This window comes from Magnolia sinica, chromosome 1 (genome assembly GCF_029962835.1).
Source record: "Magnolia sinica isolate HGM2019 chromosome 1, MsV1, whole genome shotgun sequence".
In the NCBI taxonomy this organism is placed as follows: Eukaryota; Viridiplantae; Streptophyta; class Magnoliopsida; order Magnoliales; family Magnoliaceae; genus Magnolia; species Magnolia sinica.
This window is the reverse complement of record NC_080573.1, coordinates 33897945-33970033: the sequence shown is the minus strand read 5'-3', so window position 1 is coordinate 33970033 and position 72089 is coordinate 33897945. Positions and strand designations below refer to the sequence as shown.

General features: G+C 39.7%; 1 protein-coding gene across 8 annotated transcripts; it reads left to right on the top strand.

The window, feature by feature from the left end:
- Positions 1 to 36316: 36316 nt before the first annotated feature.
- On the top strand, positions 36317 to 54853 carry LOC131245372 (septin and tuftelin-interacting protein 1 homolog 1). 8 transcript variants are annotated; one of them, XR_009170854.1, is made up of 4 exons: positions 36317 to 36471; positions 36586 to 39219; positions 53661 to 53786; positions 54410 to 54853. XR_009170854.1 is itself a non-coding variant. In XM_058244810.1 (2 exons), exon 1 carries the CDS (start codon positions 36596 to 36598, stop codon positions 39176 to 39178), a length of 2583 nt encoding a protein of 860 aa, XP_058100793.1. In that variant the 5' UTR covers positions 36482 to 36595; the 3' UTR covers positions 39179 to 39219; positions 54410 to 54853. The 8 variants fall into 8 exon arrangements, 2 of the variants coding, with proteins under 2 accessions (XP_058100793.1, XP_058100802.1); XR_009170856.1 differs by lacking the exon at positions 36317 to 36471 and having other exon boundaries at positions 36482 to 39219; positions 54410 to 54545; positions 54730 to 54853; XR_009170855.1 differs by lacking the exon at positions 36317 to 36471 and having other exon boundaries at positions 36482 to 39219; positions 54410 to 54578; positions 54730 to 54853.
- Positions 54854 to 72089: the final 17236 nt, after the last annotated feature.

Here is a 72089-nt window from a genome sequence, read left to right as displayed (position 1 = left end):
AAACACGTACGTGGTGGTGGGGCCCACATAGCGCCAAGCACTAGCCATTGGCCAGTGTCCTGGGGAGTAGCCGATCCGTCCGTTTCTCGGGGGTTGCAATAGCAGGTGACTTCTACTTCACTTCGGGACCGTACAAGTCCTAAACCAAGGTCAGGGGCATTTTTGTCTGAAATAATCTCCAAAAGTTGTCAGAAGGCCCTTCTAGGTATATATAGAGTGTCGTAGCGTTCTAGGTAATTTGCCCAAACGTCAAGGCGAGTACGGTCAATTTCCCATTCATAAAAGAAAATCTCAAATTCATGATAAGAAATAAATTTTCTCAGAAATTTTAATTGATAAATGATAATTGATTAAAAATGAGTTTATCATATTTTAAATAATCCTAAACAAACTCTATAATCATAAATAAGTGAGTCACAATTAAATAAGGAAAATATTTATAAAAAAATGTGTAATTTCTACCATCCATTAACAGGTCAAAACAACTAAAAAAAAAGTACCCAAAGATTTAAAGCAAAAATTTTATGACTTTAACCTGTCGACTCGATTTATCGGCATATCAAATAACACTTCGACCTGTCGAACAGTATTTTGACTAGTCTAAACTAGTAGAAATTAGCTGACAAGCAATTTGAAATTTCTGACGAAATTTCAACATGTCGACCACAAAAGCTTACTTGTCAAAACTATAATAAATTTTGCCAATTTTTTAAAGGCTTTTTCCTATCCTTGTGTGTTAGGAATGTACTTGATCCTCGTCCTACATCAGTAAGGGCATCTATTCAGCGGGGCACCCTCTAATGGACAACTCCGATGTTGCATGCGTGGGCGAAGTTGACACATGTGGAGGCATACATAGGACACGAGTTGTACATTCAGCTGGCTGGTGCATCTTCCCTTTTAGTTGTCCTCTCTATAGCCACCAGGTGAACGGACAGGAACCTGGGACAATGCAAAAGGTGAGATCTTCAGGATATGCTCTATACACCATGGGTGGGCCATTTGGACGGTTAAATCTATCTATATGTGCATTTGTTAGATCCACACCATCCTGATTCCAAAAAATGAGGCACATCTATAGTTTAAGTAGACCACACCACAAAAAGCAGTGGGGATTAAATGAACTATCATTGAAAATTTATGAGGTATAATTGTGACGTGAAGGGAAAACATAAATATCAGCTTGATCAGACCTTTCATGGCCCATGAAGTTTTAAATGGTAACATCTAATCCCTACTGTTTCTTATATTGTGGTCCACTTGAGCTTTGTATCTGCCTTGTTTTTTGGGCTTATATGTAACGCCCCGAACTTTTGATACTCGAGCATCGAAAGTTCTCAAGCATTATCAAGAATTTAATACGTGAACAATACCGACATAACGATCCTGACCTTACACCTAGTCCATAACATCATCTGACTGTTAAGAAGGATCCCGTCCATAGACCAAGACATCAGAACCATTGATCATGTGATTGGATATAGGTATCATCCTTTGACTAAAGCAGTGAATAACTCCTTATCTATAGTAATTTAAATGAAAGTTATTTCATAAGAATTAATCAGAAACGTGCCTACTACCATGTAGATAAAATTGCGGTAAAGACCGCTTTAGTTGAAGTAGGAATATGCCAATATGTCCTTAAGGGGGGTGAATAAGACTTTTTAAGATTTATACAATTTATTTAAAATCCTATCACCCTAATCCTAACAACAAGCAAATATTAGGATTGCTCGAGAGTAACTCTACTGGCTTCCAAGCTTGGTAGAGGATCCAATCACAAACTAATTAAAAGATAAGGAATTTACAAACTAGTTCATGGAGGCTATGACTGTGTGTGTGAGGTATGATCTCAGATAATCAAATATGATGAATATTAAAGTAAATCACACAAACAAAAGAATAACAATCTCAAACACAGTCATTTTATAGTAGTTCGACTACTTGTCTACTCCACTCCCGGTAACCGTACTCAACCCTTGAGTGTACCAGATTTCACTAAGTAGGTTTCACAGCGGTTCACCTCAAACTTAAGATTTTAAATCAGGTTCACCTTCAACCTTTACAACCTACACTGAGGCTAACTGTTTATGCTCCCTGAGCAAGGGTCAACATATAGCACCCGATTTTAGGCACACTGGCCAAGGATCCATACAAGGAACCTCTGTTTATGCTCCCACGAGCAAGGGTCAACACAACAGACCCAGTTTTAGGCACACTGGCCAAAGATCCACATAAGGAACCTAACTATTTATGATCTTCACAGAGCAAGGGTCAACACAACGCACCCACCACGTACACTCCCGCCAGATGCCTCCTACGAGGGCTTGCAAGGGTGAGAAATACCTTAGACCCAATCCTAAAAAGGAATGATCACAAGTGTCCTCTGGACTTTAATAACTTATAAATAAGTGGATGAGTCTCATTCAGCACGTTGACGAAGATCTCCTCCTTGTTTATGAAGAATCTTCTGCTTCCTTGATCCGCAACACAGATGATGTACCAATACACGGCTTCGGGTTGGGTCAAGCTCAAGACGGAATCCTACTCTATTAAATATTTTCCTATAAGGAAGATAAAGTGATTCCAGTCATCTATGTATTCAAGGCATCCCAACTTAATGATTTACCATTAAGGTAGTAGTTGGAGGATCTTTGAATGCAGAAGTTCATTCCCCAATCCACTCTATTGAATATCAATGATGAGGGTGGATTGGAGGATGAACTTCCATGAGAGAAAGGGCTTTGGGTATATGATTTAAGGTAAAACACTCAAAAGCACTCTCTTCTTTCTCTACCAGTAACAATAGACAAGTCCTCTTTATATAGGCAAAAGGTTCCAACGGATATAAAATGGTCACATTTATGACAGAGTTCGATAACATCGAGTAAGGTCGATATCATCATGCGTATACTCTCGATTGCATCGACTTGCGGCTCGATGACACAAACTCAATTGTCTTACGCTTTTGAATCCTTTTGCCAGCTGGTCGATGGAATTGAAACACATGTCGATGTCATCAGATTTTGAACTTCGATAACATCGATCAGAGGTTCGATTCATCGATACTTTGAAAAATGAGAGAGACTTGCTATGAAATATTTCAAGTTTACAAGGATGATCGAGGGACCTTTGAGATCATCGAAATTTGAATGTCGATGATATTGATATCTATGTCAAGGCATCGATAAATCCAAGGGATTTTCGTTTAAGCTTACTGGACAGTTTCTGTCCCTGTTTGATGCCATCGAAACCGTATCGATATCATCGATATTTGAATATCGATTTTATCGAGTGACCCTCGATCATAGATAAACTATCCTAAAATAATTGTTGGAAGACTAGGCGCCCATGATCGATAACATCGTGGGCCTTCCGATATCATCGAGATTTGAATTTTGATGGTATCGAGAAGGGCTTCGATATATCGATGCACATGTGATTTTCTTAAGTAAAAATAGGGGCACCGGAGATCTATCTGTCGATATTATCGAGTCACCTTCGATGGACTCGAGATTCAAATATCAATGATATCGATAGGTATATTGATACATCGATAAATCTGTCCAGAGGTATATGTGGTTGCTGGACGTATTTGTCATCATTTCGATGATATCGTTTAAGCATCGAGGACATCGACAGCACAGGTTGATCATATCGAGATGTGTATCGATAAAATCGACAAAGCAAGAAAACTTAAAGAATTTTCTGATTTTTAAAAAAGTTTTCTTAACTTAAAAACCCTATGATGTTCTAGTTTGTTTTAAGGGTTTTAATACCTGGTGTTTTGGGACATGGGATGTGAGGCTTAGATTTACCTGTGGCGAGCTTGCACACATCCAATTGAGGCAGACGCTTTGAATTGATCTTCCTATGAGGCTCTGCAGTCTAGCCGACTCAACACTCATGCTAATTGACAAACCAGGGCACTTTCAATCTCCCTCTTTGTCAATTACGTGACAAAATACCAAAACACCCTAGAGCAGTATCTAGACAACCACATCCTAAATTGTGTGTACATGCATTTTACACAATTTTACAATTTCTAGTGAAACCATATACATAACCCAATATCTACTCCCCCTAACTGCAAACTCCCCTTATCTTGGTGCAGCTGCACCCCCTAACACCTGTTGCACCGTTCAAGCAGATATACAATTTTTCGTTTGGGGTGTTTGAACTCTTCTCCCCTTTTTGTCAGTCATTGACAAAGATATAGCAGTTGATATTGACTGAAGTTTGAAGTATTTAGGAGAACCAATACTCAGAGGAATATGCTTATAACAGATAGATGTATAATGGTCAAATAGTTGATTAATCAAACATCATTTGCAGTATGTATGCATAGCAGATTACATAGAGCAGTGATAGAAGCAGATAAACTAATGATCAAAACATCATATGCTTTTCACACCACAAACTTGATGAACCAGGAGATCTCAAAACATAATTATGGCAGTAAAATTGGTGAATTATAAGCAGCCATATTTAAGAAAATATCCAATACTTATACTACCTCAGACAGCAGTAAACTTCACGGGCCCCTAACACCGAAGTATATTCTTTACTTAGAGGGTAAAAAAAATTCACACTTGGTAGATTAGTAATGCATAACACACATATATATGAGCGAAGAGCATTAAACAAAAAACATTTTATGCCCTTAACATTTCAGGGAGACTCCAAGTGTGTGATGCATTGGTCATACATTAGACAATCAAAAACCTTTACTGTGCTGGTAAGGCATCGAAAATTTGTTGAGTAGCATGTTGTTGAGTTACCAGCATGGTTTTGATCTCCAATAGACAGGCTTCACAGTCATCCAGCTGCTTCATTATATAGGATTGTCTCTCAATCAGATCCTAGATAGTATCTTGTTCGAGGACAGCCTGAATGTTCTCAACAGAGACAGGACGGAGTACAGGATATCCTTTATCTGAGCTTGAATCAATTTTCCCCCACGAGGCGCGTTGGGAATGATTTTGTGGATATCTTCTAGATTGAACTAGGCACACCGGTGTGGGATATCATTTGTAGGAGGCAGCCCAAATTGACGTGATAGTTTGGATATTAGACATGGGAATGGTAGTATAGTGATGGATTCATTTGAAGACACCCGAATTAATTGTTGTAGAATAAGAGTGGGTAGGCAGATGTGAATACTGAGATGAACATCATACAAAACATTTAGCATGTATGGAGAAAGTATGTTACTAAAGACTTCACAGGGATAGACATTTGTGCTGAAAATGCTGTGAAGAATTTTGTATGCAGGATTAAGATATTTAATATGAAGGATATTCTTTGCATTTCTTGGTATAGTAGCACCATCACACAGCGCTCGAGTAACTTCACCCCATACACCAAGACCATTCATATTTCATTTTGAAACAAGTATTCTAGTGAACTCTACCCCAATCAATCGGCTTATCAGTCTAGGAGTGATGTGCTCAGTCCGATTTGTGACAGGTACTAAAATAATTGGAGGATTATTTTCAACATTGTAGATTATACTCAAAAACTGATGCACTAGACTATACTGAAATCCTCCACCAAGATTCATGACATTCCCTCATCCAATCAGTTCTAAGAGATTAATGATCGCAAAAGGTGTAATGCTCTTCCTCTGAACTGACCGTTCTGCCACAAGGTTTAGGTTGAAAAGTGGAGATGAGCCAGTTGCTTTATTCTTTCCTTTCTTGCTCTTTATTGAGGGTTGTTGTGGAAGAACCAGATTTTGAGACATTTTTGTTTGAAAGGAAACCTATTCTGAGAAATGTAATCCCATTCCAAGATCAACCAGTTAGTCTCTTTTTCCGTTCTTTCGTCTTAAATTTTCCAGTAACCGTCGATATCATTGATCATCGTTTCAATGACATTGGGGTACCTTATTGATATTTTCAATGAAGATCAGAAGGAAGTTCAACCGTCCCGACGATTCAGCTTTTCAAGAGATCTTCGATGGTATCGATTCTTGGTCAATGCAATCGAACTGTTCACTCGATTTATCGATAGGTGTCTTAAAGGTGAATGTTTTCAGTTTTCAGCATTTAGACAGTCTTCCATGTATACTATTAATATATCTATGTATCAACAGTATACACAGCAAAATTTTATAAAATTAATACACACATCAAAATTAAACATTTGAATGTTTAAATAAAAAAGATTGAGGTGAGAAACCTCAGATATTTCATTTAGAGCTCAACAAAAATCACATCATTTCAGCAAATGTCTAGATCTAGATACATGACCTGGACTTGTTTTTCTATGCTCAGTACTTCTAAGCATCAGCCCTTTCTTTGCCTCTGATAATGTAGCTGTGGTTGTTTGTATGATGACCCTTCATTATAGATTTTCCTGATTGGTTTAGGATTTTGCATTCTTGTTTGTTGAATTTGACCACATGCCCATTATCACAGATTTGAGATATGCTTAGGAGATTATGTGCCAAACCTTTTATGCAGAAAGCATTCTCATTTTTAAACAAATTAATCCCCTTTATGATTCCCTGTCCAATTACTTTGGCAATGGTTCCATCTCCGTAGGTGACTATCCCATTATAAAGATTCTTATAGTTTGAAAGAAGGGACTTATCACCTGTGACATATCTTGAGCAACCACTATCTAGGTACCACTTAGTGTCATTGCCTGTTAAGTGATTTGAGTGAGTAGCAAGACAATTTTTCTTTTCTTTAATTACCCACTTTGTGACAGGATTCTTACTTATAGTAGATTTAGTTTTCCTATTTGATTCAACTACTTGATTAGTTTCTGTGTTGTGACTGGAGGCATCAGATTTTTCAAGTATTTGTGTTCCGTACCCAGTTTTTGCTCTAGCTTTCTCATACCGTAAGCCATTTTTGTTATTTCCAAATTTTCCTATACCTAAAAGTTTTTCTAACTTCTCACCACTCTGGGAAAACTTACAGTTTAGCTTGGCAATTTTTCTAGACTCTTCTAGATCAACCAGGAGTGTATGATTTTCATTTTAAAGGAGCATATTTCTATCTTTTAATTGCTCAACCTGTTTGTTTAGTTTTTCGGACTTGGATTTAAGGAAGGAGTTAATTCTCTCAAGTTTATCATTATCTGAGTGATATTGTTGTAAATCATTGATTAGATGTGTATTAATTTCTAAGGTTTTATTCAAATCTTTTAGTAGCAATTCCTTTTTGTTCTCAGATATTCCAAGTCTTTTAACCACTTTGATGTTATGGATATAAAGTTGATTGTAAGCTTCTTATAGTTTGTTTTAGTCTTCTTCTTCTTCCTTTTCCGTTTTCTCATTATCTAACGGAAATGATTTAGTGGCTTGCTGTTCTTTCTCGTTCTCAGATTCACTGAGAATGATTGGGGTAGTGGAGACCATAAGAATTTTCAAGGATTTTTTGTCTCCATCACTCTCTGAGTCACTAGATTTTGAGTTTGACTCTTCTGTATCATCCCATGTGGCAACCATCGCCTTGCCCTTGGTTTTTCTGTTTGAGCATTCAGTAGATAGGTATCCATACTTCTGACAGGTATAACATTGTGGTTCTTTGGTCTTTCTACCAAATTTGCCTGCAGAGCGTTTGTTGTCCACCTTTCTACCTTTGGAGAGACGGCCACGATTTTTCTGAAATAATTTCCCGAATCGTTGTACCAGCAAAGCCACTCTCTTATCTTCATCATCTTTTTCGCTTCCACTGTCCTCGTTTGTTGTTTTCTTTGAAGTTTTTAAGACAGTTGTTTTGGATTTAGGGATCTGTTTGAAGTATAGTTCAAAAGTTTGTAGGGAACCTACCAGTTCTTCTACTTTCATTTCATCAATATTCCTACACTCTTCAATGGTTGTTACATTGGGATTAAACTGTTCCGGCAATGATCTCAGTATTTTCCTATAGTTTTTAGGAACCAGAACTTTTTCTCCCAATCCACCCATGGAGTTGCAAATGATATTCAACTTTGTGAAAAACTCCATAAAGGTCTCATGCTCTTCCATTCTTAGACTTTCGAACTGTGAAGTAAGGAGTTATAGTTTGGATCTCTTCACAGTGCTTGTGCCTTCATGGGTTGTTTCCAATAGATCTCATGCTTCTTTGGATGTCCCACACATGCTTATTTGATTGAATATATCTTGGGACATGACACAATAGATGGCGTTCATAGCTTTAGCTTCAGCTGTCTGTTTTCTTCATCGAACGTCGTCCACTTTTCTTTGGATTTATGTTTTGTGATGGTTGTGTCACTGTCAAGTACAATTTGTTCAATTGGTGGCACATGTCCACTTTTAACTATCTCCCAAAGATCTCAGAAAGTAGTGCATCCTAGCCTTCCAGTATGCGTAATTTGAGCCATCAAAAATCGGAGGCCTGGTGACTGATGAGCCCTCTCCTTTGGCCATATTCCCAACTTCAATCAAGATCACTCTCTAGGCAGTGAAGCCCTTAAAGAGAGACCTGCTCTGATACCAATTGAAATTGCTATAAAGATCGCTTTTATTGGAGTAGGAATATGCCAATATGTCCTAGAAGAGGGTGAATAAGACTTTTTAAGATTTATATGATTTATTTAAAATCCTATCACTCTAATCCTAACAACAAGCAAATATTAGGATTGTTTAAGAGTAACTCTACTGGCTTCCACGCCTGGTAGAGGATCCAATTACAAACTAATTAAAAGATAAGCAATATGCAAACTAGTTCATGGAGGTTATGACTGTGTGTGTGAGGTGTGATCTCAAATAATCAAATATGATGAGTATTAAAGTAAATCACAAAAATAAAAGAATAGCAATCTCAAACACAATCATTTTTATAGTGGTTCGACTACTTGTCTACTCCACTCTCGGTAACCACACTCAACCCTTAACTGTACTGGATTTCACTAAGGAGGTTTCACAGCGGTTCACCTCAAACCTAAGGTTTTAAATCAAGTTCACCTTTAACCTTTACAACCTACACTGAGGTTGACTATTTATGCTCCTTGAGCAAGGGTCAACACATAGCACCCGGTTTTAGGCACACTGCCCAGGATCCACACAAGGAACCTCCGTTTATGCTCCCACGAGCAAGGGTCAACACAACGCACCCAGTTTTAGGCACACTGGCCAAGGATCTATACAAGGAACCTAACTGTTTATGCTCTCCACAGAGCAAGGGTCAACACAACGCACCCACCACGTACACTCACGCCGAAGGCCTCCTACGAGGGCTTGCAAGGGTGAGAAACACCTTAGACCTAATCCTAAAAAGGAATGATCACAAGTGTCCTCTAGACTCTAATAACTTACAAATAAGCGGATGAGTCTCATTCAGCACGTTGACGAAGATCTCCTCCTTGTTGATGAAGAATCTTCTGCTTCCTTGATCCGTAACACAGATGATGTACCAATACACGGCTTCGGGTTGGGTCAAGGTCAAGACGGAATCCTACTTTATTAAATATTTTCCAATAAGGAAGATAATGATTCCAGTCATCTATGCATTCAAGGTATCCCAGCTTAATGATTTGCCATTAAGGTATTAGATGGAGGATCCTTGAATGTGAAAGTTCATTCCCTAATCCACTCTATTGAATATCAATGATGAGGGTGGATTGAAGGATGAACTCTCATGAGAGAAAGGGCTTTCGATATACGATCTAAGGTAAAATACTCAGAAGCACTCTCTTCTTTCTCTAGTAGCAATAATAGATAAGTCCTCTTTATATAGGCAAAAGGTTCCAACAGATATAAAATGATCACATTTATGACAGAGTTCGATATCATCGAGCAGGGTCGATATCATCAAGCGTATACTCTCGATTACATCGACTTGCCACTCAATGACACAAACTCAAATGTCATAAGCTTTTGAACCCTTTTGCCAGCAGGTCGATGGAATCGAAACATATGTCGATGTCATCGAATTTTGAACTTCGATAACATCGATGAGAGGTTCGATTCATCGATACTTTGAAAAATGAGAGAAACTTGCTATGAAATATTTTAGGTTTATAAGGATGATCGAGGGACCTTCGAGATCATCGAAATTTGAATGTCGATGATATTGATATCTTTGTCGAGGCATCGATAAATCCAAGGAATTTTCGTTTAAGCTTGCGGGACAATTTCTGTCCCTGTTAGATGTCATCGAAACCATACCGATATCATCGATATTTGAATATCGATTCTATCGAGTGACCCTCGATCATAGATAAACTATCCTAAAATAATTACTGGAAGACTAAGCGCCCATGATCGATAACATCATGGGCCTTCCGATATCATCGAGATTTGAATTTTAATGGTATCGAGAAGGGCTTCGATATATCGATGCACATGTGATTTTCTTAAGTAAAAACAGGGGCACCGGAGATCTGTCTGTCAATATTATCAAGTCACCTTCGATGGACTCGAGATTCAAATATTGATGATATCGATAGGTATATCGATACATCGATAAATCCGTCCAAAGGTATATGTGGTTGCTGGACGTATTTTGTCTTCATTTCGATGATATCGTTTAAGTATCGAGGACATCGACAGCACAGGTCAATCATATTGAGATGTGTATCGATAAAATCGACAAAGCAAGAAAACTTAGTGAATTTTTTGATTTTTGAAAAAGTTTTCTTAACTTAAAAACTCTATGATGTTCTAGTTTGTTTTAAGAGTTTTATATACCTAGTGTTTTGGGACATGGAATGTGAGGTTTAGATTTACTTGTGGCGAGCTTGCACGCATTCGGTTGAGGCAGATGCTTTGAATTGATCTTCCTATAAGGCTCTGCAGTCTAGCTGACTCAACACTCATGCTAATTGAGAAACCTGGGCACTTTCAGTAGACCCATTAGATTTCACAAAACACTCAGATCAACAATAATTAGTAATTACCATTAACCTAGACCATGTGGTTCCCACTGTCCGTTTAATGTGAAATCTTATACAATGCCTAAGATTCCCAAACTAACTATGCATGTCGAATTTCAGCACTTGGATCACCGTAGGATTGACCCAATGGGCAAATCAGCCATTAACCATCAATTTTGGGAGCCACCTAATCGTTGGATATGCTTCAGCTTTGAATTCAACTCCTTAAATTAGATGGAAAAATGAATGGACGGTGTACATTTCTCAGAAAAACATCCCTGTGGGCCCCACCTTAGTGTGTATCCCCACGGGTGTACGTACACCTGCGGCGCACTGGTCTTTGGGGTGGGTCAAACCGGGTTTGACCCGACAAATCTTGCCCAAAGAGGAAGGTTCCTCCTCTTCTTCATTTTCTTTCCACCGGACGGACAGCAAATCCCCTTGAACGAGTTGTGGCCACCATTCGAAATAGATCGGATAATCCAAGCTGTCCATCACGTCTGGGAGAAGGAGTAGCCAAGACCATGCCGTCCATGAGCACCCGTGCACACGCACGAGTTCACGGCATCAGGGGAAGGTGACACTACATTGAATAGTGGGGGGTCCACCTGTAAGACCCGTGTCCTAGTCTGTACCATTCCGTTGGCCTCCGCGGTCCTTCCGGTCGAATTTCGGCAACCTTCGCACCATATCCGATGTTTGCGCGCGATCCTAAACCGGGTCCCACATACCTAAGTTGGTTCGAACTGAAACCTGTATCTTAGCGAACGCATCGTCGCCGCGGTTCCAACGTCGTGACTCGCGCACCGAACCGATACCCAGGCCAGAGATGTAGGCCAGCGTTTGTTTCGAAGAAACGTCGCGCGTTACGAATATCGAGAAAATCTCTACGATATATCCCATCAATCAATGTCAAGTACAAGCCTTACACAAAGTACAACTCATCCCTACTTTTTTCAAAAGTCCACTCTCTGTCCACCTCATCATTCCTCTTTTTTAAAATTTCAACCACAACCATACCCTTTTTACAAAATTTTCAACCCAACCCATCACCCATCACACCTCACCCATCCATATCACTCCTATCATCTCACTCTCTCTCTCATTTCTCAAATCTCCCACACAACTCAAAGCCTCACACGTCCAAGCCTCTCCAACTCTTCCCAAAAGCCAAGTGTGGCCCACCCTCTCATCACTCATCCCCACCATCAAAGTTCCATCATCCACCGTTAAACGTTGAGCATTGGAGCTAAGGAGGCTAAGTGACCAAGAAAGAGGCTAGTAAGGTGGGTGATTTACCGTTATTTTTTATTTTAGGGCCCACTTGTAGGTGGGACCCATTTTGATGTATGTGATTTAATCAAGAGGGGCCCATAGTGGCGAGGTCCCTCTATCTCACCGTACATTTCTCTCTCTCTCTCTCTCTCTCTCTCTCTCTCTCTCTCTCTCTCTTTGTGAAGGTGTGGATCCCACCAATATGTGTTATATCTATCCCATCCATCTACATCAGACGGTGTGGCCCACCCTATTGCAGGTGATGATCCACACCATCCACTGTTTAGATGGACCCAATACCTCCTTCATTCTATATATTATATTTTATATAATATATATATAATATATATAATATAAAATGTATTGTATATATATAATATAAGATATATATTATATTTATATATGTAGGTGGGCCATGTGCATGTGGGGCCCACCACAATGCATGTGTTTATCCATGCCGTCCAGCGTCCCTGGACGCTGGACGGGAGTGGCCAGCATGGAGTGTGTATACTGACAGGGGCGTGTACTTGTAAGCTTAAAAAAAAAGGGGGGGCTTTTGGAGTGGGTTATCCATGCAAGTCCCACCTTAATGTTTTTATATAATCCAAGCCGTCCATTTCGTTCCCCAGCTCATTTTAGGCGTTGAGCCGAAAAATGAAGCTGATCCCTTTTCTTGGCGGGTCATACCATAGGAAACAGTAGTGTTTACCGTTGAAAACCCTGGATCTTTTTAATCGCCAAAAATAGGCCGTATATTGGACTCTGTTTGACTGTATCGAGCCGGGGAATACAATGGGCGGGGCAGATTTCCTCGATGTGGGCCCCACTTGTGAAAAACCACAGAAAATCTGATTTTTTTTTAAAAAAAAGGGAAAGCAAGCAGCAACAGCAGCACTGCTGCTGTCAGAAGACGCAGGCAGCGATTGCGGTTGCGTGGGCGGTGGACGGTTCGGCTGGCCCTCATGGCCCCAATTGTGGGCCCCACTGTGATGCGTTTCGAACATCGACACCATACATTTGATGGGTACCCTCGAACCAGGTGGCCACCCCAAAAATCAACCGTATACGGAACTTAGGTGGGCCACACCATCTAAAATCATGTGAAGACATGCTTAAAACATATAAAAATACTTGGTGGAGCCTACCTGAAATTTGGATGCGGCTGAAACTTGGTCTGTACCCTCAGCCAAGTGGGACACACATAATGAGCGGGCTGGATTTGTGGACCACATCACAGTGGGCTCCCTGTCCACGTGATATAAAAATAAATAAAAATAAAAATTCATCACGGTGGGCTCCCTGACCGTGTGACAGATTGGATGTAAATAAACATTGCTCCCTGACCGTGTGACAGATTGGATGTAAATAAACATTATGGTGGGCCCTACCCATGGTCCGTGTGACCTTATAAATAGTTTGGGTGGAAAATAAACATTCCAGTGGGCCCCAGTCCAGAGGGCCCTACCCTAGTCCACGTGACCTTATGAACAGTTGGATGACAAATAAACAGTACAATGGGCCCAAGGTCCAAGTGACCTTATAAACAGTTTGGATGGTGCATAAACATTATGGTGGGCCCAGGTTGGATAGAAAATAAACATTTTAGCGGGCCCTAGGTCCTTGTGACTTCATCAGCAGGTTGGATGGAAAATAAACATTATGGTAGGCCCCACATGGGACCCACTTATGTATGTATTGTAATCCACACCCTCCGTTAGTGTGGGCTCCACCATGATGCATGTGTTTCATCCAAACCGTCCAACCATTTTGGAGATTATTTAAGGCCAATTGTTGAGGCCCACCCTGATGTATTGGTGGTCCTTGTTTAGGTCCACTTTGATTTGTATAGGGCCCATATTATGAGGCCCATTGTGATGTATACAAGGCCCATGTGACTAAGCCCACGTTGATGTAATTGTGGCCCGTCATTGAGGCCCACCTTGATGTATATATACGAGACCCATGTATGAGGCCCATTTGATGTACTGGAGGCCCATGGGTCAAGGCCCTATAGGACGTACATAAGGCCCATTGTAGTATGATTCCACCATGGTATATGTGTTGATTTTATAGCAAGCTACACCATGGAAGCAATGATGGTTTGATGTCCACATTGTAAGGATGATGTTGGTTAAATGTCCGCATTATCACTCTCTCCCTAGGGCCCATTAATAGGCCCATACCTGTAATGTGTAGGCCGTCTAGGCCCATCTTCGTTTTGATCAAAACCCATCACCACATAATATGCTTAGTATAGATTCATGATCATACGCATCATATGTATGCCTGATGTGAGGATTGATTGATCATTGCACATGCCTTCGGGTAGATGGTTTATGGACTCCCTGATAGGCGGAGTTGCCTTACATGAGCACGCGGTACGCGTAGGATTATTACATGTCTAATAGTATGATTCATGCACTTACATTCGTGTGATTATGCTTATTGTATGCCCTAGTGACATCAGGGCCATAGCCTCTACAGACACATCGTAGGTGGCTGGATTGGATACTGAAAATATTTGGTTCTAGCATACGGGCGCCATAGATGTCCCTGGGTGAAAATTCCTAAACCCGATGGTACCAGAGGATGACTCTAACATCGAGACCGAGTGGATATATGAGCACACGAGGGCCGAATACCAGGAGGCCGCATCTCCCACTGTGTCGTGGTCAGTTGGAAAGGGGTGTGGCCTTAATTGCTCAAGGGTAGGGGATAATACTAGGATGAGTTCGACCAGCTCGCGAATGGGTCCGTTATCGACGTGCCGAATAGGTATTGACAGACAATTGGCCAGGTGGATAATGAGGTTTCTTACACTCACTTGGACTGTGCGGCTAGGAGAGCGACAGTGCCAAGTGTATTGAACCCCGGTGATTATCCAGAATAAGAACTGTACTGATATATGATGAGGATTGGCATGCTTCAGTTGCATCTCGCATCGCATGGCCATGTTATGGCCGATAGCATTCATACCTTACACCGCATAGCCTTGGTACGGCTGATTGCATTCATGTATTCATCACCATGATTCCGCATTACTCTAACCTTACATTCTGAGCATGCTTATATTACACACACACTTACACCACCCTCTAAGCTTTCTATAAGCTTATACACGATCGATGTGTGCAGGTGACGCCAGGATGCAGCCGTAGCATAGTAGCAGCAGGAGCGTGCAGACGAGCTTTGGAGTTTCTATCTTTTGCATTATCTTGTATTCCCTTTAGATGCTTTATACTTAAAAAAATTTTATCATAGTGGATTTTGTGATGGTGTTCTTGTGGTTATTGTTCGTGGGTTATGCTTTTGATTATACTCATTATGAATCAGACTGATTATTATAAATCCTCCTTGTAGTATCCCAGGATTGGAACCTGGTAAATGGGTGTCGGGAGCCGAGAATGGGGTTCTACGGAGACTATCGGCGCCGGATTTGGCGATCGGGAATTTTGTGAGCCTGGTTTCCAAGTTCGGGGCGTGACACCACCCAAAACATGGATCCAGTTAATACCCAGACTCTTGGCCTAAATCGACCCTACAAAGCCAGTAAACGGCTCTGATCTATCGAGAGGTCAGCGAGTGTACCCCACTGATTCCAACAACATAATACACACCAACCAGTTTTCACAAAAATGTGAAATGCAGGGCCCATTTCAAGACCTTACGCACCTCATCAATTTGGTGGGCCAAGAATGATCGAATGGCCAATCTGATCCAACTGGAGGTGTCCAAATGTGATAAAAGGACACCAGGGGCGATCTACCATTAAAATGAAACCATTCAGCCATCCAAACAGAACCCAATTTCGCGGTCGAATGTGTAACCTTGCACACGCAACTTTGGGGGTCTGGAGGCACTATAAAAAAATCATCATTGAGGAGAAACGTGGGAAAGAAAGAGAGAGGAATCTGTTTAAGAGAGAGAGAGAGAGGAATCTGTTCAGCAGAGCAACGGCTCCGTCCGCCCCAGGCCTGTTGCCATCCAGCAAGGAAGAAAGGAGAGAAGGAAAAGAGAAGAAGAAAGAAAGAAAGAAAGAGAGAAAGGAAGAAAGAAAGAAAGGAAGAAAGAAAGAAAGAGAAGAAAAGAGAAAAGAAAGAAAAGAAAATAAAGAGAAGAAAAGAAAAGAAAAGAGAAAAGAGAAAGAAAGAAAGAAAAGGAAACGGGAAGAAAGAAAGAGAGAGAAAGAGATGGTGTGATGAGTTGACTCACCGAGTCCTATGACTAAGTCAAGGTCGGGTCAGGTAAAGTGTGTAATATCTAATGTCTTGATTCAAGTTTTTTTTTTTCCGAAATAGGAATTAGTTAAGCCCTATATCTAACTCTAGATTTAATCCTAACCTTGTAAGCTTTGTAGGTTTTATGATATAGGGTAAGATTGAATGTGAAGGAGTATGCAGGAATACCTAGCCTCGAATGAGGACAATTCGACCTTAAAGGTGAGGGTTTTATCCTTTAAGCTTACATGAATTTAAGTTGTTATATTTATTTCGTCTTTTATGCCTTCGGGATATTTTATCGCACCTGTTATGAGTTGATGCACTTTTTCTTGCCTTTACACTTGTCCTTTACATGTCTTTTATCTGATCTCAGATTTCCATTACTTTCCCTCTGTTTTCCTTTTAATTGTTGTCATCAATTGTTGGCCCTTTAAAGATTTTACAAAACATCCATGGCAAGGAGCCTTCCTAAGTTTATGTGAGGCTATGGATACAAGCTCTGCTCTTGCCTTTAATCATCATGAGTTAGCCTTTACCACTCTCCTCAAGTTCGAGTTAACCTTCATTACTCACCTCTTATTCAAGTTGATTATTGTCACTCATGAGACGGCCTAAACCACTCTCCTCATGTTCAAGTTGACCTTCATCACTCGCCTCTTATTCGAGTTGGTTATTGTCACTCGTCTCTTTTACCTTAAGGGCTAGACAGGTGTCTTGATATTCTTAACCTTACGTAGATTAATTAAGGATTACTCCTTGATGCAAGTACTATGTTGGGAATCCCTTCTCTAGCAATCGATTAAATATCGTGGATGTAATGCGCTTTTGGTACTGGCCCTGGGGCGACACATAATTCCATGTTCTCGAGTGATGTTGCCTTAATTGGTGGACGTGAGCCGTTCTATATATGCAGTTCATCAATTCCTTTTTATGGGGAGGTTGGTTGTCATAAATAGTCGCTCCAATCTCTGGGGGCGTATTCTCCTGGTCATGTGTTGTGGCTGTCTCAAGTTAACTGTGTAAAGCCATGTTAAGCGTGGGACACGCCGACGAATATCCGTAGTATGGGATGCGGGTCGAGTCGGATAGTTATAATCATATTCCACATTGTGGTGACCGCTAAGCATGAAACACCGCATATACTTTGCTAGGCATGCATCTCATATAGATTGATTGCGCATTGATACCTCTTTTAGTGTGGATTACTTGACGTATCAGAATATTCATATCACTTTTCTGAATCTCTTGAATTACTGTTAATCTTAAAGGATAACCATCTCTGTGAGTAGGGCATTGACCCTCTCCCAACCATACAGATGTTGTAGGTGACGTACAGATTGAAGACTTAGATGACCAGCTTTCTATAGAAGACTACACCGAAAGAATATGAAGACAACTTATTTACTTAATTTTATACTTCCGCTGCGAACTCGATGAATGTAATAAGCTTCCATTAGGAAGGCCTTTGATTATTTTTTTACTTTGATGAAATATATAATCAATATAATTGGTTTTATTCTCATGAATGTTACCTTCATAAATGTATCTGGATGTAAACCAAATGAAAAAAAAAGTGCGATTTCCGTGCATCCAGTTTGTACATTATTAACACCCAGTTTTCTCGGGCACGAGTATAAACTCTGGCCATGAAATCTTAGGTTGTTACTATGTGGATCTAATATTGAAATACTTGGTTGAATTAAATAAACTATTAAAAAATTGAGAACCAAAAAAGAAAATAAAAATTGAGAAAGAAGACTTATTGAATTGAGTCGAGGCGTGACGTGAGTCACTCGGCTTGAAATCGAATTTGCTCCCCTTGGTTAGCTCCCAAGTGCAATAGGTTTTGAGTGTAATCGACCTCCAGGATACAACGACTATGAACCGGTCCCAGTGGTGCACTCAATGTACGTGGCCTCGAACCACTTGCAGTTTAACCCAAAAGTGCTAAACAGAATCAGCAACAAACTCAGCAAAAATTCTTAAACCAGAACTATAAAAATAGAGAGAGTTTTTAGAAGAGGAGAATAAAATGATTTGTTCATACTTTGAAACTGGAACGGAAGTCTTTTTATGAACTTCGAAGTGGTGCATTAAGCACCCTTTAGAAAGGGTTAGGTCTGTTGGGTTTAAACACAACAGGTGCGACCAACCGAACAGTCACATCTCTCTAGTTTAAAACGAAAGGCACAAATGCGAGTACACTCTCACAAATAAAGTCCCACAAGTACCCATACACACACACCCCCCCCACGCGAGTACACTCACACCCGCACCAGCGCCCAGCTTGTCGCATCGCACCACGCGACATGCACACGAACATGGACATGGACTCAAACTTGGACTCGGACTTAGCATGGCAGGACACTGTTGGGCTTGGCTAGGTGCGTACGCGCATGTGTGGTCAATGGCATATATTAGGCCCTCCATCCCCCCCCCCCCCCCCCCTCGAAGAACCAAATTCACATGCCCCCTAAATGGGGCTCATGCCCCAAGGCAAAAAGCCTATCTTATATACAAAATATTATTTTTTGGTTAAATCCGATATGAGACAAAACTCACAACTCAAAATCAATAGAATTTTCAAATGTAGAGGGAAACAAAAATATTTGAAATTTCGATTTTAATATTAATTTTGAAACAAAATACAACAATCTCCCACATGTTTCAAAATAAAAGTTTTTCGGGTTAAAGCGTAATAGTTATACAATGGTGCTGGTGTCACCATAAACTTGAATTGACATTAGAGTAAGCAAGACAGGTCTATAAGAATCAAGTGACACCATAGTCTTGAACCTGAATCATTTTAATGTAAATCGCAAGTACATGCCACTCACACAACTCTTCCTCTGCAAGTGATTATACGGTTCGGTGCTTTTTAACCATACACCATTACCTAGATTTCATGAGTGCTCTAGAGAATTCGCCTAAATTCTCGTAAGAAGTAGCTTCTACCTCCACACTTATATAGGTGAATTTCATCAAGTGTATGCAGCAACTGTATACACTACAAAATATATGGCTATGGATTCATTAAGAGTTCTAAAAAACTCATCCTTCTATATTGTTGCTTGCACTATACACCATAAAAGGGGCTCATATATCTCAGTGCAATCGTCTACTACGTATCTTGTTTTTGACCCATTGAACCTATCTCATGTGATCTCTACTTGTATAAGTTGGGTTGCCGACACTGGCAGCTCATATATTAAGCTTAGCCTCATTCCCTTCGATGTATCATTAACTAATCTTTTAAATAGTTCATTGGTCAGAGGATCTGTAAGATTCTTTTCTGACCTCACAAAGTCAATAGATATGACTTCATCACGCAACATGTGTTTCACTATATTGTGTCTGAGTCTAATATGCCTACTCTTTCTATTATATATTTTACTCTTTGCTTATGCAATAGGTTCTTGACAATCACAATGAATAGACACGACCAATATAGGCATTGGCCACAATAGTATATTAGCTAAGAGATTTCTAAGCCACTCAGCTTCTGATCTAGCCTTTTCTGAGGTAATAAACAAGGATTCTATAGTTGACCGAGCGTTACATGTCTACTTGGTAACTTTCAAGAGAGTGCTCCTCCACCCAATGTAAAGATATATCCACTAGTGGATTTTGTCTCATCTGAATCAGTGATCCAGTTAGCATCACTCTATCCTTCTAATACAGGAGGATAACCATTATAATGTAAACCATATGCCATACTACCTTTTAGGTATCTCAAAATCCTAGACAAGGCATTCCAATATTCTTTTCTAGGGTTATGTGTATATCTACTTAGCCTTCCTACTGTGAAAGTTATATCTGGTCTAGTGTAATTTGTTAGATACATGAGGCTACCAATTATTCTGGAATACTCCAATTGAGACATATTACTACCTGTATTCTTCATGAAAGTCACCGTAATCATAAGGTGTACTGATAGGTAAACAGTCAAAATGGTTAAACTTTCTCAGTAACTTCTCAATATAATGAAATTGTGATAAAAAAAATAGCATCATCTTTCCTGGTTACTTCAATACCCAATATTACATTAGCCTCTCCTAAGTCTTTCTTATCAAATTTAGATGAAGAGAATTTCTTAGTCGCAATAATTAATTTAATATTAGTTCTAAAAATAAGCATGTCATCAACATAAAGGCATATAATAACACAATCATTTCTAAAAATTTTGCTATATACACATCTATCTACATCATTTATATGATAACCATTTGATTTCAAAACACCATCAAATTTTTCATGCCATTGGTTAGAAGCCTATTTTAGACCATATAGTAATTTAATTAGTCTACGTACTTTATTTTCTTTACCTGATATCTTATAACCCTAAGGTTGCTCAATATATATTTTTTCTTTTAAATCTCCATTTAGGAAAATTATCTTAACATTCATCTGGTGTACCACCAGTTTATATATGGAAACTATCGCTATTAAAACCCTGATAGTTATAATCCTAGTTACAAGGGAATAGGTATCAAAATAATCTATTCATTCTTTTTGTTTAAAGCCTTTTACTAGCAACATAGCCTTAAACTTATCAATAGTCTCATCTGGTTTTAGTTTCTTTCAAAACACCCATTTTACAGCCTATTGCTTTGTTTTCAGGTGGTAGGTCTACAATTTCCCAAGTATTATTAGATATAATAAATTTTAACTCATCATTTGTTACTTCTTTCCAAAAGGTTGCATCTAGAGAGTTAATCATTTCTTTCTAAAAGGTTGCACTGATCATGCGACGCTCAAGTATCTTCTTTCTAAGAATGATGCTAAGCCCCGCTTGATAAGATGAATCCTTCTACTCAGGAATTTGATTTAGAAATAAAAGATAAAAAGGGAGTAGAAAATGTAATGGCTAACCATCTTTTCCGCCTTGATCTCCCTGATTCCCTTGAGACGACGCAGATAAATAACATGTTCCCTGGCGAACAATTGTTTAAAGTCTCCCACTCACCTTAGTTTGCTGCTATTACTAATTATCTTGCCACATGTTTCACGCCAACACATTAGACTGCGCAAGATAAGAAAAAATTCTTTGCCGAGGTATGTAAGTTTTTCTAGGATGATTGTATTTGTTTAAATATTACCCAGACCAAATCTTAAGGAGATGTATGTCAGATAATGAACATCAACGTATCATCTCCTTCTATCAATCTCAGGCCTGTGGTGGTCACTTTTCTACTAAAAAGACCACGGTCAAGATTCTGCAGTACTGCTTTTACTGGCCCATTATGTTCATGGACACTCATGAGTTTTGCAAAGCTTGTGAGGGTTGTCATAAATTGGGAGCATTGTCCCATCAAAATATAACGCCCTTTATCCCCATTCTTATCATAAAAACATTTGATTACTGGGGCATCAATTTCATGGGACCATTCCTCCAATCCTTTGGGAATTTATACATTCTGCTAATAGTAGATTATGTCACTAAATGGGTCGAAGCGATTCCATGCCGGAACAATGACCATCAAACGGCCATTAAATTCTTAAAAGAAAATAACTTTTTTCGGTTTGAAACACCTCGAGCCATCATTAGTGATGGGGGCTCACATTTTTGTAATAGGCCATTTGCGAACTTCAATTTAGACAATGCTGGCTCGCTACGCAAACTCCAATTGAATGAACTCGAAGAAATTCAGAATGATGCATACGAGAATTTGAGAATTTAGAATGTCAAAATGAAGGTGTTTCATGACAAACACATTCTCAGAAAATCATTCACACCAGGTCAGAAGGTCCCTGTGTACAATTCTCGATTACATCTCTTTCTAGGAAAACTCTGATCTCGTTGAACCGACCTTTTCACTGTTACTAATGTCTATCCTCATAGGTCATCGAGATTCAGAATCTAAACAATAGCAATGATTTCAAAGTGAATGGACATCGTTTAAAGCCATTTGTTAAAAAATTTGATTCAGAGGACATGTACATACCTCTAACTAATCTTGTTTACCAGGATTGACCTCCTAGTCTGACAGAGGTGTAGTTAAGTTTACTGTTTTCCGTTGTTTAGGATAATTTGTTTTCCGTTGTTTAGGATAGTTTTCTTATTGTCTGTTTGAATCTTTTGTGCTAACCAATCTTCGTACTGAGATCATTGGAAAAGCCTCAAAATTCCTTCTTCGGGTACTATCTTCCTATTACTTCCCTTTTTCTTTTCGTTGCGTCTTTTGCATTACATGCTTATTTCTTTTACATTAAGGACAATATAGATTTTAGGTTGGTGATGAGAGATTAGGTAAACTAATCAGTTGTTTTCTTAGTCTTTGAGCAAGAATTACGGGAAATTTTTTTAAAATGAAGTTTAAGATGCTTAATATTGATGATTTATATCTCTTAGATTTAGTTACTTGGAGATTTCAATGTAAGTTCGAATTATTAATCCATGATTAGGAGTTTTAAACATTGATCGAGTCATGATGTCATATGTTACATCTAGCTTTCACATTAAAGCTTTAATCAACATTGAATTGTTAACTAGGTGATTATTTAGGACATATTTGGGAATTTGCGTTATGGTGGATTACAACGGATGGAATTGAGCCGACAACAGCATTTATGGACGTTAGTGGACTGTCTTGGGATAGAAGTATACACCTCTATCCCAGGATGGGTCCGACTTTCTGTTTGGAAATCAGGAGATTTGTTTCATCCCATGGGATATCACAGTATGGGTTGTTTGGATTTTCATAGGATACAACACTTTTTTCAATAGTTGAAAACGAATATTTTTCGATGGGTAGCATTGCACTAATTAAGTGGCGGCGAATCAAAGGTTCGGATCGTTCAACCATTCTGATTTTGGGGATTTTGACTTCGATGCAGTAGTTACCACAACTTAGTCGGTTTAAGTTGAGTTTTTGTATGCCACATGTACAGAGAATCGATTGCCTATGTATCAGTGTCATACGCTGGTTGTGTATCATATAATTCCCATGGAGTAGTGCCCGTTGCATCTGCCCCGGGCACATGTTCGGGCACACAGACAAACCTATGCCCGAGGCTAATTGGGTCCCACAGAGACGTCCATGACAAATCTACTTTGTCCAACTTTTTTTAAAGACCACAATTGGATAGGAAAAAATGAAAATCCATAGATATAAAAATCATGCGTTCCACTACAAACAATACAGGGGGAAAAGAAACGTCCACCGTTAAAACCTTCCTGTAGCTTAATATAATTTTCATATGACATCCAAACCATTCATATGGTTATTACCACTCAGATAAACTTTATAAACAAATATCATTATGATATGAAACTTATGTCACCCCAAGCGTTCAATATTACTGTTTCTTGAGGTATGGCCCACATGAGTTTTGAATATGAATGATTTTTAGATTCCTATCTATGGAGTGGATTTTTCAAGGAAATATCTATGGATCCCACATAGCCCCGTGCACAGATATATCTTCTATGCCTTGGGGGCACATGCAATCTTCCTTCCATTCTAACGCAGTAGATAGATCTGGTTAGTGAGGCTCGCGCATGTTGCTCACCAACTGTCAATAGTCGTTTCTTCTACTAGTCAAGACTGTGTGATCTGAACCGTTCATATAGAAGATAATATTGGAATCATATTGATAGAAGTTATTCATTGTTCACTAAAATGAGAACTAGAAACTTCTTTGTTGACTGTTAATTCTAACCCATCCTTATATGGACGTGAAAAATAAGCTGAATATGGAGGTTAACATCTGTCTAACATAAGCTAAAATATTACCACAAAAGGCATTAATTCTTCCACTAATACCTATCCTAGACTCAACGAATACGTTACATGCTCAAATCATATCAACTCCTGAAATATCCATAAAAAATTCCTAAACTTCTTTCACATTGTGTCACTCTCCCCTACCAGACGACCGCAATGTTTATGTCATGGTGATTAATCAGATTGAGACTGCCACCTCATGGATCTTCAACCGGGAAAATAAAATGTTCTCTGCAAAAGCAATATGAAATGAATGTTGAATTATTATCTCATTTTTTTGCATCTTGGTAAGAATTCTGCAAAAAAAAAAAAAGATATAAATTTACCGGTCCATTCGCTAAAACTTACACATGCCGAGAGAATCAAGACCTTGACTTGGATGCAGGCCTGCGTGGTTGTATGTTGCACGACCTTACTGTAGGAGGATGTAGAATCAAAGCAATCAATCCCAAACTGTTTACTCAATCAAATTAGGCACAAATTACAAATATGTAGATATTTGGTAGAAATCATGTCAAACCTGAGGACGAGAATATATGGTTTAACATTAAAACCATCTTACATTGACCCAGTAAACTGCTTCATATGCTTCTACCAGATCATGAGTACTACCTATTAAAGACGGAATATGTCAGTATGTGATGATTTGTATTAAGAGAAGGAAAAGATTAAGCATACCAATTTAACACAAGATCCTTCGTTGATCCAGTAGTCATTCTCATGCAATTGATCGACTCATATATCTACATATGCGTGCACATATTATATATACTTATAATATAATCGATAGGATTTTAGAACATCATACCTGGCCTTGGAAAATTGTCTTCTCACAGCCGGTCCAAATGCTGTGAACTCCATTTTCACTCCCCACTATTGGGCGATGGTTAAAAGAATGTAATGCATACAATAGATGATAACGAAAGAGCCCCGTCAATTGCATCAACACAATCTTATCCGACATTATGTCAAATTTCATTCATAAGAAAGTATGTAACATGCTAACTTATTCCAAGATAATAACGAAATAGTCCTACATGAAAAATGGTACCTGAAAATGAGTGGCCCAGTGGGGATTTGATTGAATCTCAGTGGGGGTGTCAGTATCGGCCTGCTTAACAAATTCAGGGTATAAAGACACTATCACATGTAGCACATGGTGAAAGTGACGACTTACTGTTTCACCTGAACGTATGAACCTGTGTCCTATCACGCGATTACGCACATTCTGTCTAATTGTATGTAAGAAGATGACTAGTTGTTCCTCAAGACTAGCGTTACGAGTATCGTGAAGTTGCATCCTCTCACGCAATATGTTACATAATCGGAAGAAACTTTCTCGTTTCATCCTCAACTAAGTAACACAGTCCCTGTCACTTGCACGAACGATAGAGTTGATAAATCTTGTACGCTCGCCATCCCCTTGACGGGTCGGTTGTCTAAACATATTGTGACGACAATATTTTTCAACAACATTAACGCATGCGGCCACCGCGAGAACCACAACAGAATCAGCCAAAGTGTTGTCATCGTCGCTATCCATGATCTAAAGCTCACTTACACTTACGGATACAACATACTATAAAATCACATCTGAAAACCGTACTTGAATCTTTGGGTTAAGAATCTACTTCTCTATGTGGATTTGAAAACCAACAAGACAGTTTGTTAAAATAAATATTACATTAACGCAGTTCCCCAATGGATTTGAAATCTCCCTTTCGACTGCTAGGACGTAAGAAATATAAACCAACGAATTGATAAGGTGTTTGATCAGCTCACCATATTTGATTTTTTTTCACCATGACAAGTAGAAAAGAGTTGTAGCTCATCCAAAGTGTTGTTTCTAGATGAATAGTGATTTATAAGACAGCTATGTATGCACATGTCCACATAGCGGATGTACATGATCATTTGGTGAAAAAATTATTGTTGGATAAATGTGGAAAATGAAAAAGGACACCACAAATGGCAAATGAGTTAGGACATACCTGTTGAATATTGAATATGACCAAAATAAATATAAAGGGTGAGACTTTTCGCTCAATTATGTGAAGAGTAGGATCTGCATACAATTCATGGAAATTGAGTTTATAAACCTTTACTACACGGAAGTTCGACAATCTCATATGGAAGATATTATCGTAACCAGCAAATAAAACTCAAATACCACTATGGGGTCAATCAGCTCCTAGAAATCAAACTCGAATGGCTGCCAATTTACATAATTTTTTCCATTTTGGGGACGAGTAGTGCTAACTATGCAGCCTGCTATATGAAGTTCTATGCAGTTCCCCTCCTTATGGTATGCTTTAGCAAAAATGTCATGTAATCAAGACTGTATGACCATCCAGTCTTTGTGAATTATACTAAATCCTCTACCAAGTGAGCAGTTTAGCATATATAACCAAGCCTGGTGTAAACACAATACAACATCTCTTTATCCAGGCCCATAAAGTTACCACTCCATATGGATGTTAGACACCCAAATGACAACAGCCCTTCGCATATTTTCTACAAGGTAAAAATTCAACATATACACACAAATGTGTGTGTATACACACCTTTACACTGGTGCAACCATCTGAGATATCCCTTGGATACCTAACAATGAAATGGCTACTTTAAATATTCTGGATGAAGAGAGAGGAGGAGGAGGTGGGGAGGTTCCTGAGATGTTGCTTTCTTTGGACATTTATTAATAACTCAACTCCTACCAAGACCAAACGCAGGTACTGGACTGACTGGTTACAGAATAGACAGTAGGGCATTATCCATGGTCTCTCATCACAATTCACTAGAAATTGCAAGTGTTAGTCCTCACAGCTGCCTATGACATTATATCACATCATCACCTACTTGTAAAAAGAATCCCCTCAACAGGGATCTCTTCTACTCTTTTTTTTTCTTCTTCAGGTATCCACAACCTCAATCAATGATCTCATCTAAGCCATTATCTCTAGCTGAACATTTTTCTATTGGTGTTTTGCTACATTTTTCTCAACCTACAGTCGCCCTGTTGCATGGTCTGAACCATGCCTGGTGTAAACACAGTCCAAAATCTCTTCATCCAGACCCACAAAGTTACCACTTCAGGTGGATGTTAGACACCCAAATGACAACAGCCCTTCTTATATTTTCTACAAGTTAAAAATTCAATATATATACTCATATGTGTGTGTATACAAACCTCAACACTAGTGCAACCATCTGAGATATCCCTTGGATACCCAACAATGAAATGGCCACTTTAAATATTCTATCAAATTAAAGGGATATATACATACATATATTTGTATACAGATACAACCTGCCTGGTAGTGTAAACACTCTCTCAAATGTCTCTGTCTAGATCCCAAAATAATAATTTTTTTAAAAAAAAAAAAAAAAACCAACAAGACAGTACTTCCACGCAAAAAAGAATCCTCTACCAAGTGAAAATGATGATTGTGTATACACACATGTCTATATACGTCTACGAACTAAGAAATCAAGAATACCCATGTGTGTTGTTGGTTGTTACCAACTAATAAATAAAAAATAAAAAAAAACAAAACAAAACAAAACAAAAAAACCAATAAGATAGTACTTTCTCATAAAAAGAATCCTCTACCAAGTGAAAATGATGAGGGTGTATACACACATGTATATATATGCCTACAGACTAAGAAATCAAGAAGACCCATGTGTATTGTTGGTTGTTACCAACTGTAAAAATAAATAAATAATAATAAATTAAAAATTAAAAAATTAAGAAATAAATAAAGGTTTGGATTTTTACCATGAGAGTGTGGATAAGCAGAGAGAGGAAAGTGACTTCAATTGCATTTTTATTTTTTATTTTTTATTGTTTTGGGTTAGCTTGTTACACACCCATGTCAGTACACACACTCCATGTTAGCCACCCCCGCTAGGGATCAATACCAAGACCTCAAGTGTTCAATTGCATTTAGCACATAGACATCATTATTGAAAGGGAATTAAAAGGAAAGGTGGTTTTCAATCTACCTCAGTTCCAACTTCTCTTCCTATATATACATGATTTTGCTTTTGCCTTTTCTGTGAAATGATCTGGAAAGAAGTGGAAATTCCTATTTTTATGAAAGAATCAAGATTGTTTCTCATATGGGCCATGACAGGCAGGGATACAGACAGCAAAATGCCCACTTGAAGAAAGGGAACAACATCCCATTTTCAATTACCACTGTTCTTCTTAAGTGGTCTTAAATCTGAGTTCCTTGCACCATAGAAATTAATTTCATGTTTGTGTAAAATGGGTGTGTGAAAATTCCACATGCCTTTGCATGCATGGCTCTTGTATTCTTATTTATCCACAATAGAACTCTCATTGTTGTGCCACTTTTATAGTGCACCATGAAACTAAATTGGTGTACTAACCTTTGGTTAGATCTCCTCTTTCCTAAATAGAGCAGTAATTAGCCCCATCTAGCACATTCCACACAAGCAACACCCACTTTTCACAATTCCAAACCTTTCATTCATCTGTTGAAACTAAGAAGTTCCCCAGCAACCAATCCTTGACATCTGATTTTTGGCTTGCAAATGAATGGTGGTGAAAAAAAAAAAGAAAGAACACAAACAAGAACAAGAAAGAAAAGAAACAATAATATATATGCAATAGGAGCATTGCTGGGTATGTCCCATGGAGGATAAATTTGGTCCATCACCCATACATGGTGACATTCACTAGAACAATGAGGACTATAGAGAGATAGACCCAACTATATGGAATGCTGCTCTGAATGAAAATGTGGGTGAAGTATTGTTTAGTAAATAGTTATCTAATTCACTTAAACCACACTTAAAACTAAATTTAATGTGATACGCTGTGATTCATTATTCATGGTTGAACTAATCGACCGTTCTATGAATAGTTCGTTCTTAATTTTTTTACGGTTTGCGAATTCTGTCCTTTTATTCAATCTTTAATAATAGTATGATTTGAACAAATTCAAGTAATTTTTTCAGTATTATAGAACTTCCTTTGATAAGAAATGAAGAAACTCTTAATTAGGAGAGAGATTGGTTAATTCGAATTAGTTGATTAATTCTACTAAATGCACGCTTTAAATTGAATTATGTCAAATGACAGCATTTAGATCAAACTAGCTAACCTCAAACACAAATCGGATAAATTGAAAGAAGAAAAAAATTTACCCTACCCCAAAAAACCAATATTTTTGACATGTATCAAACTACCAACTGCATGGCAAATTCCATTTTAGATTGGTCAAAACTACACTATAAACTCCAACTTGAATTGGTGGAACTCTGATTCAGGTAACTATGCTTCTGTACCTATATTAAATAAGAGTCGCAGTCCGGTTTGGACATACAACATATTTTACTGGCACCTTACTGCATGTAACCAGCATGGTTCTTAGTCTCTGCTGCACATGACCAAACCATCCAAGTCTACCATCCCTCATCTTATTACCTATTGGATTGATGGGTTTTGTCGGTAGCAGTGATGCCTTGCTCGATAGGAGCTTACACTTGGCTACAGTCATTTGTAGATTCAAACATCTTTGATGCATTTCAACAAACACAATACAGCATAAAAGACACGAAAAAAGACCCCCAAATCTTGAAAAAAATCACCTTTCTATCTTCATCCCAAATCCATATAATGAAAGAGATAATGAGAAATAAATTTCATGAAAAACTCTCAAATCGTGTGTCCCATGCAACAGGGTTACCTCTTCTTTCCACTCCGTTTCAGAACAAGGTCCATCCGATATATTGTAAAAAATAAAAGAAAAAATGAAAAGCCCCATTTTTCAGATACTTACAGGAAATGCATTTTTAACCTTAGATGATCAATATCCTCCGCTCTAGCTGAAGAGCTCCAAGTAGGCAGAGATGTAGCTCGCCTGCAACAAATGAGCAGATAATGACGAACATCTAGCCAAATCCAATTCGTTGTAGAGAAATAGAGGAAGATTTTTTTTTCTAAAAGAAACCCCAAATCAGTGGTAATGGATGAAGGGGCTTACCTACAATTTCACTGATCCTCGTTTCAACACAAGGAAACCTTTTCTCCCTATCCACATCCAACCATTGCCTGAAGGGGTATAAATCGATGAAGGATTCCCGCCGGTACCCGCCTCTATTATCATCTTCATCTAGCGGGAACTTGATGTCCTGCTGCGGCCATACTTCGAAGAGTTATCACTGCGGGACGATGGGCTTGAGAAGTCGTCTGAAAACCCTCTGAATCCCGCTCGCGAGATTGCCCGAATCCCCCACCTCTGACAGAGGATTTTGAAAGTGAAAGCTAGGACGGTCACTCGATTGCCCAAACGAACATGGGATGGAATGGGGGGACTTTACAATCCTATCCCTCGTAAACCACCATAAATCAAATGCCCAAACAGGCCCTTAGCATGGAACGAACCAACCTGAGGAATTTGTCCATCATGTTCAAATAATAATAATAATAATAATAATAATACCTAGCTAAAAAATAGTTGTCTTCGAAAAGGCTACCTACTGAGGATCTTTAAAAAGGTTGACATAGCGTGAAAGTCATCGATGGAAAAATCAAAAGCTGGAGGAATAAAAGAAGGAATTAAAAGAAGAACTGTAAACCAAGTTTCGGTTTAGATTTTGGTTGTCTTAAATGCTCTTTGGATTATCAAGGCTATAATGAAATTGAAGAATTGAACCTTTGATTGTGATAAGTCTAGAACTTCATTATGCACATATGGAACTCAATGTTTGGAATTGTTCTAATTGATGTTTTAATATTTTGAACTTGATTATGAAGTTACCAAGTGCTAGAGTTTAGGAAAGTATAAGACTCAACATTGATGTACTCTGAAACTCTATTATCTAGATTGATTTTGAAACCTCTTGAGCTTATAAAGATTATACAATGGTTTTGAAATATTTTTTGCATACTTTGCTCAGGACTAGCAAAATACTGGTTGGAGATTGTATTGAAGGTCAAATATTGCATATTATCCCTCATTTATATCTTGGTTTTATGAACATGATAATGCTTAATGTTCTATTTTACTCATGTTTATGTTGCAAGGTGAATTTAAGAGCTTGGATTGAAAAGGGTGCTAAAAGCATGAATTTAATGTTCAAGAATCACCAAGGTAAATGATGGATCTTATGAGACCAAGATTGAAGAATTCACATGCCAAAGATCTAAGGAAACCAAGTAATGAAGAAAGAGAACCAAAGATTTAAAGTAAAAAAATCCTAAAAACTGTCCTGAAAAATGATAATCTGAAATTCCAAGGCCAGAAAAACATAGTTCTAAAAAACTGCCAAAATAAACTTCGATTCTATCGAAGGCTATTAGATAGTATCGAAGAACATATCGAAGACACTTCGATAGAATCGAGAATTTCAAGATTTCAGGCCAAACTCGCTGGACAGCTTTGGATCGATCTTCGAATTGATAGAATTAAGAATTTTAGGATTTCAAGCTAAACTCATTGGACAGTTCTGGACTGATCTTCGATTTAATTGAAGACTATTCGATAGAATCGAAGGACATATCGAAGACACTTCGATAGAATCGAAACAGCATAAATTTGAGGCAGTTTCTAGATTTTTCCAAGTCGATGCAAAAGGAGGTGTTGCACAACTATAAATAGGAGCCCCATGGCATCCCTAGAGATCATCTAGGGTTTAGAGGAGTGAAGCACAAGGGTGGAGAGCCGTTGCCAAGCATTTTTCTTCCTTTCTTCCTTAGTTTTTCATGCTTTCTTCTAGGTTTTTATATCCAATCATGTCTATGGTTGGCTAAACCTCTTAGCTAGGGCTAAGAGGTGAAGCTTGTAGTGTGATGGGTTGTTTCTATTGCTTCGATTCATATTTATGATGAACCTTCATGAATTCTAATTTGATATTTAAGGAATATTTTCAATTTTTAATGGTTTATTGTGACTCAAATTACAGTAGATCTGCATAGTTTTGAGTATCTTTTGTTCCTAATTTTGACATTATGAGATTGGTAAATCTTGTTGTTGGCCATCGTCTCATGGGCATGATTTGGTGACGAAATCCCTTCCAATTATCATAATTCTCCTTCATTAAGAATTAGGTCAAGGAAAGTTCAAATTGATCTTAATTGTATATCTTCCAATTTGATAGGATAGGACTCCAATTTCAATTGTGTGACGTGAATCAAGCAAGAGGGCTCCCTGATCATTATAAGTGGATCATTGGAAACCCTAGTTCCCACCTTTGAATTCTTAATTTTAATCACTTTAATCACAATTACTTTCTCAATCACTTCAGAATTAGTTTTACATCTTCTCCTAGATCTACTTGTAATTGATTTCAGAAACATACAAGATCAGTCCATGTGGATTCGACCTCGGTCTTACCGAGATTATTACTACATCGCGACCCTATACACTTGGGGTTATGAACAGTGGCTTGCCGATATAATCGGATCCTGCCCATTAGAAATTCGGACCGATTACCCACCATTATTGTCATTGCATCACATTACATTTCTACACTGAGAACTAATCCTATTCCTCATAAACTAGTTATATATGGTGAAGTAAAGACCATACATCTATACAGGCAAAGAGGGTGTCTAACACATTCCCTCTCTGTAACCGTCATCCCTTGCTCAGAATCTCTGAAATGTAAAGTCAAGAATCATGTTAAGGTTAATGATCTTCATATTCTCGATTCTAAGCGTTTCTAACCGACTATAGGATTGAAATAATTGGATAGTTGCGACTCTAGTTAAATAGTTAGCATATCCTACATATACATGTATACTATCTTATATAGACTAGTTCTTTAAATGACATATCTATTGTAGCCTAAGTGATTGGACCCACTATTGGCTTGGAAGCCTAAGTGTTAATTTGTCTTACTTAGTGTAATTGGTAAATTAGTTTAAGTTAGGAAATTGTGTTTTAATTAGATTTTTTTTACTTAGTCTTAATCCCCCTTTAGGACATAGCCTTCATTCTATAGCTCTATTTAGCTTCCGCCCACAGCCATAGTATCTTACACCACGTGCAATTTCATGCGTGGCCTACCACCTCGTGCAATTCAAGAGTTACAACACAAAGTCATGGGTTCGACTACCCATTGCAGTGAAATTCCACTATGGTGTGAGTGCGTATGTTAAAAAAAACTAAGAGAATAAATGTTGTAGGTATGATTACAACTGAAGTGGTTTGGATGGGGCCCCAACACTAGCCAGCCAGCTGGTGTTAAAGCTCCGTGGGCCCACCATGATGTATGGGTTTTATCTATGTCGTCCATCTATTTTGCCAACTCATCATAGGATAAAAAAAAAAAAAAAAAAGTAGATCCAAAGATTAGGTGGACCACACCACAGGAAACGAGTGAGGACTGAACCCTTATCGTTGAAAACTTCTTAGGGGTCACAAAAGTTTTGAATGAGCTAATATTGAGAAATTAATTAAAATAACCCTCAATTATGACGTAATAAAGCTACTAACACTAGATTTTTAATGCATATCTTTTTTAGCCCTATGGGCACTTTTTGGCTTTTGGAAGGACAAAAATGCCATCTGTAAGTCGTCCCCTCGTACGACATTAACTTGTCGCAAAAGTTGAGAGAACATTTTGAGAATGTGGCGTGTACCCCATTAAATCAACGATTGAGGTCACCCTTCGACTGATCTAATTCGTTCGCTTTAATCAGACAGCTATGAACACATAATAAGGTCATTAAAAAAAATTGGAGATGTTCATGGCCCACAACTGCTTAATGTAGAGAATTAATTCTGATTTATTTCCTTTGGTGTGGTCCATCTGTGATGAGTTTTGCCCTCAAGCTTGGGCAGATGGTGTGGAATTAAAACCCTTTCTATGTGGATGGCTTGGATTTACTACAAGATAATCCAATGGGCCCACACAAGATGTGAGATGGGTTCAATAGGTGGGTCCCTAGTGGGTGGATTCCATTTAGCATTTTCTTTATCTTTCTTCTTCGTTTTTTCACGGCAAAGGACCATTGCTACCTCCGTGGCACCCAATTCGGCAAGCTTCCGGCATGCAGTCGATATCATTCCCTCCATTTTGGCAAGTTTCTGAGTGTTTTTTTTTTTTTTTTTTTTGAATATTTTTTGCGACACTATCTGATGTAGAAGCTATGATTGCCAAATATATGTTTAGGTTAGGATACTTGTAGCTTTTGTGTGTTGTTTTTTATGAGTATCAATGGTGGGAGTTTGTGAAAGGGATGAGGGTGCTTTATAATTTATTTTTTTTTTGGTTTTTTGTTGAGTGTGTATGGTGAGAGTTTGTGAAAAGGATGAAATTTGTAATGGAAGAATATTGTAATGGGTGAATTTTGAAATGGAAGAATGTTGTAATGAAAGAATGTTGAAATAAATGAACAGTTATAATTGTCATAACGAGAGAGTTATGACCCTTTTTGTTGGATTAACGATCCACAATGCATATTGACGATCCAAAGTCTTTAATGAATTTTCGGCCCACTTTTAGGCAATATTCTGGTGTCCAAATGAGATTATTCTAAAGCCATTTGACAGTTCATTAAATTAATTTTCCAACGAGTACAAAATCACTCAAATCAGACATTTAAAGAGAAAGTTATGACCGTTTTCATCGGATCGACAATCTACAGTGCGTATCAACGATCCACAGTTAATATCAACGATCTTCATTGAATATCAGCGATCCACAGTGAGTATCGATGATCCATAGTTAATATCGATGATCCTCATTGAATATCGACGATCCATAGTGAGTATTGACGATCCACAGTTAATATCGATGATCCTTACTGAATATCAGCGATTCATAGTAAATATCGACAATCCACAGTTAATATCAGTGATCTTTAATGAATATCTGCGATTTACAATGAATATCAGTGATCTACAGTTAATATTGACGATCCTCACTGAATATCTACGATCCACGGTGATTATCAGCGATCCACAATGAATATCGATGATCTACCATATAATATTCATCCACTACAACACTCATCCATTTCGACATTCATCACATTCATCCACTATAATATTCTTCAGTTACAAAATTCATCACTTTCACAAACTCTCACCATTCATTAAAAAAAATAAAAATACAAAAGGAACCACCACACCCTTCTTCAGTTTATAAACTCCTATCATTAATACCCATAAAACAATAACACACAAAAGTTATTATTATCCTAACATAAAAGTACCTTTAACAATCATAGCTTATACATCGAAGAGTGTGGCTAGAAATTATATATATATATATATATATATATATATATATATATATATATATATATATATATATATATATATATATATATATATATATAAATAAAAGTTTTGAATAGAGGTAATAATGCCAGATGCACACTGGAAGCTTGCCGAAGTAGGTGTCATGGAGATGGCAACGATCCTAATATCCAAAACGGTCAGAGAAAGAAAATGCTAAATGGCTTTTTTGCGCAAGGGACCCACCTATTGAATCCATTCCACATCTTGTGTGGGGTTCACTGGATTGTCTTGTAATAGATCCAATCCGTCTACATAAAAGAGGTTTTAATTTTATGCAATATGCCCAAGTTTGAAGGCAAAACTCATCACGGAAAGAATATACCAGAGAAAATAGTTTTGAATTAACTTCTAATGTTAATGCAATTGCCGATCACCTTTAACTCCATTTTTTTGAAATAATCTTCCTGTGGGTTTGTGGGTTTATGACTGTTTGATTAAAGTGAACAAATTGAATTGGCTAATGGTTGACCCCAATCATTAATTTAGTGGAGGTTATATATATATTTTCAAAAGACCCTCTCAACTTTTGGGATAAACTAATGCTGAACCAGGAAATGAATGATAAGTGACATTTTCATCATTCCATGTCAAAAACTGTCCCTGATATATCGAAAAAAAAAAAAAGCGTTACAAATATAATATAAGCCCCTTTATTATACTATAATCTAGGGTTACCGGGTAGATGGATGACAAATAAACATCATTGTGGCCTGGGAAGGTTTTAACGTTGAACGTCATTATCCCAGCCGTTTTCTGCGGTGTCGTCCACCGATGCTCTGGATATGCTTTAATGGCACGATACTTAAAATGAGCTGGAAAAATGAATGGACGGCATGGATAAAAGACATACATCATCGTGGGCCCACAGAGCTTTAACACCAGCCAGCGAGCTGGGGTCGGGTTTGCCAGCGAGCTGGGGTCGGGGTCACCAGCCAAACCGCGTCCGATTACCCATGCGTCGTATTCGACGGATGGGATTGATCGTTCCCCTCACACAGAGGCAGTGACGGTATAGTCACGCAATTCCTCCGCCGCTGAAAATTTTTAATTCCTCGACAGCAGAAATTTCTTCTGCTCTCTCTCATACAAAATCTAGGGTTTTGCATCAGAAACCCTGAGATAGAAACCAGGGTGTCTCTCTCTCTCTAAAGTTCGCAAAAAAGCTGTTTTTTTTTTCTCTGCAAGAGCTAGGTTTTCTTTTTTCTTTTTTTCCTGCAAAAGCTAGGGTTTTGTTCGTTCTATCAGGAAAAGCAGCATGGACGAATACCAGAACATGGAGCGGTTCACCACCGACAACGACTTCGAAGACGGGCAATGGATCGGCGGCGAATTCTACTACAAGAAGCGCAAGGAGAAGCGTGTGCAGACCAAGGAAGACGTTCTTTACGGCGTCTTCGCCGACTCCGATTCCGATGATGATTCCTCATCCAGGAAGCGCCGCAAGGACAGACCCTCCATCGATCTCACCAAGCCCGTCAACTTCGTCTCGACCGGCACTGTCATGCCCAACCAAGAAATCGACAGGAATTCCGAAGACAACAACGGGGATGAGGAGGGCGCGGCATCGGGATTAGGGTTCAATTCGTCTAATCAAGGGTCTGGATTGGGGTTTGGGAGGGAATCGAAAGGTACAGATGAGAACGGGAACCCTGACAATGGTGGTGATGATGAGGTTGATTTCCTACCGACGGCATTCGGGCGGCGAATTAAAGAGGGTGCGGCCCGCCGGGAGAGGGAGCAAAGGGAGAAGCTGAAGAGCGAGAAGAAGTCGAGTAGGGGAAGGGTTGAATCGGAACTTGGCGGTGACGTGGGGGTTTTTGAGAAGCATACGAAGGGGATTGGGATGAAATTGCTTGAGAAGATGGGGTACAAAGGTGGCGGATTGGGTAAGAATGAACAAGGGATTGTTGCCCCAATTGAGGCGAAACTGCGGCCGAAGAACATGGGGATGGGATTTAATGACTACAAAGAAGCAAAGCTGCCTGCTCTGGAGGAGCCAAGGAAGGAGGAGAGTTCTGCTGTGGCGTCCACAAACCGACAGCCCAAGGAGAAGCTGTGGTCGAAGCAGAATCGTGGGAGGAGGAAGGAGAGGGAATACATTACAGCGGAGGAACTGCTGGCTAGGAAGGAAGAGCAGGGACTAGAAGTCGTCCAGAAGGTGCTTGATATGCGGGGTCCACAGGTGAGGGTGCTGACGAACCTCGAGAATTTGAATGCAGAGGAGAAGGCGAAGGAGAACCAGGTACCGATGCCAGAACTTCAGCACAATGTGAGGCTGATTGTTGACTTGGCGGAGCTTGACATACAGAAGATTGATAGGGATTTGAGGCATGAAAGGGAGACTGTGGCGAGCTTGCAGATTGAGAAGGAGAAGCTCCAGAAGGAGGCGGTCCGGCAGAAGAAGCAATTGGACTGCATGGAAGAGATTATAGGGACATTGGATCGGCTGGGCGAGGAGAATTCAATTGGAACATTGACATTGGATATGCTTGCGATGACGTTTGATGACCTGCAGAGGAGATTTGGTGATGATTATAAGCTGTGTAACTTGTCTTGCATTGCATGCTCATTTGCTTTTCCATTGATGATTAGAGTGTTTCAAGGGTGGGACCCACTGCAGAACCCATCATATGGATTGGAGGTGATGTCATTGTGGAAGACTCTGTTGGAGGGAGATGACCCATACGACTACTCTGATGTTAGTGTGGCTTCACCATATACCCAGTTGATGATGGATGTCATTTTGCCAGCTGTGAGGATATCGGGCACTAACACGTGGAAGGCAAGGGATCCAGAACCGATGCTTCGGTTTTTGGAATCGTGGGAGAAATTGCTGCCTCCTCCAGTCCTTCATAGCATTTTGGAGAATGTCATAATGCCAAAACTGTCAGAGGCTGTGCAGTCATGGGACCCACGTCGGGAGACTGTCCCGATTCACGTTTGGGTGCACCCATGGCTCCCACTGATGGGGCAGAGGTTGGAGATCTTATATCACACAATACGTGTCAAGTTGGGCAATGTTCTTCATGCTTGGCATGCAAGCGACTCGTCTGCCTTTGCCATACTTTCCCCATGGAAGACTGTGTTTGATCCGGCTAGTTGGGAACAGCTCATCGTTCGTTACATAGTTCCAAAACTGATGGATGCGTTGCAGGAATTCCAAGTTAACCCGGCCACTCAGAAGCTCGATCAGTTCTCCTGGGTTATGACGTGGGCATCTGCTGTTCCGATTCAGCACATGGTCACATTGTTGGAAACAGGCTTCTTTGCGAAGTGGCTGCAGGTTTTGTGCCACTGGTTGTGCTCAAATCCAAACTTTGAAGAAGTCACACAATGGTTTTTGGGATGGAAAGGACTTTTCCCAGCTGAACTGCTTGCAAATGAGCGGATCCGTTATCAGCTAAATCTAGGGCTTGACATGATGAATCGAGCTGTGGAAGGTATGGAGGTGGTGCAACCCGGGGCTAGAGAGAACATTAGCTATCTTAGAGTGACAGAGAAAAGGCAGTATGAGGCTCAGCAGCAAGCTGCAGCATACGCCCAGCGTCAAACTTCAGCTGGGCTTGGGAGCGGGATCCATGCAGATGGTACAGATGGTTTGCCCCAATTGAGCTTGAAAGAGGTTATTGAGGCCTGTGCACGGGATAATAATTTGGTTTTTAAGCCCAAACCGCATAGAACACATGACGGCCTCCCAGTTTATGGCTTTGGAAACATAAGCATATGTGTGGACACTGTAAAGCAAAAACTCTTTGCACAAACAGAGGAAGGATGGCGTGCTGTTTCCCTCGAATGGTTGCTGGATATGCATCGGAATCAGGGCGTGGGTCGTCGCTGAGCTTTGAACAAGGGACCAATCAAAGCAGTTGAGTTTTCAAGGTTAGTAGGGCAGTCAACATTCACTACTTTTGTTTAATTCATAGTCAATGCACCTTAAATCATGTTTAGAGGGATTGTTTCGAGCATGAAATTGCAATGTGCAATGGTTAGTATTAATCCTTCATGCCTCTCCACAGTTGTGAACGATGTTATCTTTGTAGTTATTGTCGTATGCATGATTGGATTTGACACATCACCCACACACAAGTACTACACATGAAGTGCGCTGCGCAATGGCTTGACTGCCCAGTTTCTTCTGATGATTTGAGAAATCTACTCCTGACTGACGTAGTTGCAAATGTTTCTGGCATCTCTGCTCATTTCTCCCATAGTCAATAGCAACCAGCATTAAAACTTGCCTGTCACTGAATGTCTATTATATACTCATGCTTGAACTGCATAAAAATTCTTGCAATAGTGCACAAAACTAAAAAGAAAGAAAGAAAAGAAGTGCACACAACTCATAAGGAATGGTTACGGGAATTTTGAAAGTGCACTAGGTGATTTAAGAGAACTAAGGAATCTGAGCGAAATTAGATTCAACAGCCCTAAGCTCCAAGATGTGCAATTGCACCACCAGACCACTGGCCCTCCTTACCACCATTTTGAGTTAAGCTTGTAACAAGCTTTGTGCCCGAAACCTAAATTTCTTCCCCCTCAAAATCTCTGGTCTACATTTTGCAAAATGAACCACCATTTTCTCCAGTGAACCACTTACCATTCATATTGGTAATAGTCACCTCTACTTTCTCTTCGAGCTTAAAGCATATGCAAGCTAAACCAGGGATTACTGCAGACTGCAATCTGCAGGGAATAACCACCTCGTTTACCATGAAAATTTGCCGAAGTACCTAAAGAGCTTCACTTTTGACCAGAACCTTGGAAAATGAACCACAAATAATGAGAGACTTCCAAGCTCTGCTACGTGATTTCCCCTTGAAGAATAGCCTAGTCTATTCCTGGGATTCTTGAAAGGTTTCCACTTTCTCCCTTCCCCATCCACCAAGGTGGAGTCCATACCTCTTTGTTGTTGCAGCAACGGATTATGAAGTTGGATATGAATCAGGTAAATATAGGAATGTAAGCATTTCAAGACTCTCGTGACATCTCTTTTCATCCAATATGATTGGTTCCAAGCCAGTTTCCTGCTTCTTCTGTTACAAGTCTCAAGGTCTCTTATAGTGACCCATATCTTAATCTATATCATTATCTGGAAATCTCCTATGCTGTCAATCAAGCGACCGTTTCACACATGCTCTTGCTTCAACCACTTTATGACATGTCCAGCGATTTCTTGTTTCTTATGGAGCTATTTGCCATGGATGCTACATTTGTCCTCTTTCACCATTGCAGTTATGGCTTGTAGTGATGCCGATTAGGCTGGCAACTTTGATGATTGGAGATTATCATCTGGATAGTGTTTATTTTGGTCCAAAAATCTTCTCTTGCTGTGTTAAGAAATAATCCATTGTTTCCTGCTCTAGTGCTGAAGCTGTATGCCGGTCTCCAACTTTCACAATGTCTGATGCTACATGGATGCACTTACTCCTTGGTATTTCTCTCTTTGCCTCAAGACTTTGTTCTAGTGACAGTGTTAGGGCGCGTTTGGCGTACGAAACGGCACTATTTGCAGAAGAATAATGGTATCAACATAGCCTATCTTCCGTTTGGCATTGGTGCAACCAGATGTATAAACTTGGATTCAGGTGTGAATGTGCATCAAATCTGAATTCACATCTTCATCCAGTAACCACTGAGCTCTCCTGAAAGTGTTGAATGCTTAGAAAACAACGAGATAACTAGGTAGAACTTGAATGTCACAGATCCTTGGCACATGAGTGGCATCATGCCACTGCAAGAGGTTCCCACTCTTGTACAAATCATTCGCAAGTTTAAAGCTTTTGAAAATTTCTTCTTTATCTCATTCATACCTCTCATAAGCATTAAAAAAAAAAAAAATGGTCTTACATGCACCTGTTACAATGGTTCCTAGAGAGACCCATGAAATTTGGACTTATGTTATTTTAAATTCTAAAACATGCTAGATAATGATACCACATGGACTTGCTACTAAAAATACTCTTGGTAGCTGTCTGTGACCCTAACAACAAATTACTTAATACTGTAACTTGTAGTAAAACCAAGATATTCAATAGCGGCAACGGTAGCAATACAGGCTGTAATGGTCGAAATTTTCTTCTAAGAAAAATTGTGAAAAATATTGAAAATTTTCAGGAAAAAAAATTTAGGAAGAGGATCCCTAATTTGTATTGTTTTCTAGTTTTGAACATGTATATGGTGGTGTAACAGGCCATTCTTTGGTAAGAATGCTTTCTCAGGCTGCTTGAGTTCCATTTACCTGATCTAAAACTCCTATTGTAAATAAGTGGAATTCATCCCACTTATGAATGTCCATTATTATACACCATTTCCTTCAAGAAATTTGTGAAGGAAATAGAAAATAAAATTTGGATGAAATAGTGTGGGCCTAATTTGGGTACACATGAACAGCATGAAAGCAATCCAAAATTCATGCAATTCATGGGATTATTTCCACCTTATGCATATCCCCAATCATTTCATTACACAACATTTTCCTCAAGAAAATTGATGAGAAACAAAAATAAAATAAAAATGGATGAAAGGTTTCAGCCAGATTTGGGTAAGATGTGAACGGCTTGAAATTCATGCAAACCGTGGGATCCATCACACTAATGCATATCCCTAATCATTTATACCATTTCCGTAAAGAAATTTGAGGGCAAAAAAAAAAAATCTAAAAACATTTTGTTACCATTCCTCCCAAAATGGTTCGTTACAGCCATAAAGGCCCATAGTGACCATTACGCCCATTACAGGCCTGTTATGGGCCCTTTTGTATGTTGTAACAGTTGTTATGGCCCCGTATCGTGTAACGGTGCCCACCATTATTGACCATTTCTAATATCGTGTGTAAAATTGCGCGAGCTGCTTGTTTTCTGGAATCTTCCCACACACATGGCTACGAGGGGTCCACACTTGGGGCTAGAATCTAGTTGCATTAATTCCCCCAATCTCTAAAAGAACTCATCCTCAAGTTATAGGACTGGAAGGGACTTTCAAATGTGATGCATCTTCATGATGAGTTTTTTCCTTCTTGATGGCCACTGTCAGTAGATGCTTCCTCGCTGACTGGGCATGAATGGGTTTTTGTTTTCTCCTAATGCCCTCAGCAATGAACCTTCTCTTGGGAGCTTTCTGTATTTCTTGCTGATCGATGTACCTCTCATGCTATTTGCTGTCCTTGGTTCGAATGTGCAGTTGCTCTCTAGTCATTTGTCGAGCTTTTGTGGTCTGAATTTGCAGTTGCTCTCTAGTCATTTGTCGAGCTTTCCATCAATGTTTTAAATAGCGGTAGCATTTTGCCCTCCGTAGCATGTAGCATAAGCTACACGATACTTCTATTTTTAATTTAAAAATAGAAAAATATGATAAATAGTAAGAAAAAGCAAAATAAAAACTATATAAAAATACCTAAAAATGATTCATTTTTTCAAGTATAAGCATGTTCAAACAAGTTATTAGTTATCATTTATCAAAAGGCAATCCACATATATAAACCAAATTAAATCATTATCACATCAATACTTTCTAAGCAAACCAATTTAATCAATAATGTCTAATTGAAACCACAAGTCACAAGTATGAAAGGAAATTAAAATCCCACAAGCTGAGAGTATTAAGTACAAAATACAAAAATACAATTATCATTTATAAAAAAAAAAATGTAGCATATGCTACATATGTTACACTTACGCAATGACACTACGTATGCTACAGGGGATTTATGCTTTTTGCTAATGCTAAATAGCGCTACGGACACTATTCAAAACATTGCTTTCCATTACATATTCCATCTCAACTTGCCACTGTCTAGAATGAGCATCATTCTGTCATCTCTTTGTCGTGTATTGATTACAAATCCATTGGCATTCAAAGTAAGACGTGGAAAACTCCCATTGGTACAATGTCACCCCATAAAGATTCAGTGTAGTATTGTACACATGAGAAATTGACCGTACATCGATGGGCCACTAGTAGTGTCTCATCACCTACCCCTGCAATCTGATAAGGCCGATCGTTCTCCTCTATCTTGATCCTCAATTGTTCAACCTATCTCGGTGGAGTGAGGTTCATGCTGTTGCTGCTATCGATAATGACCTTGATGGCTTTTCCTTCACAAGAGACCCATGTTTTGAAGACACTAGCTCTCAAATTCTTGATTTCTCCTCAGTAGTCAGGATTCGTCGTACTAGTAATGAGCATTGTGGGACATCTGTTAAACCTTCTAATTCAAGATGGTCTGTTTCAATTGCTTCCTCGTTTGCCTTTCTTCTTACCCTTTGTTACCAGTGACCTCTTCACAGGGGGCGAGGTTCTTTGTCGGGCACACCTGCAGGCCCTGTCTCCACATTTGTAACACAGACATTACTGGGACCGCCTGTTGACATCTCTCCTACTTTCTTAGTTACCATAGGACCATTTTTCTGCATGGTTCTTGATCTAATACCATTGGTAATCACATGAACTTGTTAATCACTCATGTTCGATGTTTCATATCTTCTTGCTTGGAAGTCGTCATGCCTAGGAGTGGCTGGGCTCATAGAGATATCTAATAGACATCCTCAATGCTACTAGGCATGGCAGCTACCATTTCCCTTTCTAGCTCATCCCTCAACCTGTTATAATATTGGGCTATGGACTGTATTGCGGTTCTCTGTCAATTTGCATCTAACTTTCAAGTCACAGTACTTCTCTCTGTACACTTCGACTCTAATATTTCTTAGTTTCGTCTTTGAAAGATCTTGAAAAGATACCTTGTAATCTTGAGCTAGAAAATGTCACTTTTTTTGCTTTCATTTCCTCCCACTTAGTCATGGGAGTTAGACTGCTTCTTCTCAAACTTGTCTTAACTTTGTACCACCAATTCTAGGCTGAACCCCTAAGCTTTAGCGCTTCAATTGGCAATTTGGCTTCGTCAGTCATCTGGTACCACTGACAATGGTCTTCCAACGACTGTAGTGAATGGTGGAAGTCGTTTTGGTTGAGTTTACTACCGTAGTCTTCCATTTCTATCCCCATGTGTTTCGTTGTATCATCTATGCAGGGGGGGATGTCTTGCATTGAAAGCACGATATCAGTATCGTACTGAGGTGGTATCTGAGCTCTTGGTCCTTGCCAAGGATATCATGGTGAATGATATCCAGGGTGGGGACCATTGTTGTACCAGTACATATCGTCTTCTTTTTTGGAGGCATGAAATACGGGTTATCTCAGGAGATGCTTCCTATTGCCATGTTTGGTTTAAATTCTGGTCACTCTTTCATTACGTCATCAACTCGTGGATCTGGGCTGTTTTTGTTTCCAATCTCTTCCATTGCAGGTCATCAACTCTCCAACTCGTCAAACTTCTCCATTATGCTAAAACAGTCACTTCACAGTCTTTACTCACTTGCCATTGCAAGACCATGGGAATGTCCTGCTTCTAGTGCGCATAAAAAAGTTTGGGACCAAACTTGGTTAAGAAATTGGCTGAAAATGGGGCCGGGTTGTTTTGCCTGGGAGTTAGGTTATTTGGGAACTGTTCGTAGGCTATTTAGGGCCCGTTTGGCCGGGCGGATTGGAAGGGATTGGATGGTATTGGAAGGGATTGGAAGTTAAATCCCAGGATTGGCCGGGCATGCCAAACAGACTGGGTGACCTAATCCCGGGATATAGCAATCCCATGGATCTTAAGACAATCCACTGACAACACCATCATTACCTTTAAATCCCATCCAATCCACCCTAATCCGTTCAAATTTGCCTGGGACGTGTTTGGTTTGAGGGATTGGAAGGGATGGGAAGGTTTAATCCCGGGATTGGCCGGGCGGATTGGAAGGGATTGAATGGTGTTAGGGTGGATGGCATGGATTTCTAGGTAATGATGGTGTTGTCAGTGGATTGTCTTGAGATCCATGGGATTTCTATTTCCCTGGATTGCTATATCCAGTCTGTTTGGCGGGCCCGTTTGGCCAGGTGGATTGGAAGGGATTGAATGGTGTTAGGGTGGATGGCATGGATTTCTAGGTAATGATGGTGTTGTCAGTGGATTGTCTTGAGATCCATGGGATTTCTATTTCCCTGGATTGCTATATCCAGTCTGTTTGGCACACCCGGCCAATACCGGGATTAAACCTTTCCGTCCCTTCCAATCCCTCAAACCAAACACATCCCAGGTAAATTTGAACGGAGTAGGGTGGATTGGATGGGATTTAAAGGTAATGATGGTGTTGTCAATGGATTGTCTTAAGATCCATGGGATTGGGATCAGATCACCGACTCTGTTTGGCACGCCTGGCCAATCCCGGGATTTAACTTCCAATCCCTTCCAATACCACCCAGTCCCTTCTAATCCGACTGGCCAAACGGGCCCTAAGGGTTTGGAGGGCCTGAGATTGGATTGGGTGAAGGCTGTTGGCTAGGTTCTAGGTTTATACAGTACTAGGTGATACAGGACAGGAATAAGGTTGCAGCTGAGGATTGGATGCATATAGCAGGACGCGTAATGAGTTCTGCGTGTCAGTGGGTTGTTGGGAGATTGGATTGGGTGTAGGCTGTGGGATAGGAGTAGGACAAGGTGATACAGGACAGGATCAAGGGCTGCGGCTTAGGATTTGATGCATATAACAGGCTGCAGTTAAAATGAGTTCTGTGCATTGTTGGGTTTCAGTTGCGGTTTTGGCTTGCTATGGAGAGGCTTGAAGGCTGCAGTTAAGGTTTATATGGTGCATGGATGAGATCTATGTCGCAGGAAATCAGGCTAGAACAACTTGACTCTCATAAATCCTAGGCCCATGAGTGGCATCATATCACCTCAAGAGCTTCTCATGCTTGTACAAGCCAATTGCAGGTTTAAAGCTTCTGAAATTTTCTTCTTTCTTTAATTCATAAAATTGCTCATGCACATAAATAAATGGTCTTATTTTGGACTTTCTTATTTTATATTTTAAATGAATACTTATTAAAAAGGAGATCCTAGATCTATGAAATCTTTGGCTCGTATTTAAAATTTTAAAACATAATAAGATTAAGATAAGATTTAAGATAACCACGCAGACTCAATTTAGTTGCATCAAGTGTGCTAACAAGTTATACTCATAGTGGGGTGTACTAACAAGCTACCCCCTCTCCCCACCAAAAAAAAAAAAGGAAAAAAAGAAAAAAGAAAAAGAAGTTGTGCTCATAGCACAAAAATCCAAATAATGCTATTTTGCACCGGTTTTTTGGAATTCATAATGGGTATTATCCATTAGCCCGATTCGAAGAAAAAGCCAGAATATGCCTATTTTCTTAAACCATAACAGGAAGGCAAAAGAGGACCCTTGTGTTAGTTTTGCACCATTTAAAAATGTTTACATGGTGGGAACTCTTCATACTGGATAGTTTGTGTGGGAATCCAAACTATCCAAATCAATGACTCAGCTCTTGATGGTAGGCCTCTTTGTTTCTATAGAGAATGCTAGTGTATTGTATTTATTGTGTGTCCTTTTAGTGTAAGTGCATGTGCACACTTCCCTATTCCCCTGCAGTGTACTATACGTTTTTTCATAATAAAATATTATGTGTTAGGGCATGCAAGCCCAACACATCATCTCTCCCAAACTCTCCTCCTCCTCCTCTCTCAATATTCTCATCGCTTCTTCACATTATCCTCATCAAATCTTTTTCTACTTGGTATCAAAGCAAGTTCAAGGCATTCCGCATCCAACAGGTTGAGAGGCGACACGTCACCTTGCTGACGTCAGCAGCCGTACGGCTGACACCGGCGTTGTACGGACGCATGGGCTCTGTTTGAGCTAAAAGTTTAGGGGTTTGATAGGTCTTGATTTTAGAAGATTTGTTATGATTTTTTTCAGAATTTATTGGACCTCATTTCATGGTATTTTGGGCGAAATAGAGAAATTCGAAAATCGGTTCCACATTCCGTTTTTCTTTGATCTACCTTAAATCGGTAAGCTTTTCTTCGGTTTCTTTGCTCAAGATGGACTGAAATCTTCCTCCCAAGCTATCCATGGTGGATTTTTTACTTAAGATCAATGTTTGAGAGGTTTTTAACCTCAAATGGGCGTGCGGCTGGGCCGTTTTTCACTCGGTCAGGCCCTATTTGACTGCGTTTCATGGTATTTTGAATGATTGATATTTGTTTGAGGTTTATCTCTTGTTATGTTGAAGGATTGAGTGAGATAGAGTTGTTTGAATCAATCTTTCTTGGCATAGGGGGTCTCTTGGCATAGGTTTATTTCTCTTGGACTCTATTATGGCTGACAAAGGGCCCTCATCTCTTGGCATAGGGTCTCTTGAATCTAACCCCTTGCAGATTACCTCCATTAAGTTGAACGGTGACAACTATCTTCAATGGGCACAATCTGTAAAAGTATTTTTAGGAGCCCGTGACAAGTTGTCGTATATTTTGGATGATTCCCCAAGCTCTACAGATGTTACCTACAAGTCTTGGACAAAGGAGAATTATCAAGTTATTGCATGGTTGTTGAATAGCATGGATTCCTTGATTAGCCACTCAATGATGTTTTTATCCTCAGCTAAAGGCATTTGGGATACGCTTCATGATATGTTCTCGGAATCTCAGAATTTTTCACGGGTATTCCAGCTTATTCAAGAAATTGATCAGTTTCAACAAAACTCCAGATCCTTAAAAGACTACTATTCGATGCTTCGGGGTATGTGGGATGAGTTGGATATCGTGCTATGGCTCATGCGACATGTGAACTTGTGTGGCTTCGCAATCTTCTTGAAGAACTTGGCTATCCTCCTTCGGGTCCTATTCCTCTTCACTGTGACAATCAAGCGGCCATCCATATTGCTCGTAACCCAGTTTTCCACAAGCGAACCAAGCATATTGAGGTTGACTGTCACTTTATTCGGGAGAAAGTCGCTTCTAAGGAAATTGTCACTCCTTTTGTTCGATCTGGGGATCAACTTGCTGATGTTCTTACAAAATCCTTGAGTCGAGATGCTCTTCATCGTGTTCGTGACAAGTTGGGCATGATCAACATCTATGCTCCAACTTGAGGGGGAGTATAGAGAATGCTAGTGTATTGTATTTATTGTGTGTCCTTTTAGTGTAAGTGCATGTGCACACTTCCCTATTCCCCTGCAGTGTACTATGCGTTTTTTCATAATAAAATATTATGTGTTAGGGCATGCAAGCCCAACACATCATCTCTCCCAAACTTTCCTCCTCCTCTCTCAATATTCTCATCTCTTCTTCACTTTATCCTCATCAAATCTTTTTCTACTGTTTCAACAGCATAGTTTTATGCCAATCTAGACCATCCGAATCATTGACTTAACTGTGGATAGTGGGGGCACTTGGTTGTACACGTGACAAAGTTTTTTGGCAATATAGGTTATCCAAATTGTTGACTTAATTGGATGGTCAGTTGGTTTCACTGTACACATGGCATAGTTGCACGAAAATCTAGATCATCCAAATCACTTACAATACAACTCTGGATGCAAGCCCACTTGGTGTGCCATATCTATACAAGTTGACAATATTGGAACATGCCAATTTATGCCATCTAAACAGCAGATAGTGCTATGCACAGAAGCTTACACCGATAGACAGTGTCACTGCCAAACACCAGATATCCATTGTCATGTCAAATGTAATCATCAGAAAATAACTACATCCGTGTGATGCTATCCGCATTGCACTATTAAGCGTTCCAAATTGACCCTCTGTGTTACATGGATCCAGATCTATGCTTTCATGTGCAACCAAAAAAAGAAAAAGAAAAAAGATGGGCGTGGCTAACATTCCATTGGAGAGAAGGCTTTCCATATGGAAAGTGAAGGTTCTCTTTGTGATGTATCAATGATAGCTTGTTGACATCTTCACCAAAACTTTTTCAGGGAGCTTCTGTCAGCGGCTCAAACTCTAGTTGACCATCTCATCTGTAGACCTCAACTGTAGGGGGAATGTTAATTGATAAGAATGTGTAGCATGAGGTCCTCTTGTAATTTTTGTGTACTATGAGATTGTTCTTGTAATACGTAAATCTAGAGTCTTCCTAGTCTGTAGAACTCTTAGATAGGATTGAGAAGTGTTAAACGGCTACATTATGCTAATCTTGAGGGCCTATGAGAAGCTACAATGAGGAGAATAAGAAAAATGGAAGAGAAACAATGAGAGATAGATACTTAGGGTCCAAGTCACTGGGCTGATATAATAAAATCAGATCCATCATCCAGGGATTTCAGGTTTAGGAACAAGAAACCTGATATTAGATTCCGTAACAAGTAAAATGCATACAAAACAATTGTAGCAAAATGCTGAGTAGCATCAGACCAACTGCCATCAACCCATAGAAGGCAACTATGTGAACTTTAGGAACATAAACAACAGGTAAAGCAGAAACTTCCCTTTTGTCCTTTCAAAGCTGATCATGAAGTACGTAATGACACTGCATAGAATTGTTTGCATTGCAATGTATGGAACCTCTATAATACCCTGGGCTGCCGCATATGGAAATGGAGAGTACATCCATGTTGCCTTCTCTTGATAGAAAACTGTCCTCTCAATGCAAACTATGGAAATGGAGAGTACATCCATGTTGCCTTCTCTTGATAGAAAACTGTCCTCTCAATGGAAACTATTGACTGTATTGACGATGCATTATTCGCACTGAGAAACAAGAAAAGCTGCATAAAGAGCTCCCATAACGGTAAACAAGTCTGGTGTCATATCTCTTTTTGAGACAACCTTCCAAAAAAGTGAGCCAAGTATACCGCATTGATGGTAGTGAAGAACAATCGCACAACATTGTATTGGGGGCTTCTCCACTAAACAAGATTTTGCTTCCAAAGGCAAATCTTAAATTGAGTCATACTGTTCTGTGATTACTTGGAATCAAGCTTCAAGGGCTCAGAACCAGCAGCAGGAACACTCAATTGCTGAATTAAAGCTTCCACTTCACTATACTGATATGAGTTCCTATATATGGTTGCAAAGTCCTGACCAATCCTCTCTTCGCATGCTTGTGTAGTGACTTCAAGCATCCAAGTTGCTGGATTGGATCCTTCAGGAATAGGAGCAACTCCTTCAATTCCCTGGAAATAGTCAATCATAATTTGTGAGTTCACACCAAGCTTGCCTCCATATATAACTCGCCCTCCTTGTTTCATAAGCAGAAGCTCATCAAATGCTTCGAATATATCAATACCTGGTTGATGTATGGTGCACACAACAGTTCTCCCGGTGTCAATAGTATTATGAACAGTACGCATAGTGATCGCTGCAGCTTGTGCATCTAATCCTGATGTTGGTTCATCCATAAAGATAATAGAAGGATTTGCAACAAGCTCCACCACAGTTGCAAAGCACGTTCTTTGCTCTGTTGACAGGCCAAAACTCCCAGGCAAACCAACCAAAGGATAGCGGTTGGTCTGACGACTACTTAAAATTCTGCTGCAATCATTTCATCTGCATTTTTACTCATTATGAAATCGAATATCGGGTTTTCTTGTTCCTAAACCTAAAATCCCTAGACGATGGATATTGTTTTATTATATGAGCCTAGTGGCTTAGACCCTAAGCATCTCACGTTCTTACTCTCTCTCTCCTTACACGTTATGGAATCTAATATTGGGTTTTCTTGTTCCTAATCCTAAAATCCCTAGATGGTGGATATGGTTTTATTATATCAGCCCAGTGGCTTAGACCCTCAGCATCTCATGTTCTTACTCTCTCTCTATCATTGTCTCTCTTCCATATTTGTTCTTCTTCTCGTTGTAGCTTCTCATTGGCTCTCAAGATTGGCACTATGTAGCCGTTTAACAAGATCTTTATTTTCTCTCTTACTTGTCAAGTTTTTAAGAGTCTTCTTAGACTTGTAAAGTTTATAAATACTACACCTTTGTATTATTTTATTCATTCAATCAAGAAAACAATTCAACCCTTCAAGAGTTTTACAGAAGGCAGCCTTTGTTATAGAAAACCTTTACAGTGGAGTTAGTGTTAAGGTATTGGCTTCTTCTTTTGTGCTAGTTTTGAAGATGCAGTGACACTAATTTCAGTCCTCTTAAGTATTTATAAATCTGCAAGGTATTGTGGCTGTTTTATCTGTCTTTTGCTTCTATTGTGCCAATCCCAAAAATCAAAAGATGCTTGCATTATCCCAATACAATGGTGCACTGATTAGGTAAACTTGTACATCCCAACCCAGCTACATGCCATCACATGCAAAGCTGACACTTTTGTTGAACAACTGAGCTTTCCATCAGGTGGCCCACTATCTAAATCAGTCCTGTATGTATGCGTGATTTCAAAAGCATTGTTGATTGTTTTCTTCTATTGTGCAAATTTAAAGATCAGAAAATGCTCTTGCATTATCCCAACACAGAAGTTCCACTAATAATGGAGATGTGTATATCACAGCCCGCCACATGCCACTGCATGTTACAAAGCTTTCAGGAGTCAAACTTTCAAATTGTCCTTCAGGTGGGCCCCACCATGAAGGTTCCCTAATCCAAAATAAACGGGCCAGTCAACTCATCAGGCAGGGGATACTGTCTGAAACAGACTGTTTGCAAAAACTTGGGCAACTTTTTGTAGCCTTCATTTGTTTCATACACTGTATGAGTGAACTGTCCTGATTTTTGGGCTTGTGCGTCTACATGATGAGGCCCGCTTGATAGAAAGCTTGGTTGATCGACATGGGTGCCAGCTTTGGACATGTGGCAGTGCATGTGGGTTTTATGCCGGACCTTGTTGGTTCTGAATACTTCCTAAAGAGTTATAAGGAGTTATTTAAGATGCTAATCTTAGGAAGTGCACCTTTATTTCAGGTCGAGCTGCATTGCAGCACTTTCATGTGTTTCTCTATTTGTTGCATTTTTATTTTTTTTAAATATTCTCTTCCTTTGACTTATTGAGGCAATTAATCTTTTAAGAGGAATAAGAGGAATTTATTCTTATCTAAACAACAAGAAGACAGTTCTGATAGCCGAAGTTTTTCTTAGGGTGGTTATTCAAGGCTTACACTCCGGATTTGCCTAGTTTGGGGATATTTGGGTGTTTGCAGTTCCTGATGCATGGTTGAGATAGAACAAGCTGTCCCATTCTTCTCTCAACTGCATTTTGGCAATGGAAAGCGGGGAGCATGCTAGGCTACTCAATGCAGCTTGCATATTCCCTCTTTCTCCAAACACCAAGAGGACTAAAGGATGGCTTTGGATTCAGGATGCCTGACCAACCATAGTTTGGGCAATACACCCACGTACATTATCAGCGATTCTCATTTTCTCTTTATGCTATGAAGTGTAGCATCCTTTCGTTCAGTTATAAGAGCCATTATAAGGGTCGACTAAATCTGGGTGAGTTAGAAGAGCTGTTTGCAGTTAGTTCAAGGGGATTAGTGCTATCATACACTCCTGTCATTTGGTTACATACTTAGAAACTATTTCATTGGAGCATATTGGTGTTAAATGTATGTTTGAAAGTAGGATCTGTTGTTGGTCAGGTGGTGTAAATGTCAATGGAGATGAGTCAAGATTGATGTGGATGGACCGTTGAAAGGGAACCCTGTCCCAAGTTGATGTGGTGGTGTTTGCAGCTACGAAGACGGGGAAGGTTCTGTTTGTCTTTCACCACCACTATGGTGTAGTAACTAGCATGGTTACTGAAATGTGGGCGTTGTTGGATGTTTTAGCATATTGCGAGACATTCCAAATGGAAATTGAAAGTGAGGCCAAATTTTGTGGTAGATGGCATCATGAATAATTAGATGTCTCATAGGATGATATGGTATTCATAGTGGTGATGTTACAGTCTTGATGGTCTGACTGGTGGATCCAATCATGAATGGTCAATGTTTAAAACAAAACTACCGAATGAGGGTATGAGACCTGATGTGTACCTGATGGGATTTGGGTCCTGGGGCTGAGGCCTGACCTGTCCGGGTATGGGTACCCCTGGACTGGACACAGTCTGTTGATTGTCCTGGAAGGAATCTGATTGCATATGGATTGGCAAAGAAGGGAAATACGTGCCCGAACAATTAAGTTTCTTGCTTTTCTAGACTGAGATTCCGAGCGAAATTAGGTTGTTGTTTTCGTAGATAAATTCGGTTTGGAAATTCTATAAGTAATTTTTTGTGTAAGTTGTAAAGCTTGGATGTGTTTTTTTTTTTTTTTTTTTAAATGTTCTCTGTTTATGTATGTGTAGTGGTTGGTTTGTGGAAGTTTGGCTAGAGAAAATCTCCCTTTGATGTTTGCTTTCTTCTTTAATCAATGATTTCTCAATGTGGAATTCTCACCTATTAGCACAAAAAAGAAAAAAGAAAAAAAGAAGGCTGTAGCATGCTCTGATTTTCCTTTTGTTTTTTTTTACTGGTCAGGTTGGGATGGAATTCTATTGCAGTTAAAGGCATAAGAGACCGGAACAAGAGCCCAGAGAGTTTGGTTTGGTCAAAGGAAGTTGAAAGGATATCAGCATTGAATTCTGCAATTATCAGATTGGAATGGTGACCCTTTCTCCACAAAGCAATCTCTCTGGTTCCTGGAGAATAGTGCATGTTTTTCATGCATAGGTGCAAGATGTGAATAGTTGCTGTGAAATGTGAGATAGGATTCCTGTTGGGCCGCATGGTTATTCCCTAATTGTCCCTTTTCTCTTTCCAGTAGTTCTGGCATGTGTTGTTGGATTCATAGATATGAGTATTTTGTTTCTGCGCGATAAAGCTTTGTGGTGTTATGTGGTTCTTGATCAAAAGAAACACCATTTATTTCCAACTGGACAATGGTATAAGAGGGGTCTGCCTTTGGGTTCACTGTGATTGGGCCATGCCCTGATTTTGTCTATCAGAATCCCAACCATCCGGTTGTTGGCTTGTGAATGGATGGTTGTCCATGATGGTCCACATTTGATGGGGGGCAATCAATTTGGATAATCAAAAGGTTACTTTTTGTGGCACCTCTCATCCATGATGGGCCCCACAACTGTATGAATATTATGAATCTCCAGAAGGTGGGCCACCCAACACATCTACAGTTTATTGGGCTTGAACCGTTTGCTCAAATCTAGCGGTTGTATATTTACTAGTCATGTTGTTTCGCTGAACTGCTTTTGTCTGTTGGAATTGTGCAGGGCTGTGGACCCATTTCAGTGGAAAAGAACCATTCCTTCCAAATACCTCGAATGGGCATTTGGTAGCTGAAGCATCATATCGTAGGTTGGGATGGAATGTCTTGGATCATGGTGGTGTAAAAGCTCTGGCAAATATGTGGGTATCTCTCGTCTGTGGGGCCAACCCCTTGTATGTTCTGCAATGCTCCATCTTCTGGTAATCTGTTTTGAGGTTTTCGAATTGGGTAGTCGAGCCTGGCTTTGGAGGGTTCCACCAATGCCTGTTTGTACCTGCTCGGATGAAAATTTCACATTCTCATTTGATATGATTTTGTTCGCAGAGTGAACTGCAAATATCAAGTTCAGCTGGGATGGAGTGGCAAAAATTATTGGGATGTGGAATTAACCTTCAAATTGCAGTTTCATTTCTTTAGGAGGAATGCTATTGCGATTTGTGAGAATCAATCACATGCAGTTTTTAAAGACATCCCCTTTCAACCTGACGTGGTAGTACCGAGCACAAAAAAGCTATGGGCCCACCTTGACGTCCATGTGGTCAACCCCGGTCCATTTGCTGCATCAGTTCGTGTTTGGGCTTGGGGAGTGGATTAGGTGCGGACCTACTGTGGGGCCTGCTATGATGTATGTATCCTATATCCACACTGTTCATTTGTTTTGATAGATCATTTTAGGGCATAATCTATAAAATGAAGCAGATCCAAATCTCAGGCGGACCATACCATAGGAAACAGTGGTGGTTGATCCTTAAAAACTTATAATGGACCACCAAAGTTCTTGATCAAGCTGATATTTGTTTTTTTTTTCTCTTCATCCAGGTTTATGTGACCTTACAAACAGGTTGGATGGTAAATAAACATTACGGAAACATTACAGTGGACCTTAGGAAGTTTTTAATGGTGGGACATTCAATCACTATTGTTTCCTGTAGTATGGTCCACCTGAGATTTGGATCTGCTTTGTTTTTTGGCTCATGCCCTAAAATGATTTGGCAACGCGGATGGACGGCTTGGATATAGAATACATGCATCAAGGTGGGTACCACAGTAAGGGCCGCACCATCTTGGGATATAGAATACATGCATCGAGGCAGGATGTTCAATCACTACTGTTTCCAGTCCCTTGGGCTTGAGCCTAAAAATGAGGCGTATCCAAAAAGTGGGCCACACCAAAGGAAAAATGGAGATGGGAGCGCTCATCATTGAAACCTTCTTGGGACCTACCACGATGTTCATGTCTTTCAAACCCCTTCGTAAGGTGAATCCTGCCAAGGATAAAGCTAAATGCATTTATCATGCTGAACTAAAACAAAGGTGGGTCCCAGAAATCTATTGATGGTGGGCCACTTGTCCCACCACCTGCGGTGGTGGCGCCTGCATGGGTTTTGTATCTGCCTGAATTTTGGATCACATCTATGAACGAGCTGGTACAAGTGATGGTTGGAATGGAATTTGACACAAACATGATGGTGGGCCATGACTCTTTATCGGGTAGTACTCCTTGTAAACTCTCTCATCATCGTTTTTTTGTTTTTTTGTTGGCTTGTTAGTACACCCCACTGTAAGCTCACACTTCACTGTTAGCCACCCCCACATGGAAATCAATACCAAGACCTCCGTGTTGAGATGGTATCTTTCACTTAGTCTACCACTTGAGTTATGGACCAGGGTGTAACTCTCTCATCATCGTTACTCTCTCCATATTGGATGAGACTCGTGGCTTTTCCCCATAAAACCAACCCATCATACACCCCCCGAATCAATTGTGGTAGCATTTTATCTCTTGCTTTCATGTCCAACTTGAAACCATCCTAGCTGCATTACTATTACCGAGGAAATTGCAAACCGACCTTTTCTCCCAAGAAATGTGTTTGAACTCTTCTTCTTTTTTTTTTTTTTCTAAGCAATCAAAATCATTCACATCTGGTGGGCCCCCACCAAAATGAGACCGAAAATTCCCATTGAACAATCTGGCCATCCTGTCTGTTGAATGTTTGGTAATACTTAGCAGGATTGCAAGTAGGGGTTCAGATAGCTGTTTCGATCAATAGTCGAGTCCACAGTAGGTGGTTGACTAAATGGTGGCTCCCACTTGTATAGGGTCTCACTGAGTGGAAATGCAGGCAGTAAGGTGCAACTCCCGACAGGTTTAAGTCGTGTTTTGATGGTTCCCCCAAGCCCTACCCGACCTGGAGAGTAGGGGTGGCAATAGGATGTAAAGCCCGTCCTAGTACGGTTGTCCCACCGCCACTAACTCAGCCAAGGATTGGGCGCTTGAGATTGAAATCCGGTCGTGGTGCTGGGATGGGCCAGTAAGGAATAGCCTCATCTGGCCCATTGTTCTAATGGTACCATATAGTAGTACATGGGTGTTAGTAATGTAGACTATAGAGTATATATATATATATATATATAGAGAGAGAGAGAGAGAGAGAGAGAGAGAGAGAGAGTCATGCTCACCTGCGCATGTGCGCACCTTTGCACACGTGTCATGGGTGTCTAATCTGAACGGTCCATGTGATGCGGAATCCCATGAAAACCCATACGACAAATTTTCACCCTGATCTAAAATTTTGGTGGGCCATAGCAAAGAGAAATGCAAATCAAGGGAGGAAACTGTTTTCAATTTTCATGTCCCGTCAAAGTCTTAGATCAAAGTAAAACTTGGGCATGGGGGGTTTCACGAGGTGCTGCTTCACATGAACGGTTCAGAGTTTGTATCCACATCATGTATGATGGGTTCTCATAAAAGTTCGCACCAGTTCCGTGTGAACTGGTGCGCAGGTGAGCATTTCCCTATATATATATATGGAGAACTTTGATACTCCTTTTCAAGTGTGATGGATGGATGGATGATATGAGGCAGCATAAACTGGGCAAATTGTAGGCTTACTAGATGGTGCACTCATTTGCTTCTGTTCATATGGTGGATAATTGGGTGTGGCATATGCTTGGTTGAGCCCCAAGAAAATTTTCCATGCTTTTGTAAACAGGCACTCACCAATTACAAATTACAAACCAATTGCATTGTAGCATTAGCATATGCTACTTTAACTTACAGGACTGGCCTTGGCCCTAGTCCACCCCTCCCTTCTGTGGTGAGAGCTAGGGCTAGGGATGGGCCTCTTTAGCCAATTTGGGCATTATTGGTTAGGCTAGGCACTCACCAATTACAAATTACAAACCAATTGCATTGTAGCATTAGCATATGCTACTTTAACTTACAGGACTGGCCTTGGCCCTAGTCCACCCCTCCCTTCTGTGGTGAGAGCTAGGCCTAGGGCTGGGCCTCTTTAGCCAATTTGGGCATTATTGGTTAGGCTAGGGACCTTGGTCCTAGCCCTAACTGGGTTGCCACCCCTGCTTGAGAGATGTCAGCCTTATGGCCAATCCAACCCAAGCCCAACTAATGTATTGAATGCTCAACCATAACTCAGTGGTTTGGGATTGATCAAGTTAACATATGCAACTATTAAATTAGTACAAAATTCATATTTAACCATCCAATGATTTGATGTTACGCTCCAAACTCGGAAATCGGATTCACATGAATCACGATCGCCGAACCTGGTGCTGACAACCTCCACAGTACCTCATTCTCGGCTCCCAGCGTCCGTACGCCCGGTTCCGATCCTGGGAATCTATAAGGAGGATTTTCCAACGTACATTTGTCTCATAAGAAGCATAACCACAAGTATACCCAAATCATAGAGGCAACATCATCATCACATATCTACTAATATAATCATTTGAATACAATACTGGAAGAGAAATACATATATCGAAATCAAAGCTCCAGAAGATAGCTGCATGCTCCAAGCTCAACGCTGCTGCAACCTAATGCCACCTGCACACATCTATCATGCATAAGCTTATAGAAAGCTTAGAGGGTGGTGAAAGTGTGTGCACAAGGTAAGTATCAAGTATTCAATATCAGAGTAATCAGAGTAAGCGAAAATACTGACAAGTCTATAAATGTTATCAGTAATACAGGCATATTAATAAATCATACAATATTAAAGTAATGCAAAAACATGCTAATAAGCCCATGAATACCATCAGCCTTATCGAGGCTATGCAATGCAAGAATATAATAAACCAATATCATATACTGAGGAAGCAATGTAGATCAGCTATGCAATGGGGAGACATAGTAAGCCAAATATCAGATACCGAGTCCACGAATATCGTTAACCTTAATTATGTTATGCAATATAGAAGCACAGTAAACCAAATGCTATGTGCTGAAGATGCAATGCGATGCAAATGAAATGACTAAGCTGGAGTGTGAAGTCGGGATGATAGTACGTAGTATCGTGGGCTATGAGGTCCATCACAAGAGATTTCTATCCAAACCAGTCTCATACCTAAATTTGGATAGCCAGACTCAATATACTAGACTCCTGATCTCAGGTTAGTCGCGCGCCTAACTAAAATCCTGGCCATGCGAAGGTACATAACAATTAGTTGCGCACCACCAGCCTGAGTAGATAGTGAATGAAATGAATGTATGAACATGCAACTCCTACTCAATAAGTCTACATATCAGTATGGTTACTCTTTGGGAAATCACCGGGGTCTATTACACTCCAGACCAGATTGCCGCCCCATCGCGTGCAACAAGGCGAGTGGAAGAGACCTCCCTATCCGCCTGCCAATATCGGGCCCAGCTCGTCGATAGCGGACCCATTTCTCGAGTTGGTCAGACTCAGCCTAGCATTGCCCCCTCCTCTCGGGCAGGTAAGGCCGTACTCCCTTCCAACCGACCACGGCACGGTGGGAGACGCGGCCTAATGGTATACGGCCCTCATGCGCTTATGCATCCACTCGGTTTAGACGTTAGAGCAACCTCTGGAACTAAGAGGGTTTAGGGACTTTCACCCAGGGATATCTATAGCACCCCATGTAGAACAGATTTCCAGTGTCTCATCTGGTCATCCACGAAATACCTGTGGAGGCTACAGCCCTGATATCGGTAGGGCGTACGGTAGTCATGTCACATAAATGCGAAATGCATGAGTCACACAATCGAATCATGCATCAATCTTGCGCATACCATGCGCTCAGGTGAGACAATCTCTGCCTATCAGGGAGTCTCATAATAACCTGTCCAATGATATATACAATGGTCAACCACATCTCATAATAAACATGCAGATAATGCGTATGGGCATGTATCATGATGCTATGTTATCAAATACTCATAATCGGTATCAATAACCGGCATCGACAATAGACCTCTACAATGTGGACATTTAACCAACATTGCCCTAAGGAATGACTCATATAGAGCCTAACATATAGTGGACCCATGGCCTCACACAAGGGCCTAATACACATCACGATGGGCCTCATATAGGTCTCGATAATCGGCCTCGGCCATCGAAATCAACATCAACAATCGGAATCGACCTATACAATCGGCCTCAACAAATCGGAATCGATACTCGGCCTCGACAATCGGAATCGGCCTATACAATTGGCCTCGACAAATCGGAATCGGCCTCGATACTTGGCCTCGACAATTGAAATCGATCTATACGATCGGCCTCGACAAATCGGAATCGGTCTTGACAAACGGCCACGACAATCAAGATCGATCGATAATCAGGATCGGTAAATCGGTCACGTCAATCGAAATCAGCAATCGGTCACGACAATCGCAATCAATCGATAATCAGAATCGGCAAATCGGTCACGTCAATCAAAATCAGTAATCGGTCACGACAATCAGAATCGATCGATAATTCGAATCGACAATTCGGTTGCGTCAATAGGAATCAACAATCAGTCACGACAACATAATTGATCGATAATCAGAATCGGCAAATCGGTCACGTCAATCAGAATCAGCAATCGGTCACGACAATCAGAATCGATCGATAATCCGAATCGACAAATCGGTCGCGTCAATAGGAATCGGCAATCAGTCACGACAATCAGAATCGATCGATAATCAGAATCGGCAAATCGGTCACGTCAATCAGAATCAGCAATCAGTCACGATAATCAGACTCGGCAAATCGGTCACAACAATCGGGATAGATCGATGATCAGAATTGGCAAATCGGTCACGTCAATCAGAATCGGCAATCGGTCACGACAATCAGAATCGATCGATAATCCGAATCGACAAATCGGTCGCGTCAATAGGAATCGGCAATCAGTCATGACAATCAGAATTAGCAAATCGGTCACGTCAATCAGAATCAGCAATCTGTCACGATAATCAGAATCGATCGATAATCCGAATAGACAAATCGGTCGCGTCAATAGGAATCGTCAATCAGTCACGACAAATAGAATCGATCAATAATCAGAATCGGCAAATCGGTCATGTTAATCGGTCTCGATTGCTAATCGGCAACCGGCCACGAGAATAGGTGAGAATGGGCCTAAAAAAGGCCTAAGGGAAAGTCACAATGTGGACATCCAACCATCATTGCCCATCGATGTGGACATTCAACCAACATTGCTCCCAAGGAGTGGCCCACATAGGGTTAAACATATAGTGGGCCTATGGTCTCTTACACAACATAATGGGCTACATGCGTGGGCCTCATATACAACACATCGGGCCTTATCCATGAGCTGAAAATACATCGCGATGGGCCTCATCACATAGGCTGAAAAATACATCACATCAAGCCTTGCCCATGGGCCTCGAATACATCACAGTGGACCACATCCAAAAAGGGCCATACGTCCATCAAAATGGACAGACGACGTGGCTATAGAATACGTACAATCAAGGTGAGCCGGTCCTTAAAATGATATGGAAAACTAGATGGACGGGATAGATGTAAAATACATAAACCACGGCGAATCTCGCAAATGGCCGGCATGGATGCAAAACAGGTGGATGGCATTGATGAATTCAAAAATCATGGTGGGTCCCACTGATCTGGATAGATGGATGGGGTGGTCATAGAGTAAACACATCAAGGTGGAGATCTAAAATATACACATCACGTGGGGTCCACGTGTACAACAGATATACCAAGGTGGGACCCACACGAATGGACAGTTAGGATATAATTCGTACATCAAGGTGGCCCATACGGTGGACAGATGGGCGGTATGGATATACGGCACATGCTTTAAAATGGCCCACGTCCATGTAATGGACAGTGTGGGTTTCCCACGTCCATGTAATGGACAGTGTGAATAAAACCCATACGTCAGTGGGTCCCACACGGATAGACAGTGGGATAAAACCCGTACAATCAAAGTGGGACCCATGGAACTTTGTGATCTATTATTATTATTATTATTATCATTATTTTTTTTAAAAAAAAGGAAAACCACTCCAGCGTCCAGGTCTGTATCAGGGTGGAATTCATTGTTTCCAAACGGATGGACGGCTGGGATGTAAGGCGTGTAAATCAAGGTGGGTCCCATCCCACACGTACAGCACGTGTGGGATGGCCCCACATGAATTAACAATAGATGGACGGTGTGTGTGAAACACATACATCACCCAGGGGTCCACCGTCCCGGACAAGATGTAGTGGATATAAAACAAATACATCATGCTGGGTTCCACAGAACTTGATAACGTCACCACCTGCTCCACCTGTCAGTAGCTAATCTGGTGGGTCCCACATGATCTGGACGGTCTGGATCATAGTACGTGGGACCCATGGAAAGTATGGATGGAACGTACATAGTATGGTGCATCCAGCACCGTCCCACGTTGGACGGTGTGGTTGTGAAAACACATACATGAAATGAGGGCCCCACCGTCTAGGGGTCTGGACGGTGTGGTAAAACACATGCATTCCAGTGGTGTCACGTGTGCAACCAGCACGATGCCAAGTGGGCCCCACATCCCATGCAAGGACGAGGTGGCTTTCATCGCAGTAACGACTCACCGTCCAGCAACTGCTGGACGGTGCAAGATACGGTCACACAACAAGTAGGCCCCGCACGTGTGGCCTACACCACGGTGATAAAACCCCAACATCACAATGCGTCCCTCACGTATGGACGGCGTGGATTCTGGACACGTGTATGATGGTAGATCACGTGGATGGGATCCATAGACCACCACTATCATATATATATATATATATATATATATCATCTGTACTATCATTATTATATTATTATTATATTATATATATAACAAAAATCAATCATCCAGATGGTTGGATGGCTGGACGTACTGATGGAGGGGTGGAGCCCAAAGAACTTGCTGACGGTCCAGCGGCTGCATGCTGGACGTCCAATTGATGTACGGCCCGGATTCAATGCTCGCACGAGGTGGGTCCACACATGTGGGGCCCACCAGTAGCTTTAGATAAGCTGATATTTATGTCTTCCTCCAATCAGGCTCGTCCAAACGGTGGGCCCACTCGGAAGACGGCATGGATAAAAATACATTCATCATGGTAGGATCCACCCGGGTAGGCCACACGGCCACATCACCACTAAAGAAATGAAAGAGAGGGAGAGAGAGAGAACAGTGGAGATGGGAGGGACCCCGTCACTATGGGTCCCTCTTTAATATAAGACATACATCAAGATGGGTTCCGCCATACGTAGGCCTTCAAATCATTAATATCACACAAAGCAAATTATAAAATGCACCCACCTTTGATCTTCTCGGACTCGTCCTTCCACCGATGCAATCTAGAGCTCCAAGGGTTAGATTTTAACGGTTGAGATGGACTTTGGAGGGTGGGGATGAGAGATAGGAAGGTGGGCCACACCAAAGTTCTCCATGGAAGCCATGGACGTTGGAGTTGCTTGTCTTTAGAGAATGAGAGAGGGAATGAGAAAGAGATGGGTGATGGGAGAGAATTGATGAGAGAGAGGAATGGTGGAGTGACATGAGAGATAACGTGGTTGTTGACTTTTTGGGGTTGCTTTTGTACTTGGGTATGGGGAGAGTAATGGGTTGAGTGATGGGTGTACTTTTGACAAGTGATGTGATTGATGTAATGGATTTGATAGATTCTCTTAGAATTGCAACGTGCGGTATTTTTCTCAAACTGAATGCGGGCCCACATCTCCTTGCCTGGGTATCACCTCGGCGCGCGAGACGTAGCATCGGAACCGCGGCGACGGCGCGGTCGCATGGGTACAAGTCTCGGGTCAAGCCGACTCTGAATAACGGGATATGACTCAGGGTTGCGCGCAAACCCCGATAACAGAATGTGGGTCGCCGGAATTCGACCGGGAGGACCACGGAAGCCTACAGAACGATACGGGCTAGGATACGGGCCTTACATTTGATCTGTTCATATTCTCATTACTAACCAAAAAAAAAAAGATATCGTCTGAAGTCATTATTTATTATTGATGATCCTTCATTTGATTTTTCAGAGTTAAATGTGAACCATCAAAAATTGTCTTTTTAATTTTAAAGTTCAAATTCATTTTAGAGCTCACATAGTATCATACAAAACATGGGTGTGTTCTAATCGTTGGACCACTCAGTATGTGGTTTGGACCTGAAATGGGCATCCAAACCTGTATCAAGTAGGGAATCGGTTACGTATTTATGATTTGAAAATATTCAGAGAAGAAAAATCCCCTGTAATTCTACTTTGGCATGTACTATCTCAAATTAGGGGATCCACTGTAAATGGGTCATCACTCAAAGATTGAGGTGGTTTAACAATCCTGACTCTTCAACTCAATACTTTCTGTATTTGGTCATCCATTACTTTTCATTTGAACCATCCATTAAATTTTCGCCAATATGATACTGAAGTAATTAAACCACCGAAATTTGGCTCCCATAGTTTCAATGGTTTATTTTTTGCAATGTGGATGTCATGTTTACCACCATCGGTTCATCGAGTTTGCTTTGAGCAATATCTCTTTCTTTCGTCTTTCGAGTTCCCTTTCAAGTCACCTTGCGTGTGGCCACCACAGCGCTTACATGCCACACAACTAGTGCATGAAGCCAGCCACACTTTAATATGGAAGGAATGCCTACCATGGTGTTTTATATGCCGCACAAGTCGTGCATGAAGCCAGCCACTGCTTAATGATGAAATGGCTCAAAGATTAAGAATAATGAATAATTGGGTAAGGGCAGACAATGGAAAACAATGGCAACCCAAAAACCTCCAAATTCATCCGATGGGGCAAGCCGATGGATATGTGCATGACATACCTAACACTTCATGTTGGACGCATATAGAATCAGCTTATCTTACAATAGGAACCCTTTTTTTGCTTTTTGGACATTTTCTGAATTAAAATCTGCTAATTATTGTTGCTAGTTATATTGGACCCATCACACATCAGCGTGATACCCATAGAGCTCGACCTCATGGGAAGCTCTCATGTGGTGAATTTCACAGTACCATTTTCACACACGTGCATGCACACACGCGCGCACACACACACACACACACACACACACACACTGTAAATCTTCGAAATTTAGGGTTTGGGTGTATCCACGGTCTCCAAATTTTCGAGTGTCACTAATGTATAAAAAATGTAGTTTAAAGATTAAATTAATTGGCATCAACTTACTTATTGAAATTTAAATGAAACAGTGCATGATGGGTGAAACTTAAATGATAAAATACAATTACATTAATGTTCATACCATTATTCATATAAAACCAACAACTTTAATTAATGGAGATCTCAAACTTTATGTCTAAAAGCATTTCTATAATTTATCATTTCTGTATAACACTTCAACAATGATATCAAAATCTAAGTGAGTCAGAATATTCTTGATCATCAATCACAACAACCTTGGTAACTCCTGCATATATGAGATATAGTTGGTGTTTTAAAACATTGCTAAGTGAGTATTTAAGCCAGTGTTAACATTCCCTAAATTATACATAATATCAACACAATCAAGTGCAGGTAATGAAGTATAGCATCACAAGCACTTTTCTAATCTACTTGTTTAATGCATGTGTGCAAATGCATGGATACATGGTTCAAATAATTTTAACGTAGGGTTCTCTCGCCTTCCACACTATACTAGGGGTCGAGTTATCTAGTGAGGTTCTCGTCGAATAGCCAGGCACTTGATACACTAGTGAGTACCTATGTACATGGATGCATGATTGTCAAGCCCTTATTATTCCGTATTCAATCAGCAGTATTAGCAAAGTCAGATTACTACAATTGTAGTACAAGTCAAATATATATGAACCACATAGCTCGTCATCACAGTCCTTAATCCATTCAGGGTCGTCATCCGATGTTCAATAATTTCTAACATGAAAATGGAATTGCTGATGATTTACAAGAACACTCCAAGACAACACACAACTCATGGATTAGAATATCCAATGATTTACATGTTGACCAAAAGTGCCACTATCGCGAGCACATAATTCTTAACTTTATATTATTTTCGGGTCATCACCTAATCAATGATGGTAGGCTCGTCACCTCCATCAGTGCTCTCGTTGTAAGGCTTGCTCACCTACATAGGTCAGAGACAGCACAAACACTGTCCCATACCACCATGCTTGGCCCATGAGCTGTAATGAGTAGCTCGCTAAACCACATTACAAATGACTATGAATGGTGATTATATATGAATGGTAATTGTAGTATAATGGATTCGATCATATGTGTGTCAACGTTCACAGAATAATGATTATATCCCTAAATTAGACTAATTCGGTAGATCAAGGGAATATAGACCAAACGGCCTTAGGTGCAAAGTAACTCACGAGTAGCCTAAGCTAGAGTCAATTAACCTGTTCTACTTCAATCGATCGAATATGTTATTGAGTACCAAACCTAAGTAGGCAACTCACAATTCTAGCGATTTTTCAAAGACTAATCTCAAATAAAGCAAGTCTATAATATCATAATCATGTTCATAGGGATGAATTAATCACATTTCATCAAATTTCTCACTAAGACATTTAACTAAACACTTAGCGTGCCAAATGAACAATTTCTTATTTCCACAAAATTAAGCCTAAATGAATACCAAATTCATACAACACAAAAAATATGTTATTAATACAACACATAGCATAAGAATCACAACCATATAATAACTCTAACATTTAAATATATATAATTTCAATCAACACTCAAAATTTACCAATAGAAACCATCAAAAGCTGATAAAAGCTAATTTAGAAGAATAATCCTCACCTTAAGATATTGAAAAGGCCTATCTATATGTCCTAGAGGGGGGGTGAATAGGACAATGCCAAATAAAACTTATAACAGCGGAATTAAAAAGAATATGATAGCCAAAATAAATCACAATGCAAGAAAGTAAAATAACCTCAAAATTCAGATCTTGAGAGGTTGATACAAATGTTGTTCTAAGGACAACCTTACACCAAAAACCAGAGTTTATGGTAGGACAACCTTATTTCTAGAAAGATCTTTGTACCAAATCTCAAATCAAAGAGGAATACAGAAATAAATACAAACTGAATTGAAATAAATTGTAATCACAAATGTATTGTTCTAGGGACAGCCATACACCATAAAAATGGCAGGGCAACCTTGCTGGAACAACTTTTAAAGGAAATTGAATATCAAGCTGATAAAGGAATAGCAGAAAATAAATTCTAAACTATTACAAAATTCTCACAATGCTTGAATTAAATGATTACAACATTCACCACCATACATACATCTCCCAAAAGAATAATTAAAGATCAGAAGTATAAATCATTCAACCACAACACAAGGGATTATAGTGGTTCGCCTGTGTGTTCACCAACTGTTAAACAACAGCCACACAGAATGCTACTCCACTCCTAATATCCTCACACAGGGGATATTAGCGTTCACTAACAAAATAGGTTTTCCCAGGTTCACCCAAAACCTTTACAATTGTGTCTTTGTCGTGGGCTTACACAATTAAAAACCCCACTTCGAGTTTTCTGGCTCTCCTCGGATAAGCAATACAACAAGATTTTTCGACAAATCTTGAAAGAAACCAAAAGCAGAAAGGAATTTACAATTAAATGTAAAATACCGATTATCTCCTTCGTTGTAGCATCCCGGTAGAACTAAGTCGAGTAGATGATTGAATGTCCAAGTTCAATGTCCAAGACTCAATTACAATGGTTCTAATTCTAATAGATTTTAAATTAAACCAAATAGGGCTTGCCTTAATTGATTTTGATTCCAAAGAAAGGGAATAACAATTCCTCTTATCAAATTAGATTGGAATAGCAGAAACAAAATCAATTAAATAAAGCTAAGGAAAGAGAATATTAAATAAGCACACTTAGCTTAGATGGAGCACAGAATTATCTCTCGAAGTTCGACGAAGATTGGCTTGAATGGATTAATTAATTCGATGATTTCTTCGAGATTCGTGCACTATTTATAGGTGAGCGGATCGCGCTTCGACTGGTCTAGGAGCTCTTCGACTAGTCGAAGCAATAATGAATATTTGAAAAATCAGCGCGATAAACTTTGACCGTTCTACGATCGTCAAAGGTCTCCTTCGATCGTCGTAGGTCACCTTCGATCGTCGAAAGTCTCCTTCGACTGGTCGAAGAACCTGAAAAACATCGCTGGATTTTGAGTCGAAGATTTTCGACTATTCGAAGATGCAGTCGACACTGTTCCTTCGACTGGTCGAACAGATTCCTGGACTAGTCGAAGTCTAACAGATTTTATCCGAAATTTGTAACAAACTCACGACTGATCGAGGAATTTCTTAGACTGGTCAAAGCAACCCTAGGACTTGTCGAAGAAGGCCTAGGACTAGTCGATGAACAGACCAAACTTATGTAAAATAAACATTCGATTTATGTATCCAAAGTGACCTACTTCTAAGGTCAACCTAAGGTCAGTCAAACCTCAACCATGAAGTAAGGACATTGAAACATTAGGAACTAGTGACCTTGAAGTATGAGCCTTGAAGTCTTGATGTAGTTCAATCTTGAAATCTTGATGTAGCTCAATCTTGAAAGTGTCTTGAGTTCTTTACAAACTGCCTTGTACTCTTCTTGAAGTCTTGCAGCTTAAGTCTTGTCTTGTGAGCAGTTCTTGCATTCAAGATTGATCCTTGTACTTATGAGCTTTGCTTGTTGTGAGCTTAGCTTGTTTATGAATGTTGATCCTTGAGAGAGCTTCACTTATGCAAATTATATATAACAGTGATTTTGGCACCACAAATTTGACAACAGACGGGGATATAAACTATAGCACTTACAGATATGACTCCAAGTACTAATGAAATTTATAGTATAAAACTTAAATAAAACCCTAAAACCCTACACGAATTTCAAACAAAATTTAATTAAAATAAGAAAGACACGATTTCAAATTCTCAAACCGAGTGTACGATGAAGACTTACCTTCAATTATTAGTAGGCGTCAATCAAATGGAAGAAACAACAACAAAATCGAAGTATTCTTGTAAAAATCCTTAAAGAAAATCCTAAGAAATCCTGTAAATAGAACTTTAAACTAAATTCTCAAATGAAATTCACACACACACACACACACACACACACACTCTTAAAAAACTGAGGTGACTCACATAACTCACACTCCTGTGTCCTCATCTAAGTTATGCGATTTGGAGTTTGTTCTCGAACATCTAATCGATGTGGAAGGTTAAGCCCACCATGGCGAACGTATTCCTATAATTTCATGATCGTTAGCCCACCAACGAACGATCTAAATCTCTTTTAGGAATTTTGGCCACTTGTAAGGTGATTTAGAGAATAAGATTTCATAGATCTAAGTAATAGGTTTGTAGCATATATTTTTAGGTATATGGTTTAGATTACGAGGTGCATTTATTCACAATTTTAGTGCGTTTAATTGAGATCATATGGTTCTTATGTTGCAATGGTAATTTGGTCAATTCAGCTCATGAACTTGGGGAAATAAAGATCTAAGTCATTGGTTAAGTAACTTCTTCAGTGGATCTCCATTCTGATTTAGTTACTTGGATCAATCAGCGATGGTTTCCTTAGATCAGGGTGATTAAGTACAATCACATGATTTAATATAAGATCAGGGTGATTAAGTAAAATCAGTAAATTTCTAAGGGTGTTAAATCGAATTCATATGGTTAGATTTGTGTATCCAAGGAATATACACATTTTTTATGGCATCGGGATTCTAGAATCAGAGTATTATATACTAATTCTCATGGTCTTCGAGTCTTAATTCAGACGTATGTACATGTTTTTGCCTACTAAATTGAAAAAAAAATTCTAATGTTACCCGAGTACATTTAATACTCGAGTATTGAGAAATTTTAGGATGTTTCACACACACACATATATATAGTTGGATGCACAACCATTAGACATGTAATCCCACCTTAGGCCTTAGGCTGAAAAATGAGGCTACCCTATGATATAAGTGGGCCACGCATTAGTTGAGAGAGAGATATCCACCCTTAACTTTTATAAGTCCAACTATGGTGATTATATGAAATCAACTCCAACCATTAGATGTCACACCAAAATAGCTAGGAGCCCAAAAATCAAGCCCATCAATAATTCATGTGGGGCGCACTAAGAGTTATAGTTTGAAAGGTGAGAGCAATCTTACACACCTTATTTGCATAATTCAATCAAACACATGCCCACACGTGTTAACGAGGTCCTATATTTGGTTAGCATATGCAATTAGGATAGTGCGGATGTGCAAAATTCATACTTGACTCAAGTTTGGTTGAACACTGGCATTGAGATAGACTGATTAAGATCTAACTCATGGGATCGGTTACCCTCTCAACCACCAACGGTTACAACAATTGGGCACTTTTAGAAGGGTAGGGGTTAATACGTCCAAGTGAATTTTTTTTTTGCCTTACATTAAGAGCTTTTTTTTTCACCAATGATTGCAAGCCTTGTATTTTTCAATGGAACAATGATTGGCATATTTAAAAATTAAATGTTAAAAATGTCAAATTTAATTGATGTGTATTAAAAGTTCAATATAATTAACAGATAAACTAAATAAAATAGAGAAATAAATGAAAAATAAATATCTATGATCGTCTGTGTGGACAAATAATTGAGGTGGATTGGTTAGCAAAATGTGACTAGGGTTTGATATTCTAAGGATTATGTTGATCGAGATCCAACGACAAAAGGTTGTAGATATTTATACTACTCCTAAGTGTATTACAACGATGGCACTGGACAGTAGTGTCTAAGTTAACCTAAACCTCAGACGTTCTATAGCGTGGCTGGACACAAGTGGATGAACTAAAAACTAAGATAAAGTAGTGTTGCGTTGTATAGATTGATTATATTTTGTATGGGCTTGAAGTTCTTCATCAATTGCTGCTTTTATAAGCTTTTAGGAAGCAGTGGTCATGTATAGATTTTCGTATTTAAGAGTTATGAATAGTCGTGTATGCAAATATACCTAATTCTTCATATAAGTGTAGCCTATCATATACAAGAAAAAGACTCTCGCTTATTTGGATCGTTCTTTAGCTAGAGTCTTCTTGTAAATTGACTTATGCATAGCAAAGTTGTTAAAGTCTTCACATTACTTGGCTTTGGCAGATGTGGAGATTATCTTTTGATAGAATTCTAACATTAAATGCTTGATAGGATTTTGGCATTTAATGATTACAGGGATATTTGATTTAATTGGACTCTTGCTTTATAGAGAGTTGTTTTTGTCAGAATTCTAGCATTTAATACTCCCACATGTACGCATATCTAACTCCTCCATTTAAAGTTCATTTATAACACGTGTAGCACAACTACCACGTGGCACCTTCTTGATCATTCGATTCGGCTATGATCAATTGAGTGTAAACATGTATGGATCTAAGTCACATCGCTTTTGGTGTGTGACGTGTTGTCAAAGAATAAGGGAGGAAAGATATCCTCAAGGCGCAAGTGCGATTTCATGTATCATTAATACGTAGTGTTGACATATGACTAATCTTCATTGGTCCATGTGGATGTGTGAAAATATGGTATAAACACACTCTTTCCAATCATATTTTCCACCTAAATCACAAATGGGGCTGATTTTTATATTATTTTTTTTGCCTTTGACCTAACATGGGGTGACACACTTGATGGAGCCATCCACTCCCTTTTCCTTTCCTTCATTTATTATTACAATAATACTATTTAATCACTACTTATTAAAGTAGTTGCATGTCCAACAAGTTAGAGGTGAGAACTAATGTTGGCTACAACCATACCTTGCCTGTATCAGGCCAAGTTTAAGGCCTACCTAGCTATTGCAACCTTTACATGAACACTATTTTCCACGCGTGGTGTTTATACCCATTTTTTTATACACACTCACGGACCAATAAGATGCCGCTATATGTCGGCACTATGCACCTAATAATGATAGAATCATGCTTACACTCAAGGATATCCTTTGTCCCTTATTTTTTGCCTCAAGAGGAGACAAAGTGATGAATGACACATAGCCTTAATTCGTGTGGTACGTGACCGAGGCAATGTAATCAACAAGTTTATAAAAAACCCACAAAGGTAAGGATTTTATCACAAATCCAAATTTGCTCGAAAAGGTCATCTCAATCCTTCCTAAATGGGAGATCTTCCTAGAGATGTTCAGAGCTCTTGTAGTGATTACAGAGATTTAAAGATCGGACCAACATCACAATGGATGGGAACCAATGGATTGGGTCTCGATCTAATCTAACAAGTCTGTTCTCGTCAGATCTACAGATCTTTATGGTCACGATAAGAGGAGATCTAAAAATAGTTTGGATCATGAACAAACTGGATGAGACA

Excerpts from the sequence above, each read along its gene's own strand:
- LOC131245372 (XM_058244810.1), top strand. The coding sequence starts at position 36,596 with ATGGACGAATACCAGAACATGGAGCGGTTCACCACCGACAACGACTTC.